The following is a 72,089-nucleotide window of genomic DNA, read 5'->3' as shown; positions in this document are numbered from 1 at the left end:
GATTTTAATATTCATATGGAAAAGTCCACAGACCCACTCCAAAAGGCTTTCGGAGCCATCATCGACTCAGTGGGTTTTGTCCAACATGTCTCTGGACCTACTCACTGCCACAGTCATACTCTGGACCTAGTTTTGTCCCATGGAATAAATGTTGTAGATCTTAATGTTTTTCCTCATAATCCTGGACTATCGAACCACCATTTTATTACGTTTGCAATCGCAACAAATAATCTGCTCAGACCCCAACCAAGGAGCATCAAAAGTCGTGCTATAAATTCTCAGACAACACAAAAATTCCTTGATGCCCTTCCAGACTCCTTCTGCCTACCCAAGGACGTCAGAGGACAAAAATCAGTTAACCACCTAACTGAGGAACTCAATTTAACCTTGCGCAATACCCTAGATGCAGTTGCACCCCTAAAAACGAAAAACATTTGTCATAAGAAACTAGCTCCCTGGTATACAGAAAATACCCGAGCTCTGAAGCAAGCTTCCAGAAAATTGGAACGGAAATGGCGCCACACCAAACTGGAAGTCTTCCGACTAGCTTGGAAAGACAGTACCGTGCAGTATCGAAGAGCCCTCACTGCTGCTCGATCATCCTACTTTTCCAACTTAATTGAGGAAAATAAGAACAATCCAAAATTTATTTTTGATACTGTTGCAAAGCTAACTAAAAAGCAGCATTCCCCAAGAGAGGATGGCTTTCACTTCAGCAGTAATAAATTCATGAACTTCTTTGAGGAAAAGATCATGATCATTAGAAAGCAAATTACGGACTCCTCTTTAAATCTGCGTATTCCTCCAGGGCTTAGCTGTCCTGGATCTGCACAGCTCTGCCAGGGCCTGGGATCGGGAGAGACACTTAAGTGTTTTAGTACTATATCTCTTGACACAATGATGAAAATAATCATGGCCTCTAAACCTTCAAGCTGCATACTGGATCCTATTCCAACTAAACTACTGAAAGAGCTGCTTCATGTGCTTGGCCCTCCTATGTTGAACATAATAAACGGCTCTCTATCCACCGGATGTGTACCAAACTCACTAAAAGTGGCAGTAATAAAGCCTCTCTTGAAAAAGCCAAACCTTGACCCAGAAAATATAAAAAACTATCGGCCTATATCGAATCTTCCATTCCTCTCAAAAATAATTGAAAAAGCTGTTGCACAGCAACTCACTGCCTTCCTGAAGACAAACAATGTATACGAAATGCTTCAGTCTGGTTTTAGACCCCATCATAGCACTGAGACTGCATTTGTGAAGGTGGTAAATGACCTTTTAATGGCGTCAGACCGAGGCTCTGCATCTGTCCTCGTGCTACTAGACCTTAGTGCTGCCTTTGACACCATCGATCACCACATTCTTTTGGAGAGACTGGAAACCCAAATTGGTCTACACGGACAAGTTCTGGCCTGGTTTAGATCTTATCTGTCAGAAAGATATCAGTTTGTCTCTGTGAATGGTTTGTCCTCTGACAAATCAACTGTACATTTCGGTGTTCCTCAAGGTTCCGTTTTAGGACCACTATTGTTTTCACTATATATTTTACCTCTTGGGGATGTCATTCGAAAACATAATGTTAACTTTCACTGCTATGCGGATGACACACAGCTGTACATTTCAATGAAACATGGTGGAGCCCCAAAATTGCCCTCGCTAGAAGCCTGTGTTTCAGACATAAGGAAGTGGATGGCTGAAAACTTTCTACTTTTATACTCAGACAAAACAGAGATGCTTGTTCTAGGTCCCAAGAAACAAAGAGATCTTCTGTTAAATCTGACAATTAATCTTGATGGTTGTAAAGTCGTCTCAAATAAAACTGTGAAGGACCTCGGCGTTACTCTGGACCCTGATCTCTCTTTTGACGAACATATCAAGACTGTTTCAAGGACAGCTTTTTTCCATCTACGTAACATTGCAAAAATCAGAAATTTTCTGTCCAAAAATGATGCAGAAAAATTAATCCATGCATTTGTTACTTCTAGGTTAGACTACTGCAATGCTCTACTTTCCGGCTACCCTGATAAAGCACTAAATAAACTTCAGTTAGTGCTAAATACGGCTGCTAGAATCCTGACTAGAACCAAGAAATTTGATCATATTACTCCAGTGCTAGCTTCCCTACACTGGCTTCCTGTTATTAAGGCAAGGGCTGATTTCAAGGTTTTACTGTTAACCTATAAAGCGTTACATGGGCTTGCTCCTACCTATCTTTCCGAGTTGGTCCTGCCGTACATACCTACACGTACGCTACGGTCACAAGACGCAGGCCTCCTAATTGTCCCTAGAATTTCTAAGCAAACAGCTGGAGGCAGGGCTTTCTCCTATAGATCTCCATTTTTATGGAATGGTCTGCCTACCCATGTGAGAGACGCAGACTCGGTCTCAACCTTTAAGTCTTTACTGAAGACTTATCTCTTCAGTAGGTCATATGATTGAGTGTAGTCTGGCCCAGGAGTGTGAAGGTGAACGGAAAGGCTCTGGAGCAACGAACCGCCCTTGCTGTCTCTGCCTGGCCGGTTCCCCTCTCTCCACTGGGATTCTCTGCCTCTAACCCTATTACAGGGGCTGAGTCACTGGCTTACTGGTGCTCTTTCATGCCGTCCCTAGGAGGGGTGCGTCACTTGAGTGGGTTGAGTTACTGACGTGATCTTCCTGTCTGGGTTGGCGCCCCCCCTTGGTTTGTGCTGTGGTGGAGATCTTTGTGGGCTATACTCGGCCTTGTCTCAGGATTGTAAGTTGGTGGTTGAAGATATCCCTCTAGTGGTGCGGGGGCTGTGCTTTGGCAAAGTGGGTGGGGTTATATCCTTCCTGTTTGGCCCTGTCCGGGGGTATCATCGGATGGGGCCACAGTGTCTCCTGACCCCTCCTGTCTCAGCCTCCAGTATTTATGCTGCAGTAGTTTATGTGTCGGGGGGCTAGGGTCAGTTGGTTATATCTGGAGTACTTCTCCTGTCTTATCCAGTGTCCTGTGTGAATTTAAGTATGCTCTCTCTAATTCTCTCCTTCTCTCTTTCTTTCTCTCTTTCGGAGGACCTGAGCCCTAGGACCATACGTCAGGACTACCGGGCATGATGACTCCTTGCTGTCCCCAGTCCACCTGGCCTTGCTGCTGTTCCAGTTTCAACTGTTCTGCCTGCGGTTATGGAACCCCTACCTGTCCCAGACCTGCTGTTTTCAACTCTTAATGATCGGCTATGAAAAGCCAACTGATATTTATTCCTGATTATTATTTGACCATGCTTGTCATTTATGAACATTTTGAACATCTTGGCCATGTTCTGTTATAATCTCCACCCGGCACAGCCAGAAGAGGACTGGCCACCCCTCATAGCCTGGTTCCTCTCTAGGTTTCTTCCTAGGTTTTGGCCTTTCTAGGGAGTTTTTCCTAGCCACCGTGCTTCTACACCTGCATTGCTTGCTGTTTGGGGTTTTAGGCTGGGTTTCTGTACAGCACTTCGAGATATTAGCTGATGTACGAAGGGCTATATAAAATAAACTTGATTTGATTTGATTTGAAATGTCAGAATAATAGTAAAGAGAATGATTTATTTCAGCTTTTATTTCTTTCATCACATTCCCAGTGGGTCAGAAGTTTACATACATTCAATTAGTATTTGGTAGCATTGCCTTTAAATTGTTTAACTTGGGTCAAACGTTTTAGGTAGCTTCCCACAATAAGTTGGGTGAATTTTGGCCCATTCCTCCTGACAGAGCTGGTGTAACTGAGTCAGGTTTGTATGCCTCCTTGCTCACATAAGATTTTTCAGTTCTGCCCACACATTTTCTATAGGATTGAGGTCAGGGCTTTGTGATGGCCACTCCAATACCCTGACTTTGTTGTCCTTAAGCCATTTTGCCACAACTTTGGAAGTATACTTGGGGTCATTGCCCATTTGGAAGACCCATTTGCGACAAAGCTTTAACTTCCTGACTGATGTCTTGAGATGTTGTTTCAAAATATCCACATAATTTTCCTGCCTCATGATGCCATCTATATTGTGAAATGCACCAGTCCCTCCTGCAGCAAAGCACCCCCACAACATGATGCTGCCAACCCCATGCTTCACGGTTGGGATTATGTTCTTCGGCTTGCAAGCCTCCCCCTTTTTCCTCCAAACATAACGATGGTCATTATGGCCAAACATTTCTATTTTTGTTTCATCAGACCAGAGGACATTTCTCTAAAAAGTATGATCTTTGTCCCCATGTGTAGTTGCAAACTGTAGTCTGGCTTTTTTATGGCGTTTTTTGAGCAGTGGTTTCTTCCTTGCTGAGCGGCCTTTTAGGTTATGTTGATATAGGATTCGTTTTACTGTCAAGAGTGTGCAATGCTGTCATCAAGGCAAAGGGTGGCTACTTTGAAGAATTTCAAATATAAAATATATTTTGATTTGTTTAACACTTTTTTGGTTACTACATGATTCCATATATGTTATTTCATAGTTTTGATGTCTTCACTATTATTCTAAAATGCAGAAAATAGTAAAAAAAAAAAAAAAAACTTGAATGAGTAGGTGTGTCCAAACTTTTGACTGGTACTGTATATTGTTTGTATGCTTAGGCTTTAAAGATTGTTTATTTGTATGTGTTGGGCTTTAAATGAGATTATTCTTTACAGAGTCAGGTGTATTTGACCAGGCCTCAATAGTTTCCCAATAATTCTAAATGTTATAACTTCTAATAGTAACTTCATACACTGGTGAATTGGGAGAGAGTGAGGTGATTGCCAACTAAGAGCCAACCTCTTTTTTAAAGTAGTGCCAGCAGTAATCGCCTCTGATTTACTGAGAGATTCAAGGAGTTATCATCGTTATTAAGTAACATAGTAGATGCAAAGCATTGAATATTTACGTTCATGCACTTCAACATTTATTTTGTAACATTGTCCCAGAAGCATTTAGCTGCTGTGCACTCCCACATCATATGAAGGAATGTACCTACCTGATTTAGGGGACACAGTGAACAGTTAGGAGTTGGGGACAATTTAATCGTAAAACATTTCCTTCATGTTAAATACTATCTGTGAACCTTCTTAAAATGTAAACGTTGATGGTTCGGGTTATGGGATGCTCAAGGTCAGATTGTTTAATTTTCTGTTCCAGTTAAAGGTTTATTGGAAAGCTCAGAATATGAACTTTCCAAAAGTTGTTTATATGTATTATAGAGATAAGTCCTTTCGGGAGCCTAGATCATTTATTTATGAATCCCATCATAGGATGGTTTGTTAGTTGTGTTTCCCAAGCTGACCTACATTGGAAATATAGAAAAAAGGAGTTGCCTGGTAATGTGTATGTGTCTTTCATGTGTATGTGTTCTCAAACCATTACTGTCCATTATATCGGCAAGGGTATGGATTCCACATTTGGACAATTGGGGAAATGCAAAAGGCCGCCCTCCAGATCACAATAAATTATTGTGAAATATTGGAGTATGGGCATGCTATTTTGATTCCCAGTTACATTTTTTTTTCTTTAATTTTGTGCAATATAGAGATTGTGGGAGCAATAATAGGACCAAAGCGTAGCTTATGCTGTTTAAGGGATATATCCATGAAGACCACCTTTTCCAGGGCAATAGGATTCACCATATTTCTCTCTACTCAGCCAGGGGAAAGAATAATCATGTCTAAACCAATTTAGAATGGGATGAAATGCTAGTGCCTGGAAATACAATTTAAAGTTAGATATGGATAGTCCTCCTACATCTTTCCCAATTTGTAAGTTTGTTAATTTTATCTGGGATCACTTACCTTGCCATATACACTACCGTTCAAAAGTTTGGGGTCACTTACAAATGTCCTTGTTTTTGAAAGAAAAGCACATTTTTTTGTCCATAAAAATAACATCAAATTGATCAGAAATACATTGTAGACATTGTTAACGTTGTAAATGACTATTGAAGCTGGAAACGGCAGATTTTTAATGTAATATCTACATAGGCGTACAGAGGCCCTTTATCAGCAACCATCACTCCTGTGTTCCAATGGCACGTTGTGTTAGCTAATCCAAGTTTATCATTTTAAAAGGCTAATTGATCATTAGAAAACCCTTTTGCAATTATGTTAGCACAGCTAAAAACTAGTGCTGATTTAAAGAAGCAATAAAACTGGCCTTTAGACTAGTGGGTTCGATTACAGGCTCAAAATGGCCAGAAACAAATAACTTTCTTCTGAAACTCGTCAGTCTATTCTTGTTCTGAGAAATTAAGGCTATTCCATGCAAGAAATTGCCAAGAAACTGAAGATCTCGTACAACGCTGTGTACTACTCCCTTCACAGAACAGCGCAAACTGTCTATAACCAGAATAGAAAGAGAAGTGGGAGGCCCCAGTGCACAACTGAGCAAGAGGACAAGTACATTAGATTGTCTAGTTTGAGAAACAGACAAGTCCTCAACTGGCAGCTTCATTAAATAGTACCCGCAAAAAAACAGTCTCAATGTCAACTGTGAAGAGGCGACTCCAGGATGCTGGCCTTCTAGGCAGAGTTGCAAAGAAAAAGCAATTTCTCAGACTGGACAAAAGAACACAGACACTGGACAGAAGAACTCCCGGAGTTGCCTCTTCACTGTGTTTAAGCTTTACATACCAAGTGTTGTCATCGATTCCTTGTAGAAACACCACACTGCTGCTTTTGTCACATGGGATGGCAGCAGCTTTCCACCAAAGTGTTTGTGTCCTGGGTTGCGTCCTGGTAATATCCTGGCGTCCTGGCATTATCCTATCAAATCAAATTGTATTTGTCACATACACATGGTTAACAGATGTTAATGCAACTATGCAGTAATATCTAACAAGTAAACTAACAAATTCGCAACAACTACCTTATTCACACAAATACACACACATGTAAAGGGATGAATAGAATATGTACAAATAAATATATGGATGAGCGATGGTGTGCGGCATAGGCAAGATGCAGTAGATGGTATAGAATACAGTATATACATATGAGATGAGTAATGTAGGATATGTAAACATTATTAAAGTGCCGTTATTTAAAGTGACTAGTGATACCTTTATTAAGTCCATTTATTTAAGTGGCCAGAGATTTGAGTCTGTATGTTGGCAGCAGCCTCTCTATGTTAGTGATGGCTGTTTAACAGTCTGATGGCCTTGAGATAGAAGCTGTTTTTCAGTCTCTCGGTCCCAACTTTGATGCACCTGTACTGACCTCGCCTTCTGGATGGTCGGGTGGTTGTTGTCCTTGATTATCTTTTTGGCCTTTCTGTGACATCAGGTGCTGTAGGTGTCCTGTAAGGCAGGTAGTTTGCCCCCGGCGATGTGTTGTGCAGACCACACTACCCTCTGGAGAGCCTTGCGGTTGAGGGCGGTGCAATTGCTGTACCAGGCGGTGATAGATCCCGGCAGGATGCTCTCGCTTGTGCATCTGTAAAAGTTTGAGTGTTTTTGGTGACAAGCCGAAATTCTTCAGCCTCCTGAGGTTGAAGAGGCGCTGTTGCACCTTCTTCACCACGCTGTCTGTGTGGGTGGACCATTTCAGTTTGTCCGTGATGTGTACGCCGAGGAACTTTCTGAGAAAACATCACTAACGTTACACTCAGTTCATACACGTAATGTTAGCTAGCTAGCCAGCCATCTAACGTCAGCTAATGTTAGCTAGCAAACAGCAAGCTTTAACTTTGGGTATTTGCACACAAGGTCCCACAGTTGATAGTGCATGTCAGAGCAAAAACCAGGCCATGAGGTCGAAGGAATTGTCTGTCGAGATCCGAGGTAGGATTGTGAAAGGCCACCAAAAAAATCCTGCAGCATTGAAAGTCCCCAAGAACACAGAACATTTCCTCCTACTCTTCCTAGAGCTGGCCGCATGGCTAAACTGAGCGTGGGAGAAGGGCCTTGGTCAGGCAGGTGACCAAGAACCTGATGGCCACTCTGACAGAGCTCCAGAGTTCCTTGGTGGAGATGGGAGAACCTTCCAGAAAGACAACCATCTCTGCAGCACTCCACCATTCAGGCCTTTATGGTAGAGTGGCCAGACAGAAGCCACTCCTCAGTAAAGTACATGACAATCCGCTTGGAGTTTGACAAAGGGCACCTAAAAGACTCTCAGACCATGAGAAACAAGATTCTCTGGTCTGATGAAACTAAGATTGAACTCTTTGGCCTGAATGCCAAGTGTCACGTCTGGAGGAAACCTGGCACCATCCCTACAGTGAAGCATGGTGGTGGCACCATCATGCTGTGGGGATGTTTTTCAGCGGCAGGGACTGGGAGACTAGTCAGGATCGAGGGAAAGATAAACAGAGCAAAGTACAGAGAGATCCTTGATCCTTGAACCTGCTCCAGAGCACTCACGACCTTAGACTGGTGCGAAGGTTCACCTTCCAACAGGAAAACGACCCTAAGCTCACAGCCAAAACAACGCAGGAGACACTTCGGGACAAGTCTTTGAATGTCCTTGAGTGTCCCAGCCAGAGCCCGGACAGTCAATTGAATTTACCACAGGTGGACTCCAAGAAAACATTTAAAAATTAACTTTGTCATTATGGGGTATTGTGTGTAGATTGATGAGGATTTCTTTAATTTAATCCAATTTAAAATATGGCTGTAAAATGTGGAAAAAGGAAAGAGGTCTGAATACTTTCCGAATAAACTGTATAACCTGCTTATCACTGTGTGTTGCTAAATGAGAAAAGACTGCATTCAGTGACTGTTACAGTTGAGGAAAATGTATATTTACCCATGGGGTAAACGAGGACCAGTTATCCAGAGGAGTAATGTTGTAATTGTGTTTTAGTAGACTAAATGTCACTGACAGGAGATAATCCACTGGGCCCAGACTTCAGTTCAATGTCTAGTTTTGATTTGGTTAAGTTGTCAACTGATCGTGAATTTAACATGAAATCAACAACAATTATCATTTAGGTTAAAAGTTGGGTGAAAAAAATATGAAATGCCCTGAGGATGATAACTTTTTACAAAAGTTCCAAATCAGTTTTCCAAGTTTATTCAACGTCATCACATTGATTGTTTTGGGTTGAAATGATGTGGAAACATTGCTTCAACCAGTTTTTCCCAAGTGGGAAATGTGATGTATAATTGTCTCATTGCTTGTGTTTCTTGGCCCAAGCAAGTCCCTTCTTCTTATTGGTGTCCTTTAGTAGTGGTTTCTTTGAAGCAAAATCGACCATGAAGGCCTGATTCGCGCAGGCTTAATGTTATTTATATTTCTGAGGCTGGTAACTCTAATGAAGTTATGCTCTGCAGCAGAGGGTCTCTGGGTCTTCCTTTCCTGTGGAGGTCGTCATGAGAGCCAGTTTCATCGAAGTGCTTGATGTGTTTTGCGACTGCATTTGAAGAAACTTCTTGAAATGTTCCGTGTTGACTGACCTTCATGTCTTAAAGTAATGATGAACTGTCGTTTCTCTTTGCTTATTTGAGCTGTTCTTGCCATAATATGGACTTGGTCTTTTACCAAATATTATCTTCTGTATACCAACCTTACCTTGTCACAACAAAACTGATTGGCTCAAATGCATTAAGAAGGAAATAAATTCAACAAATGACCTTTTAACAAGGCACACCTGTTAATTGAAATGCATTCCAGGTGACTATATGAAGCTGGTTTAGAGAATGCCAAGAGAGTGCAAAGTTGTCATCAAGGCAAAGGGTGGCTACTTTGAAGAATATGAAATATAAAATATATTTTGATTTGTGTAGCAGTTTTTAGGTTACTACCTGATTCCATATATGTTATTTCACAGTTTTGATGTCTTCCCTATTATTCTACAATGTAGAAAATTGTTAAAATAAAGAAAATCACTTTAATGAGTAGGTGTGTCCAAACTTTTGACTGGTACTGTATATGCAATGCTGTGTTGTGCAGTGTACTAACATGCATTCGATCTTTATATTATAAAATAAATAACAAATGACCTGGATATTGGAAGTGCTTCCTGATTTTTGCTGAAAAAAGGGGTGAAGTGACTGAAACAATAAGAGGTTTTTATAGAAACCTCTCTGTTTACCTCTCTGTTTGTGATTGCTCCCTGACAGGGCCTGACTTTATGTTTGTTTCATGGTTGGCCACTGTTCTCAAATATTAATTTCCTATGAAGGAACAAAAGAAGGGCCCTTTGAGCCGAACCAGATTGGTTGACTGGAGCATAGTGGTCCAGAGTCCTGGTTGACTGGAGCATAGTGGTCCAGAGTCCTGGTTGACTGGAACATAGTGGTGGTTGGTACTGTATGTGCCAGGGTGTGTGCCAGCTGGGCCGGGCTGGCACATCATCCCCCTGAGTGACCTGAGTCGTATTCGTAAAGCGTCAAATAGTAGGAGTGCTGATAGGATCAGGTCCCCGCTGTCCATAATCTTATTCATTATGATCGTAAAGGCAACACTGATCCCAGGTCAGCACTCCTACTCTGAGACACTTTATGAATACGGACCTAGACCTCCAGTAGACACACTCAAGGTTCTTCCTCACTGAAGACATTCTAACGAGCTAATAACGTCATGATTTTGACGAGCTAATAACTGACTCCAAGTCATAGTTAGACTTTTCTGTCATGTCCAAATCTGACGGTCTAGGCAAGTTGATGCAGTGAGTTGATAAGTTAATGATGAGCAGTACAGTCACTGATAACTCTTACCCAGTCAGAACGCACACCTTCGGCTGACAAATCAAAATGTGTAGGGAATATGTAGTTTGCACATTGGTAAGATGTCACAGAAACATCAGAATAGAATGTTGATGTCTGGCCGACGTATAAACGATGTAGAACTGTAGAATTTAGAATGTAGACATTCTATATACATCTGCAAGATGTCTTGCTAATGTGTTAACGTTTTCCATACTATATCTTCCCAATGTATCATTTATATACATGCATGTGAGTCCACCATTGTAAAATAGTGTATAAAAAATTCTATTATACATCACCTTAAATATTCAGAACAAAAATACGTGAAATTGAAATTAAGATATTCCGAATGAGATAACACAGCACTATTATCATGGTGCTGAGATTATATTCCACACATCGATATTTTGTGTTTTTTCCATACCTTTTTAAATAGTTAATCTAATAATAGCCTGAAGGTCATAGGCCACACCTGATAACCATCTCCTTTTCTTTTTTCCATCTGATGACAACTTCCTCCTCTTGTTTTGGGGAAGAGTGTCAGCCTCCTCCGAGCTCTGTCCGTTCCCCTGCTCGGAGCTCGCTTCTCCTCCCTGCTCTGTGACCCTCAGAGTTCTCAGAGGGTCTCTTCTGACTTTGTCTCTTGCTGGATGTCGGCCTTCCTCTTGAAGCAATTCAAGGAACTTTGGCAGCATCTGATGGTATGTTTACCTGCCCTTACACCACGCCGGGGGCTACTACTGCTTCCTGCTTGCCCAGGTAGAGCAGTCCCATCCTGGGGTGAGTCAGCAGCAGTGCTTGGGGCCACTGGTGGGGCATCATCCACAGACAGACTGGGATCCAGATTGAGGGTCTTGGTGTTCCCACAGAGGCGATAGACACCACCCCCGTCCTCCAGAGCCTCACAGCCAGGCTGGGACTCCTCCAGGCTGGGGCCAGGGTCTCCAGAAGACACCGCTTCCAGGAGGGGTCTTGGTCCCTGGTTAAGCCATCAGAAGCCAGTGGAAAAGCATCTCTGCTGACAGTTTGGGTGGCAGCTTCGATTATGTCCGCCTCACTCTCCGATGTCGAAGTCCAAATCGCTGAGATCTCTTTCGCTCTTAGGCATTATGGAAGCAGAATTGGTTGTGGAGTCTTCACCAATACCACACTCCCTCTTTTGTAGAAGTGGGGCCAAATCAATTGTACCATCCTCACTATTTGACGTCAGTGTGGCAGAATAGCTGATATGCTCCCCTCTTTCTGATGTGGAAGAGTCTGAGTCGCTATATTCCCCCTGATTCGCTGACCAAGATGAGTCGTTGACACTGGATGAATCACTTAGTTCTACATAGTTATCCCTGAAGATGGGAACCAGAGTAGGAGGTGAGGAATCACTTGAGTCTTCTAGTTCATTCCATGATGATGGTGTCTGTAAGGGAAGTGAAGGATATCTACAGACTTCTAAGCCATGCTGTGACAAAGCCATCATTATTGGAAGGGAAGCTGCTTAAATCTTGCTGTTGGTCTTGTTGCATGTCTTGCTGGTAATTTGGCATGGCATCTTGGTGGACATCCTGGTGCATGTCTTGATGATCATTCTGTATTTCAACTTGCTTTGGATCATTCAACAGCATGTCTTGTTGGTGATTTGACATCTTTTTGGAAGTCTACTTGAACATCTTGCAGGCTGACTGACTGGGTGTCATATTGGTTTTCCAGCTGATCGTCTTGGCAAGATGTTATTGGAGGAGATGGTGATTCACTGACATCTTCATGGTGGTCTCTTATAGGATGCTTGTCATGATCCTGCTCCCCTCTTGGGACTCTTCAGGGGCAGGATTCTCCCCATCCATCTGTCCTTACCATCTCTATGAAGTGAAGATTAGACAATCTTTATATAAACATTATGTTACTTCTCAAAGGTCTCACAGTAGAGAACTGATAGAAATCAAATGTTTCTGTCTGCCACTGTGATTGCTACGGTATTCTAGAATGTTGTAGAACTTGTAGTTTCCATGGAGATTCACTCTTCTAAAAGAGGGCCAGTGACATCACAGTGCTGCTTTGTGACATCATGTTTTTTAACTGTAGAAGGCCTCTTAGTTTTTTATGAATTTTACATACTTTGTAGTAGTAGTAGTTTTGATACATTTACATGTAGGCCGTGATACATGGCAGCTAAAACTTGAATTACGTATACAACACATACAACTCATTAAACAATGAAACAAAAACAGTAAATCAGGAAGTCCGGATGGGAGCTGAAGTCGTTTGTCTTGGTAGCATCAAACAATGGCTTGAGTGGTGGGAGGCAACATCACAGGTCACAGGGATGAGCTTGACGGTCACTGCCGGGGGGGAATTGTGCTAGTACAAACCTGCTTTATTTTGATTTAAATGTATGTGTCTATCTGTGATTGGGTGGTGTAACATAAATAATTATAGCATGTGTGTGTTTTCCCCCTCTACATTTGCATGAATATCAACATTATTTTAGTGTATTTAAAAAGTCATTTTACATGATACTGTAGAATTAATACAATCCTCATTCAGTCCTCCTCTTCAAACTGATGTCCCAGTGCCCACTAGTGGGGGAAATAACATGCATGTTTCAGTCAGATATATTTTGGTGGTGACCGTAGACTAGTACATCAGTAGGCCATAAAACATAATGCATTCATGCATCACTTACCATCACCCACAGACCTTGGAGCTATATTTCTATGGCACAACAATGATGAAGGCTTTTTACTGTTAGGAGCACATTCAAGTAGTAATGGGTGAGATTGTCCCTAAGCAGAGCTGGGATTGGGCAGTTGACAAAACTAAAATCAGTCGTAATAAAGTCTAGAAAGGTTCAGACCTAAACTCACAAAATTCAAGCAATTTTCACTTCAAGCATTAGCAGTGTTTTATTGCATTGATAGAAACTGTAAGCGTTGTATAAAGCAGGGATTCCCAAACTGACCCACCGATTGAGGTGCCTTTTGAGTTGTGACCCAACATAAGGGTTGAGCTTTTTAAAAAACCAAAAACATACACAGACCAAAGAATAAGTAACAAATATTATCTTGGCATCTAGATAAGAAAATGTAGCAGTTTCAAAGCTAATCTCCTGCAATTCCACACATCCTGCCATGGAGCTGAAAGAACATTTAGCAATTTTAAAGTCAATTCCCTGCAATTCTATGCATTTTGCCACGGAGCTGAGGTCATTTGTTTTCTGTTTTTTAACTAATTTCCAAATGTTGACATGGCTGGTGTTCTTATGCTCAAGCATTTTAACAAAATCAATGGGGTCCTGATTGTCTAGCTCTATTTTGTTGATTGTAAATTCTCAAAGATTATAGGCTATTATTGAAAAATATATAGGTCCATTTTCTTTCCTACATACATTCTATTTGGTTTTAGTCATTTAAGTTTACACTGAAAAGTTTTTCCACTGTTTGGGAACCACTGAAAATGTTTTCCCACAGTTTGGGAACCACTGGATAAAGTGTTACAGCCTTTACCATCAAAATACAGCAAGCATTTGTTCAGATTATTTTGATAGCAACAAGCAGGAACAAAGTTAGTAGCAGTAGCTATATTGAAAGAGATGATTTATCAGAGTAGTGAAAAGAGTTTGGAGGCGATCCAGTCAACATAAGTTGTCAGATAAAGCTCACGCAGAGGTCAAGCCGGGTTCACAGACGAAGTCGTAGGTCAGGCCGTGGGGTCGGCATAGAGCAGGAAGACGGTGAAGATGCTGTCGTTCTCGCTTCTGGAGTAGACCTTTCTCTCCTTGTCTCCCAAGTAGCCCCGGAGCACCAGGCATCCCCATGATTCCTTGATCTCCTTTCTCACCTATCATAAGAGAGAGAGAAGGATTGGTATCTGAAACATGTCAACATATGAGGATAGATATCAGTCTCAAGCATGAATATTCTATTTTAGATCAAAGTTAGCAATTTGATTAAAAAAACAGCACCAGATAGTGACGTATTCAGGAATGAGATAACAGATAGCATAGCAGCTCACACTTTGGACTGTAAATGTATAAACCCAGATTACATCCTTTAACAGTTGTATATGAGAATTGGCAAGCTTACCTTTATCTCCTTCCAGTCCAGTAGCTCCAGCCATTAAATCCAGTCCAGGAGGTCTCATGAGTCCAACATCCCCCATCATTCCAGGTACACCTGAAAGAAAGCAGGGGGAAGGAGGGGAAGAGCAAAGGTATGAGGGATGGGGATATGAGGAGATATTTAGGAGTACACACCATGAAGACAATATAACTGCAAGCACACCACACACAGCCTACAATCATGGTCACAAGCCACTACAGTAAATCAAATGTATTTATATAGCCCTTCTTACATCAGCTGATATCTCAAAATGCTGTACTGAAACCCAGCCTAAAACCCCAAACAGCAAGCAATGCAGGTGTAGAAGCACGGTGGCTAGGAAAAACTCCCTAGAAAGGCCAAAACCTAGGAAGAAACCTAGAGAGGAACCAGGCTATGAGGGGTGGCCAGTCCTCTTCTGGCTGTGCCGGGTGGAGATTATAACAGAACATGGCCAAGATGTTCAAATGTTCATAAATGACAAGCATGGTCAAATAATAATCACAGTAGTTGTCGAGGGTGCAACAAGTCAGCACCTCAGGAGTAAATGTCAGTTGGCTTTTCATAGCCGATCATTCAGAGTATCTCTACCGCTCCTGCTGTCTCTAGAGAGTTGAAAACAGCAGGTCTGGGATAGGTAGCACGTCCGGTGAACAGGTCAGGGTTCCATAGCCTCAGGCAGAACAGTTGAAACTGGAGCAGCAGCACGGCCAGGTGGACTGGGGACAGCAAGGAGTCATCATGCCAGGTAGTCCTGAGGCATGGTCCTAGGGCTCAGGTCCTCCGAGAGAGAGAAAGAAAGAGAGAATTAGAGAGAGCATACTTAAATTCACACAGAACACTGGATAAGACAGGAGAAGTACTCCAGATATAACAGACTGACCCTAGCCCCCCGACACATAAACTACTGCAGCATAAATATTGGAGGCTGAGACAGGAGGGGTCAGGAGAGGGGGGGTCAGTACTATGTATACTTTTAGTCAACCTATTCTGAAATAAACACAATGTATATTCTTTAGTCTACCTGGAAGTCCCCTCTCTCCTCTCGGCCCTGGGGGTCCCCTCTCCCCTGTGGCCCTTCCCGGGGGGCACCATGGCATCTGGTTGGAACTCTGTGGTGGTGGTCTGCCTGAAGCCCAGACGGGCCGGCAATGAACCACCTCCTCCCACTCCACCACCTCCTCCTCCAGTGCCACCTCCGCGACGGCACTTCTTGGTATTCTGAGGCTTGGGCCAGCAGGTGTGTCTGGCTGCAGACAACAAGGTTTCCGTCAAGACCACCACCAGCAGGGTCATTAGAATGGCGAGCAAACGAAGAGAGTGCATGTCAGTGGATTTTGGTGTGCGATGATCTAAGAGAGGGAGAGCATAGATGGAGGTAGTAAATCACATTTAGTAACAAGTATCTATTAATTCATGAACAATTCTGAGCACTGACCAAAACAAAAAAAGTTCTCTCATATAAAAAGTTACCTCAAATATAGCGTTCAGTGCTTACCTTTAAATGAAATGGTTTGCTGATCACTCCATTCCCTGCATTTGGTGGTTCCAACAACAAACCCATCCCCTTTTATTGTGTCTGCTAGCCTCTGGGCTTCATAGCTTGACCAATGAGAGGAGACAAAGGGACAGATACACTGGGGAATATGAGGAAGGGTGGGTCGGCATGGACACAAGGTGAAAAACTGAGGGACATGGTAATGAAGCTCTAGGATAACATACAACACAGGACGTTCTTTCCTTTTGCCTTATGTCTCTGTGATATGATGATTCTGGATATCAGAACAGCAATTACTCACCTCGAACTGGACAAAGATTTTTTATTTAATGAGTCTGACGCGAAGGATATACTGCTTCTCCGAGACCAGGCACAAATCCCTATCTTTCGCGTGAAGAAAAGACGGAGATACAGGGGTGCAGATCCAGGTGCCTTGTGAGAGTTCGTCGGCGAGTGGGTAACCCGTCTCTACCATCCGTTCTATTGGCCAACTTGCAATCACTGGAGAATAAACTGGACGAGCTCCGTTTGAGAGTATACTACCAACGGGACATTAAAAACTGTAATTTCTTATGTTTCACCGTGTCGTGGCTGAACGACGACACGGATAATATACAGTTGGCTGGTTTTTTATATATGGCTGCCACAAACACACCACAGAGTTAGTAATACAATTTATGTATTTATTTAACTGGGCATCACCCTATATCATCATACATCATACCCTATATGAGATGGAGGCAGGACCTGTACGCTCGGGCGTCAGGATGACCACACCACGCTGGCACCACCTCAAAGTGGAAGGGTCCAAAACACAACCGCAGAGGGAGGGATGAATGTCTCAAACGAGCCTGCATGACCAGTGACCACCTTGATGCAACATCCTACCAACCTTTAGGAAACCAAAGATTATGGATATACTGCCAAGATACATGTGTCACGATCGTCTTGTGATGAGAGAGAGGACCAAAACGCAGCGTGTGAAAAATAAGACATCTTCTTTTTATTTTAAGAAGGAAAACGGAAAACAAAACAACAAACGTGAAGCTATCTTAACCAATAAGTGCTGACACTAAACACTTCGACATAGACAATTTCCCACAAATACCTAAAGCCTATGGCTCCCTTAAATATGGCTCCCAATCAGAGACAACTATAACCAGCTGTCTCTGATTGAGAACCAAACCAGGCAGCCATAGACTTTTCTAAACACCTACACTCAACCATAGACTTAACTAGACACATACACTCAACACAAACCCATACACTCTAACAAATCCCCCTAGACACTACAAACCACCCAAGACAATACAAAAACACTTACATTCCCCATGTCACACCCTGACCTAACTAAAATAATAAAGAAAACAAAGAATACTAAGGCCAGGGCGTGACATAACCCCCCCCCTTAAGGTGCGAACTCCGGGCGCACCAGCACATAGTCTAGGGGAGGGTCTGGGTGGGCTTCCGTCCACGGCGGCGGCTCCGGCACTGGTCGTGGTCCCCACCCCACCATAGTCACTACCCGCTTCCTTAACCCCACTGGAATAAGGGGCAGTACCGGACTAAGATGCAGCACCGGACTAAGGGGCAGCACCGGACTAAGGGGCAGCACCGGACTAAGGGGCAGCACCAGGATAAGGGGCAGCCCCAGGATAAGGGGCAGCTCCGGACTGAGGTACGGCAGCTCCGGACTGAAGGGCAGCACCGGACTGAAGGGCTGATCCTGGCTGGCCGGCTCCTGGCTGGACGGCTCTGGCGGATCCTGGCTGGACAGCTCATGGCCGGCTGACGGATCTGGCTGCTCATGGCCGGCTGACGGATCTGGCTGCTCATGGCCGGCTGACGGATCTGGCTGCTCATGGCCGGCTGACGGATCTGGCTGCTCATGGCCGGCTGACGGATCTGGCTGCTCATGGCCGGCTGACGGATCTGGCTGCTCATGGCCGGCTGACGGATCTGGCTGCTCATGGCCGGCTGACGGATCTGGCTGCTCATGGCCGGCTGACGGATCTGGCAGATCCTGTCTGGTTGGCGACTCTGGCAGATCCTGTCTGGTTGGCGACTCTGGCAGATCCTGTCTGGTTGGCGACTCTGGCAGATCCTGTCTGGTTGGCGACTCTGGCAGATCCTGTCTGGTTGGCGACTCTGGCAGATCCTGTCTGGTTGGCGACTCTGGCAGATCCTGTCTGGTTGGCGACTCTGGCAGATCCTGACTGACGAACGGCTCTAGCGGCTCCTGACTGACGAACGGCTTTGACGGCTCGGGACAGACGGGCGGCTCTAATGGCTCGGGACAGACGGATGGCTCAGATGGCGCTGGGGAGACGGATGGCTCAGATGGCGCTGGGTAGACGGATGGCTCAGATGGCGCTGGGTAGACGGATGGCTCAGATGGCGCTGGGGAGACGGACGGATGGCTCTGGCCGGATGAGGCGCACTGTAGGCCTGGTGCGTGGTGCCGGAACTGGTGGTACCGGGCTGGGGACACGCATCTCAAGGCTAGTGCGGGGAGAAGGAACAGGGCATACTGGACCCTGGATACGCACATTAGGCCTAGTGCGTGGTGCCGGCACTGGTGGTACCGGGCTGGGAACACGCACTTCAAGGCTAGTGCGGGGAGCAGCAACAGGACGCACAGGACTCTGGAGACGCACAGGAGGCTTGGTGCGTGGCGTAGGCACTGGTGGTAATGGGCTGGAGACACGCACCATTGGACGAGTGCGTGGAGGAGGAACAGGGCTCTGGAGACACACTGGAAGCCTGGTGCGTGGTGTAGGCACTGGTGGAACAGGACTGGGGCGGGGAGGTGGCGCCGGAAATACCGGACCGTGCAGGCGTACTGGCTCCCTTGAGCACCGAGCCTGACCAACCTTACCTGGTTGGATGCTCCCCGTCGCCCGCCCAGTGCGGGGAGGTGGAATAACCCGCACCGGGCTATGTAGGCGAACCGGGGACACCATGCGTAAGGCTGGTGCCATGTAAGCCGGCCCGAGGAGACGCACTGGTGGCCAGATAGGTAGAGCCGGCTTCATGGCACTTGGCTCAATGCTCAATCTAGCCCTACCAGTGCGGGGAGGTGGAATAACCCGCACTGGGCTATGCACACGTACAGGAGACACCGTGCGCTCTACTGCGTAACACGGTGTCTGCCCGTACTCCCGCTCTCCACGGTTAGCCTGGGAAGTGGGCACAGGTCTCCTACCTGCCCTTGGCCCACTACCTCCTAGCCCCCCCCCAAGAAATTTTTGGGTAGTGCTCGCGGGCTTCCAGCCTTGCCTCCGTGCTGCCTCCTCATATCGCCTCCTCTCGGCTTTCGCTGCCTCCAGCGCTTCACGAGGGAGGCGATATTCTCCCGGTTGTGCCCAAGGTCCCTTACCCTCCAATTCGTCCTCCCATCTCCAGAAATCCTGTGTAGGTGGGTCCTGTTGCCGCTTGACACGCCGCTTGGTCCGTTGGTGGGAAATTCTGTCACGATCGTCTTGTGATGAGAGAGAGGACCAAAACGCAGCGTGTGAAAAATAAGACATCTTCTTTTTATTTTAAGAAGGAAAACGGAAAACAAAACAACAAACTGACGAACGTGAAGCTATCTTAACCAATAAGTGCTGACACTAAACACTTCGACATAGACAATTTCCTACAAATACCTAAAGCCTATGGCTCCCTTAAATATGGCTCCCAATCAGAGACAACTATAACCAGCTGTCTCTGATTGAGAACCAAACCAGGCAGCCATAGACTTTTCTAAACACCTACACTCAACCATAGACTTAACTAGACACATACACTCAACACAAACCCATACACTCTAACAAATCCCCCTAGACACTACAAACCACCCAAGACAATACAAAAACACTTACATTCCCCATGTCACACCCTGACCTAACTAAAATAATAAAGAAAACAAAGAATACTAAGGCCAGGGCGTGACAACATGTCTCTCCGCCCTAGCAGTGGGAGTCGTTGTCCACAAAGCGTCACGACGGGCTGTCTAGCTCCAGTACTGCTGACTTTTACAACTCCTCTAAGAGGGCATTATGTCCACTTTCTACCTTGACACTGGTTGGGTGTGGCTTGAAGTTGGACAATTGAGCCCCCTGGCGTGCTGCGCTGTGGCCTGGTCAGTGAAATCAACACCACCTCCTCTATAGGTACACAACACACCCCTCTGAGGCTGTATAGGTGCCCCATGACAGGGTCCTACACATAGAGATATACCACATATATAAAGTATTCAGACCCCTTGACTTTTTCCACATTTTGTTACATTACAGCCTCATTCTAAAATTGATTAAATAGTTTTTATTCCTCATCAATCTACACACAATACCCCATAATGACAAAGCAAAATCAGGTTTTTAGAATTATTTGCAAATGTATAAAAAAATATATGTTTTTTAAATATCACATTTCTGTGAGCTTTTCTGACCCTTTACTTTGTTGTAGCACCTTTGGCAGCAATTACAGCCTCAAGTCTTCTTGGGTATGACACTACAAGTTTGGCACACCTGTATTTGGGGAGTTTCTCCCATTCTTCTCTGCAAATCCGGGCTTGAGCCGGTTTTCATCAAGGATCTCTCTGTACTTTGCTCTGTTAATTTTTTCCTTGATCCTGACTAGTCTCCCAGTCCCTGCTGCTGAAAAACATCCCCACAGCATGATGCTGCCACCACCATGCATCACCATAGGGATGGTGCCAGGTTTCCTCCAGACGTGACGCTTGGCATTCAGGCCAAAGTTTTTCAATCTTGGTTTCATCAGGCCAGAGAATCTTGTTTCTCATGGTCTGAGAGTCCTTTAGGTGCCTTTTGGCAAGCTCCAAGCAGGCTGTCATGTACCTTTTACTGAGGAGTGGCTTCCATCTGGCCACTCTACCATAAAGGCCTGATTGGTGGAGTGCTGCAGAGATGGTTGTCCTTCTGGAAGGTTCTCCCATCTCCACAGAGGAACTCTGGAGCTCTGTCAGAGTGAACATCGCGTTCTTGGTCACCTCTTTGACCAAGGCCCCTCTCCCCAAATTGCTCTAGGAAGAGTCTTGGTGGTTCCAAACTTCTTCCATTTAAGAATGATTGAGGACACTGTGTCCTTGGGGACCGTCAATGCTGCAGAAATGTTTTTGTACCCTTCCCCAGATCTGTGCCTTGACACAATCCTGTCTCGGAGCTCTACGAACAATTCCTTCGACCTCATAGCTTGGTTTTTGCTGTGACATGCATTGTCAACTGTGGGACCTTACATAGACAGGTGTGTGCCTTTCTAAATCATGTCCAATCAATTGGATTTACCACAGGTGGACTCCAATGAAGTTGTAGAAACATCTCAAGGATGATCAATGGAAACAGGATGCACATGAACTCAATTTCGAGTCTCATAGCAAAGGGTCTGAATACTTATGTAAATAAGGTATTTCTGGGGTATTTTATATAAATTGGATAACATTTTTAAAAGCCTGTTTTCACTTTGTCATTACAGGGTATTGTGTGTAGATTGATGACCTTTTTAAAAAAAAATCAATTTTAGAATAAGGCTGCAACGTAACAAAATGTGTAAAAAGTAATGGGGTCTGAATACTTTCCGAATGCACTGTTAATGTTCCTATGTTCTATATCTATGGTCCTATTTAAGACTCAGATGAAAGCCTCCTATATGACTTGTTTGTCCCATGAATAAACACATGATCAATGCAGACACAGAGTGCTCCTTTTTCTATATATTTCATGGGATAGTCACCTGGTGAAGTCTCCTGGGGTAAGGCATTTTTTGTACCAGCCTTGGGTCAGCCTACATGGATTTTTAATCACATTCCCAATGTGCTTTTTTACTACAGTCTCTGAATGTCTACTAGCCATGTACTACAAGGTGGGGGTAGGCCCAAACATATTAAACAAAATAATGTAATTTTGGCTTTCCGGAATTATGTTCTTCAAGCAACAGAGAGGGAGAGAATGAGATAGACCAAAGGAAGGAAGTTAACATTGAGGGACCTTTATCAAAAAAATCTAGGCTCACATTTGATATGTAGAGCCTCTTGCCTAAAGATGTTATTCTTGCAAGTGAGAATGTCTGATGAATATGCCTGTGTGACCACTGTGTGATGTAAAATTGCCCTCTAGGAATTGAGTTTGACACCCCAATATGCCAATGACAGTTTCCTAATAATGTGGTCCCATATAACATTACGTGGTGGTGCTAAAAAGTGTGTTTTCACATTAGTCTCTCTAGACAGACGGGGTTGCCTCCCAAAACAATGTACCAATGTTCCTGTTGCTCCTAGGTCTATGTTTCAGAGACTATATTCACATGGTGCATAGGCCAGTATTACAATGTGTAGGTTCACAGTCACATTGTTGCATAGTACATTAGCCTGTGACAATTTGTTTGCAGTTTGTGGAAGTACAGAATTATTATTATTTTTTTATTAGAATAGTTAAATTAGCTGTGGTAAGACCTCCCTTTACTTGAGAATGATTGGTTAGGTTACAGTTATTTCCACTGTGAGTTTATTTGCAAATCTTTGAAATTGTGTAAACCACAAACTGGTATATAAGTTATAAGAGTTATGTAACAATATGCAATGTATGTGTCTATGTAATTGCGATGTAAATACATAGGTTTTAAAGTGGGACCAGTTCTGTTTCATCTCAATTGTAGTGCGGCAGGTAGCCTAGTGGTTAGAGCGTTGGGCGAGGTTGCTAGATCAATCCCTGAGCTGACAAGGTATAAATCTGTCGTTCTGCCCCTGAACAAGGCAGTTAACCCACTGTTCCTAGGCCGTCATTGTAAATAAGAATTTGTTCTTAAGTTCTTAACTGACTTGCCTAGTTAAATAAATAAAATATCAAATAGGACTGGAGTCAGCCGCCAGAGGGCTACAATATTCTTCGTGTTGTGCTTTGGGTGCTGTTTATAGGTTAGTGGCTATTCAATGGTCACCAACCGTTTCCCGGACAGCCTTTGGTGGGCGTGCAGGCTTTTGTTCCATCCTAATACTAACAACTGATACCAGTGGAATATGCTTAATAGGCCTAATAATTAAAAAAATACATTTGATAATAAAATGTGCAAAGAGGAACGCTATAGACAGACCTACATTACAAATCCTGAATATTAAGACTATTATAAACACCCTCGCTTGCTGCAGCTGTTGTGATCATGATCCATCATAGGACGTTCTGCAGCAGCTGCGCACACTGTCATCACTGAAGACTGGGGGTGCGCAAGGGGGTTGTTGTTGATGGGGGTGAGTAGAGGCTCAATGGGAGCGTTTCCCACACAAGAAACGGGGTCACCGCAAAAACAGGCCACCGAAACTGAAACTCCTACGCCCCGGGTGACAACTCCTCACATTCCGGTGAGTCGTCTCCCATTATTCGCGAAGCCTACAATGGGCTACAGACGACAGCGCCTTTATAACGAGTTTTGTCGGCGAATCCTCGTGCTCCAGCTGTTATTTCGCGAGCCAAGACAGTCTCACTTGTGTCTTTCAAGTCAATGACTCTGCCCGCTTTCGTCATTCGCTCTTCAGTGTTACATTCCGCTGCGCGTTAAGGCTGGGAATAGCCTGCATTGACAATTTAAAGCCAGTTTCATATATTTATAGCAGTTCTGACATCAAACATTGATGGTGGACGTTTAAAATTTTTCCCTTGAACGGATATAATGGAGTGAATTGACCTGCACGAGAGGGGCAACCGTCAACAGTTTTCTTGCGTGTGATGATAGGAGACACAATGACGCTGTTGTCTCTTTTGGGTCGGATCATGCGTTATTTCCTCCTCAGGCCAGAGACATTGTTTCTGCTATGCATTAGCTTGGCCTTATGGAGTTACTTCTTCCACACGGACGAGGTGAAGACCATCGTCAAGTCCAGCCGGGATGCCGTGAACATGGTGAAGGGGAAAGTGGTGGAGATGATGCAAAACGACAGGTTGGGGGGCCTGAATGTCCTAGATGCGGAGTTCTCCAAAACTTGGGACTTCAAAAACAACAATGTAGCAGTGTACTCCATTCAGGGGCGGCGCGACCACATGGAGGACCGATTCGAGGTACTCACCGACATCACCAACAAGAGTCACCCGTCTATATTCGGGATATTTGACGGTCACGGTGGTGAGGTAGGTGCAGTGACGATTTTAGCATGTAAATCTTGATGGGGCAAACTCCCCAAATGTTTTAGCTGCAGCCACTTCACAACACTAAACAATACATTAATTGCACTAAAACTGTTAGGGCCTGCATAAAGCTGTCCCAAAAGCAGAGCTTTCTTTTCAGCACCATGGAGTGAATCCTTACCACCGCTACACCTGGCTATCAGCGGAGCCTTGTCTGGCAGCGAAACGGTTCATTCAGCCTCCTTTACTGCCTTTAAAAAAACATTACTGATATGACTTGCTTAAACAAATGTGGTTTCTACTGACAATTGAGATGTACAAACTATGGCATAAGGGAACAACGAGCGGATAAGAGGCAATCCGAGCTAGGACTGTCATAGTCAATAACTATTTGTTCAGTACTGAAATGTACAGCAAAATAATTCAGAACATGGCCGTTCTTACAGTATTCTCCCAGTACACCAAGTCAGAACCGTAGGATAAATAAAGGGGGCATATAAGCAGCCAATGAAAGCTCTTACAATATTTGATAATGACATTTCTCTAAAACAGGCTATAGGCTACATGTGCACCACCAAGTCAGAACAGTAGGCTGAGTTATGAGGGGGAAAGGGACCGAATTATTAGGGCGAGGCACGTGGGCTACTAACAGCTTACTACACAACATGCACTTAGTATTACTTTCTTAGCTATAGAATATTACACCATTTATGCAGCAGCATAAAATAAATTTTTGGACTCACCTGCTGTGCAAGCTTGAACAGGAAGTTGGCGCGGCGGTCCTTCTTGTGGCCAAATTCTGTAATCAATGACTGCCATTCTCTGGATTTATGGTGCTTTCAAGAGAACTGGGAACTGAAAAAAAAACAAGGTTGATGACGTCGGTGAACTTCAGGTCGGAGCTGTAGAAAGAGGCCAGAGTTCCCGACTTGGAATTCCGAGTTGGATGACCGTTCAAAACTTATTTTCCCAGTCAGAGCTCATTTGTTTCCCGAGTTCCCAGTTGTCTTGAACTCACTGAAGTATGAGATTTCCCAGTTTCCAGTTTCCAGTTGTTATGAGCGCAGCAGAAGTAATGCTGGATTGACAGCATGGCCAATGTATTCAACCTTTTCTGGCCCATGGCATATTAATGTTTATCCTTGTAAGGTTGGAAAAGAGAACCTTAAACTCAGACTTGGACCACACACCCACTCCACTGAATAGCAGGCTACTGATTGCAACACTCACAGTTAGCCCCTGATTCCTTCCAAACCACTCATTGTTGAATTTGTGATTTACAACTTGTTGTGTAATGTTTATGTCCAATGGCCGATGAGCACCAATACATTTGATCTATAATTTCTCTTCATATGACAAGGATTGAAAAGGATTTTCCAATAGATTGTCAACTTGATTCATGAAGATGACTGCTTGTCTAGCTTGCTAGCTAAGATTTTGAAAGTATGATGTTGACATGATCAGTCCAACCAAAGCTACGGTAGATATAACGTGATTTGATGTAATTATATCTGTGGCCAATGACCTTGAGCCTTCTTGGATGGGCAATTCTAATGTAAATCTACAGCAGCACCCAAGGGGCTTGAATTTATGAGCTCTCCCCGTAGATTTTGCGGTGAAATAGTGTCCCCATGAGTGACAGAACACTGAGCCAATCACGGCGCAACTAGAGAACATTACCAACCCCTACACTCCGTATTTTCCGCTGGCTGACCCACCACCACAGAAATCACTGAGCTAGGCTAAAACACCTGCATTTTGGAGCTGCCTTACTCAAGAAAGCAAAAAAAGAGACCATGTTTGTATGCAGCTTTATTAACTAAATTATTTCGTTTTTACATCGTTTGCGAACTGTTATGTGACACATATTAATGCCAAAATAACATGCAAAACAGGCAACCCATTATTTTTTTACATATTTTTTTAGATAAACAGGTGGGTCTCAAAACAGGCGGGGCTCTGCCCCACTTGCCCTGAATGATGGGTCCCATTGGGTAGGTGTCTCTCAAATCCATAGCCTAGTAAAAGAGGCCTATATGTTTATCACCATTAATTAGAAATAATAGCTTAAAACACAAAGGATGTTGTTGAACATTGTAGTAACCTGGTATATTTATGTTTACCAATAGATGGCAGTATTGACTCAAGACAGGGGTTTGCTTTCCGCTATCCGTAGCTATTTCCTATGTCTGCCTATATTACCATGATTAAGAAAGCTTCAGGTAGTTTAAGCCAGGTGCATAAGATAATGTAAAATCTAAGTTACAATTAAATACTAAACCGTACGTAAGTCTCATGAGTCGTAATTCTAAGAAGCCTTTAAGGATACTACATATTTGGCGATGAGGATAACTATGGAGCACTGAGTTGGATTTGTTTTTGCCACGAAGTTAACGGAGTGTTTGGCGTGCGACGCGGGAGGTGAGACTCAAGTGAACGGTGGAAGATTCTGAAGGATTGATTCCCTGGATACGGGTAGGACAAATTATTGACTGTGTGAGGGGAGAAACAATCTGAAAAGATGGCTTTGGCAACAATAGGCTCGCTACCACCATTTGATCCTAAAAATCAGGAATGGGAGGAGTACTGTGAAATAATGGAACATTTCTTTGCTGCTAATGAAATAACTGATGCCGCTAAACAGAAATCCATACTCATAAGCGTTGTCGGTGCACAGACGTACAGCTTAATGAGAAACCTGTTGAGCCCAGATAAACCAGGAGAAAAGTCATTCATAGATTTAGTCGAACTATTAAAAAATCACTTCAACCCCAAACCCAGTGAGATAGTACAAAGATTCAAGTTTGATTCACGCATGAGAAAACCTACCGAATCAGTGGGGGAATATGTGGCTGAGTTGAGAAAACTAGCATTGGACTGTAACTATGGGAATACATTATCGCAAATGCTACGCGATCGGCTGGTGTGTGGGATTAATGATGACAGGATACAAATACGATTGTTATCAGAGCCTAATCTCACGTTTGAGAATGCACTCAAACTGGCCCAGGCCATGGAGTCCGCAAATAGAAATGCACTGGATTTGCAGACAAGGGGCGCAACTGTGTGTCACACAGTAAAAGAGAGCAACGCTGAGCGCGTAGAATTTCAAAGAACAGAAAGCCGTGGTGCAGCAGCCAATAGAGACTGTTATCGTTGCAAAGGCAAACACGCAGCGTTTGACTGTAAATTCAAACACGGAAAGTGTTATGCCTGTGGGATAATAGGCCATATTGCGAGGGCGTGCCGCAATAAAAAAAAGCCACGGGCTGTAGAAAAGAGGACGGACAGAAAACCGAATACCTCCACACGCTCTAGCTACCGCTCTAATCAAGTGAGAGAAAGTGAAAGTGAGTGCGCAGACGCAGAGCAAGCATTCTCAATGTACAGTGTACAGGGGGCGAATATGAAGAAGGTGGAGCCTTTCATTGTGGAAATGGGAATAAATGGATTGAAGGTACCGTTTGAACTAGACACAGGATGTAGTGTCACTCTGATGAACAGGTCCCAATTCTATAGGAAGTGGAAAACCGTTGAAGTGCCTAAACTGAGAGACACCCCCATTAAACTAAAAACGTACACAGGGGAGAAGATCACTGTGATTGGAGTTGCTGATGTTCAAGTGGAATATCATGGACAAAAGAAAAATCTGCCTCTCTTAGTAGTGGAAGGTACTGGCCCCAGTTTACTAGGAAGAGGGTGGTTGGAGGAAATAAAATTGAACTGGGATGAAATCAAACATGTCACCACAGAGACATTGACACTACAGCAGGTGCTTTCAAAGCATGAGTGTGTTTTCAAAGAAGAGCTAGGGACATTAAAAGGGGTCCAAGCTACCATTCATGTTGCTGCTGATGCTACTCCCAGATTCTATAGGCCAAGATCAGTTCCATATGCCAGGAAGCCTAAAGTGGATGTGGAAATTGACAGACTCTTAGCAGAGGATATAATTGTACCTGTCAAGTTTTCTGAGTGGGCAGCACCAGTTGTTCCCATACTAAAACCAGATGGTTCAATCAGATTATGCGGTGACTATAAGCTGACTGTAAATAGAGTTTCTTCTCTGGAGCAGTACCCCATACCCAAAGTGGAGGATTTGCTTTCAACGTTAACCGGAGGGCAACAGTTTACAAAACTGGACATGAGTCACGCATATCAGCAAGTGCTAATGGATAAAGCTTCACAGAAGTACCTGACCATAAACACCCACAGAGGGATGTTTACCTATAAACGCTTACCTTTCGGGGTGTCTTCTGCACCAGCTATCTTCCAAAGAACTATGGAGGGAATTCTGCAGGGGATACCCAAGGTAGCAGTTTACCTCGACGACATTCTTGTCACGGGAGTCACGAAGGAGGAACATCTCAGAAACTTAGGTGAAGTTTTGAGGAGGATGGAGGACGCCGGTCTCCGGCTGAAGAGGAGCAAGTGTACACTGTTAGCTGATGAAGTGCAGTACCTGGGTCACAAGGTGGATGCCAAGGGGGTACACACTGTCAAAGCTAAAGTGAGGGCTGTTGTGGAAGCTCCAGCTCCGACAAACGTTACAGAGCTGAAAGCCTATCTAGGCTTACTGAATTATTATAATCGCTTCCTCCCGAACCTCTCTACCCTCTTAGCTCCTCTACATCAACTGTTAAGGAAGGATGTGGCCTGGAAATGGTCAGAAAGACAGGAAGAAGCTTTTGCAAAGTCAAAGGTGTTACTGCAATCAGCTGAAGTGCTAGTGCACTACTCAGCAGACAGAGATCTCATCTTATCGTGTGATGCCTCATCGTATGGTGTGGGGGCGGTGCTATCCCACCGGATGGAGAATGGTGCCGAGAAACCTATCGGGTTCATGTCAAGAACGTTGTCGCCAGCGGAGAAAAAGTACTCTCAGCTGGACAAGGAAGGACTGGCTGTCATATTCGGAATACAGAGATTCCACAAGTACTTGTACGGGAGAACATTCACTATTGTGACGGATCATAAACCTCTGATCTCGCTGTTCCGTGAACAAAAGCCAGTACCACAAATGGTCTCTCCAAGAGTTCAACGTTGGAATGTGTGGCTCAGGGCCTACGAGTACAGAATCATTTACAAACCAGGTAGATACCATGGGAATGCTGATGCTCTGAGTAGGCTGCCTGTTCCAGAAATCATCAGTCAGGAAGAAGAAAATGACCAGGTTTTGATGATCGACGTGTTGGATGATGCACCAGTGAACACAGCACAAATCAGGCAATGGACTTCAAAGGATGTGACGTTATCACAAGTGCATGAATTTATCCTGAAAGGATGGCCTACAGTGACAGAGCCTCAGATCATGCCTTACTACACTCGCCGCTTGGCATTGAGTGTTCGAGATGGATGTGTTCTGTGGGGTTCAAGAGTAGTTATCCCACCACAAGGGCGGGTGTTGCTACTGAAGTTGTTGCATCAGTCGCATCCAGGTATGTCGAGAATGAAAGGCCTAGTGAGGTCATATGTCTGGTGGCCAAAGATGGACCACGATGTGGAAAATGAGGTTATCCGGTGTGAAGATTGTCAGAGTAACAGGAAGTCACCACCCACCGCACCATTACATCCATGGGAATGGCCAGAAAAACCATGGACACGACTACATGTGGACTACGCTGGACCTTTCCTAGGAAAAATGTTCCTTGTGCTGATTGATTCTCAGTCAAAGTGGATGGATGTTTACCCCATGAACACGTCAACATCGTACGCTACGATTGAGAAGTTGAGACAAAGCTTCAGTGTTATGGGATTGCCTCAAATGTTGGTTAGTGACAATGCTACTTGTTTTACAAGCACTGAATTCACAAGTTTCATGAAACAAAATGGAATTCAGCATGTAACGTCGGCCCCTTTTCACCCATCTTCAAACGGATTAGCAGAACGTGCGGTTCAGACCTTGAAGGAGGGGATGAGGAAGATGCAAGGGCCCAGCATTGAAACAAAGGTGTCAAGATTCTTGTTTAGCTACAGGATTACTCCTCAAGCTACGACTGGGTTGTCACCTGCAGAGATGTTGATGTCAAGGAGGTTAAGGTCGACCTTGGATCTCATCAGACCAGACCTGAAAATGAAAATACAACAAAAGCAATGGAATCAAAAATGGAATCATGATACCCGAGCCAAACTCAGAAGTTTCTCAACTGGAGATGATGTCTATACAAGAAACTATGGGTTTGGTCCTAAATGGATTCCAGCTACCATTGAGGATTGCTCAGGACCAGTATCTTATACTGTGATCATCGGAAGTGGACAAAGACTAAGGAGACACGTGGATCAGATCCGAGCTCGAATTCCAGTTCCATCCGGAGATCTGGATCAATTCTTAAACGAGCAGGACAGGACATTGGAACGTTCCCCAGAGTTGCAGTTTGACAAACCACCTGAGACCAACAATGCTCAACTTCCTGAGACCACCAGTCCGGGACGACCTCCTCCTGTGAAGTCTCCACAAAAGGACTTTGTTTCACCATCAAGGGGTGAAGATCTGGTGGCACCAGCTACACCACCTCTGAGACGCTCTATTAGAGAGAGACGTCCGCCAGACTTTTTCAGATCCTAAAGGAGATCATTTTTGAAAAAATGTACATAAGAATATAGCATAGCTCAGAAAGAAATTAAATTGGGTTATTAGCTTTAAAGGGGGGGAATGTAGTAACCTGGTATATTTATGTTTACCAATAGATGGCAGTATTGACTCAAGACAGGGGTTTGCTTTCCGCTATCCGTAGCTATTTCCTATGTCTGCCTATATTACCATGATTAAGAAAGCTTCAGGTAGTTTAAGCCAGGTGCATAAGATAATGTAAAATCTAAGTTACAATTAAATACTAAACCGTACGTAAGTCTCATGAGTCGTAATTCTAAGAAGCCTTTAAGGATACTACAAACATCATTCGCATCTGTGGTCAGCACAGCATCCTCATTGGATTTGGAATGAGAGAGTTAAGTCCTAACAAAACATCTTCCCACCCCAGCTTTCAGGGTACATAAAACTAGCAAACAGAGCATTTTGAAAGTCACACGGTCTTGGGGCATCCTAACCATGACCAGAATTTAAGTTGAGTAGGCAGCATCTAAATCCTCTGCAGTACGATTTACAGGGTCTCTCCGCTGGCCTATTCACTATTTAGTAGTAGGCCCTGTGTATGTCGCCTACCACTACTACCCTTTGATGAAACTAGAATCACCCTCTGTGTTTTTGTGTGTTGTCCTCAGCTCAAAGACATAGGAATTGAATTGCAAACCCACACAAAGAACCAGTCTTGAGGCTTTGTGTGTCGCACATGGTGTGAACCATTTTTTCTCCCTTTGACTGTCAAGGGTCAGGGAATGCCCAAGGTAGCCTTCAGACCACATGTCTAGGGAGCCATCTGCCAATTCAGTGTCCACAGTGAGCTTGGAGCCAGGATTCTCTTTCTCACAGACACTATTACACAACTATTACAAAGCTATTACAAAGCTATTACACACTATAACAAAGCTATTACACAAACACTATAACAAAGCTATTACACACTATAACAAAGCTATTACACAAACACTATTAAACATTATTGCAATACTATTACTCTATTACACACTGTTACACATCTGTGTTTTAGAAGTCACAGATGCCACTTTAGTATGGCGACTGTGTCTATCTCCACCAAATCAAACCAAATCAAAATACTAAAAGATTTACACTGAGTGGACAAAACATAAAGAACACCTGCTCTTTCCATGACATAGACCGATCAGGTGAAAGCTATGATCCCTTATTGATGTCACTTATTAAATCCATTTCAATCAGAGTAGATGATGGGGAAGACAGGTTAAAGGATTTTTAAGCCTTGAGACATGGATTGGGTATGTGTGCCAATCAGAGGGTGAATGGATAAGACAAAAGATTTAAGTGCCATTGAACGGGGTATGGTAGTAGGTGCCAGGTGCTCCGGTTTGTGTAAAGAACTGCAATGCTGCTGGGTTTTTCACGCTCAACAGTTTCCTGTGTGTATCAAGAATGGTCAAAGGACATCCAACCGACTTGACACAACTGTGGGAAGCATTGGAGTCAAGATCACTTTCTGAGTCAAAATGCAAGCCAAGATCTACCACTCAGATTTTTTTGTTGTTGCATGACTTTAAAAAAGTAAGCCTATTCAACATTATCCAATTAAAAACAGTTATATAGCAATGAGGTTTGTGCAGTAGGCTATAGGCCCAATGCATGATCATTGGCTATGTATGCTTGAATTTCCCTGCCAATGTGGTTCCTCTGACCATTTTGAAATTATATTACCACAATATAGGTGTATGAAGACATTAGTAATAGATAATTTGTTGTATTTCTTGTGAGGCACAGCTGAGTGAGCAAAATAATTCACTTTCTTCTGCATCTGATGGTCAGTCTGAGGTGAGGGAGGGAGCAGCGGTGAGGCTGCCTCACCAGACTCACAGTCCCTCCTCTCTCCCTTCCTCCACTGAGAAAAGGAGACAGTCTTCCAGCTGATGGTGAAACTTAAGTCGTATTGCATTATTTCTGCCTCATGCACCAATTCATGTTGTTACCTCTATGACCAGATAAAGTAAAATATTCCTTTATTAAAACTTCTTACGGCTAGGCGTCCCGTCAGCGGGACACCTGTCAACAACTTCTGGTGAAATTGGAGGGAGCGCAATTCAAATAATTAATCACAGCTATCAAAGCTATTCAAATAAATAAATTATGGATATTAAACATTTAAGTACATACAAGTATCTTATATCGGTTAAAAGCGTACATTCTTGTTAATCTAACTGCATTGTCCGATTTACAATAGGCTTTACAGCGAAAGCATGCTATGCGATTGTTTGAGGACGGCGCCCCACATCAAAATATTTTTCAACCAGCACAGGTTTCATAAATTCACAAATAGCGATTGAATATTACTTTTTGAAAATCTTCCTCTGATTTGCAATCCAAAGGGTCCCAGCTACAACATGTAGTGTCGTTTTGTTAGATCAAATCCTTCTTTATATCACAAAAAGTCAGTTTAGTTGGCTCCATCGATTTGAGTAATCCATTCATTCAACATGCAGAGAAAGGAATCCAAAAAGCTACCGCTAAACTTTGTTAAAGCAAGTCAAAATACGTTTCTATTTCATCTTCAGGTACCCTAAAATGTAATTAAACTATAATATTTCATACGGAAAGAGGTATGTTCAATAGAAAAGTGATATTAGCAGGTGCGCATCCTCTTCATCGTGCGCACACAGACTGATTTCCAGCTCTGTGTTCCTGTATCACAACCCAGAATTCTTTCTCGTTTTGGAAGAAACAAGCCTGAAACCTTGAACAAAGACTGTTGACATCTAGTGTCAGCCATAGGAATTGCAATCTGGGAGCTGGATTTAACTTAGTCCCTATACGTTATAATGGAAGAGCATGGGCTCTCAAAAATACAAATTCTGGTTGGTTTTTCTTTGGATTTTCTCCTACCTTATCTATTGTGTTATAGTCTCCTACATTATTTTAAAATGTATACAAACTTCAGAGTGTCTTCTTTCCAATGTTACCAATTATATGCATATCCTGGCTTCAGGGCCAGAGTAGCAAGGCAGTTTACTTTGGGCACGTCGGTCAGGTGGAAATTCAGAAAAGTAAAGTAGCCATCAGTACAGTAGCCTATGGTAACGTCAGTACAGTAGACTATGGTATCGTCAGTACAGTAGCCTATGGTAACGTCAGTACAGTAGCCTATGGTAACGTCAGTACAGTAGCCTATGGTAACGTCAGTACAGTAGCCTATGGTAACGTCAGTACAGTAGACTATGGTAACGCCTGTACAGTAGCCTATGGTAACTTCAGTACAGTAGTCTATGGTAACGTCAGTACAGTAGCCTATGGTACCGTCAGTACAGTAGACTATGTTATCGTCAGTACAGTAGCCTATGGTACCGTCAGTACAGTAGCCTATGGTAACGTCAGTAAAGTAGCCATCAGTACAGTAGACTATTGTAACGTCAGTAGTAGACTATGGTATCGTCAGTACAGTAGACTATGGTATCGCCAGTACAGTAACATATGGTAACGTCAGTACAGTAGCCTATGGTAACATCAGTACAGTAGCCTATGGTAACGTCAGTACAGTAGTCTATGGTAACGTCAGTACAGTAGTCTATGGTAACGTCAGTACAGTAGCCTATGGTAACGTCAGTACAGTAGCCTATGGTAACGTCAGTACAGTAGACTATGGTAACGTCAGTAAAGTAGCCATAAGTACAGTAGCCTATGGTAACGTCAGTAAAGTAGCCATCAGTACAGTAGCCTATGGTAACGTCAGTACAGTAGCCTGTGGTACCATCAGTACAGTAGCCTATGGTAATGTCAGTACAGTAGCCTATGGTAACGTCAGTACAGTAGTCTATGGTAACGCCAGTACAGTAGCCATCAGTACAGTAGCCTATGGTAACGTCAGTACAGTAGTCTATGGTAACGTCAGTACAGTAGACTATGGTAACTTCAGTACAGTAGACTATGGTAACGTCAGTACAGTAGACTATGGTAACGCCAGTACAGTAGACTATGGTAACGCCAGTACAGTAGTCTATGGTAACGCCAGTACAGTAGTCTATGGTAACGCCAGTACAGTAGTCTATGGTAACGTCAGTACAGTAGTCTATGGTAACGTCAGTACAGTAGTCTATGGTAACGTCAGGACAGTAGTCTATGGTAACGTCAGTACAGTAGACTATGGTAACGCCAGTACAGTAGACTATGGTAACGCCAGTACAGTAGTCTATGGTAACGTCAGGACAGTAGACTATGGTAACGCCAGTACAGTAGACTATGGTAACGCCAGTACAGTAGACTATGGTAACGTCAGTACAGTAGTCTATGGTAACGTCAGGACAGTAGTCTATGGTAACGCCAGTACAGTAGACTATGGTAACGCCAGTACAGTAGTCTATGGTAACGCCAGTACAGTAGTCTATGGTAACGCCAGTACAGTAGTCTATGGTAACGTCAGTACAGTAGTCTATGGTAACGTCAGTACAGTAGTCTATGGTAACATCAGGACAGTAGTCTATGGTAACGTCAGTACAGTAGACTATGGTAACGCCAGTACAGTAGACTATGGTAACGCCAGTACAGTAGTCTATGGTAACGTCAGGACAGTAGTCTATGGTAACGCCAGTACAGTAGACTATGGTAACGCCAGTACAGTAGACTATGGTAACGCCAGTACAGTAGACTATGGTAACGCCAGTACAGTAGTCTATGGTAACGCCAGTACAGTAGACTATGGTAACGCCAGTACAGTAGTCTATGGTAACGTCAGTACAGTAGTCTATGGTAACGCCAGTACAGTAGACTATGGTAAAGCCAGTACAGTAGACTATGGTAACGCCAGTACAGTAGACTATGGTAACGCCAGTACAGTAGTCTATGGTAACGCCAGTACAGTAGTCTATGGTAACGTCAGTACAGTAGTCTATGGTAACGTCAGTACAGTAGTCTATGGTAACGTCAGTACAGTAGTCTATGGTAACGCCAGGACAGTAGTCTATGGTAACGCCAGGACAGTAGACTATGGTAACGCCAGTACGGTAGTCGATGGTAACGCCAGTACGGTAGTCTATGGTAACATCAGGACAGTAGTCTATGGTAACGTCAGTACAGTAGACTATGGTAACGCCAGTACAGTAGACTATGGTAACGCCAGTACAGTAGTCTATGGTAACGTCAGGACAGTAGTCTATGGTAACGCCAGTACAGTAGACTATGGTAACGCCAGTACAGTAGACTATGGTAACGCCAGTACAGTAGACTATGGTAACGCCAGTACAGTAGACTATGGTAACGCCAGTACAGTAGTCTATGGTAACGCCAGTACAGTAGACTATGGTAACGCCAGTACAGTAGTCTATGGTAACGCCAGTACAGTAGACTATGGTAACGCCAGTACAGTAGACTATGGTAACGTCAGTACAGTAGTCTATGGTAACGCCAGTACAGTAGACTATGGTAACGCCAGTACAGTAGACTATGGTAACGCCAGTACAGTAGACTATGGTAACGCCAGTACAGTAGTCTATGGTAACGCCAGTACAGTAGTCTATGGTAACGCCAGTACAGCAGTCTATGGTAACGTCAGTACAGTAGTCTATGGTAACATCAGTACAGTAGTCTATGGTAACGTCAGTACAGTAGTCTATGGTAACGTCAGGACAGTAGTCTATGGTAACGCCAGTACAGTAGACTATGGTAACGCCAGTACGGTAGTCGATGGTAACGCCAGTACAGTAGTCTATGGTAACGCCAGTACAGTAGTCTATGGTAACGCCAGTACAGTAGACTATGGTAACGCCAGTACAGTAGACTATGGTAACGCCAGTACAGTAGTCTATGGTAACGCCAGTACAGTAGACTATGGTAACGCCAGTACAGTAGTCTATGGTAACGCCAGTACAGTAGTCTATGGTAACGCCAGTACAGTAGTCTATGGTAACGCCAGTACAGCAGACTATGGTAACGCCAGTACAGTAGACTATACTTCCTTGGGGGGAGGGGCAGGTAGCCTAAACACGCGCACACACAGGCAAAGATTTTCAGCTGGCAGGCAGACACTGGAATAACTTTCTGAGTGACAGAGTGAGGGCTTTGGATAGGCGTTTTTTTGTCGGAATAGAAGAAAAGGCCTTGAACGTAACAGAATGTTATTAACCATTTCTGTTCCTTGAAAAAAATGTATTTTCCGGTTTTCGGTTGTGTACCCTGAACTGGTTCCAATCCCTGCTTTCAACCATTGAAAGTTCCACTCTATGACATTCTAATACGGGGTGGCAGGTAGCCTAGTGGTTAGAGGCGGGTAGCCTAGTGGTTAGAGGCGGGTAGCCTAGTGGTTAGAGGCAGGTAGCCTAGTGGTTAGAGGCGGGTAGCCTAGTGGTTAGAGGCGGGTAGCCTCGTGGTTAGAGGCGGGTAGCCTAGTGGTTAGAGGCGGGTAGCCTAGTGGTTAGAGGCGGGTAGCCTAGTGGTTAGAGGCGGGTAGCCTAGTGGTTAGAGGCGGGTAGCCTAGTGGTTAGAGGCGGGTAGCCTAGTGGTTAGAGTGCTAGGTCAGTAACCGACTCAAATCCCCAAGCTGACAAGGTAAAAATCTGCCGTTCTCCTCCTGATCAAGGCAATTAACCCACTGTTCCTAGGCTGTCATTGTAAATAAGAATTTGATCCTAACTGACTTGCCTAGTCAAATAACGGTTAAATATATATATATATATTTTAAATACACTCTACGTTATCTAAATAGATTGGCAAGATCCTGTTAAAGGGTAGGAAGCATGAATTTCTAGTAACAACACAGTGTGGTCAAAGACTCAGTAACTTAGTTGTAGTTACAATCTGGTTACCTATAACTACAAACAGTTATGTTTCAGTGTTTTTACATATTTCTGAACTTATTTCCGGATATCTTCGGAACTACGCACAATGCACTATTTCTCAACGTCAAATCAAGATCTCAGCGATCACTGCCTCATTGCCTGCATCCGTAATGGGTCTGCGACCAAACGACTACCCCTCATCACTGTCAAACGCTCCCTAAAACACTTCTGAGAGCAGGCCTTTCTAATCGACCTGGCCGGGGTATCCTGGAATGACATTTACCTCATCCCGTCAGTAGAGGATGCCTGGTTATTCTTTAAAAGTTCCTTCCTCGCTATCTTAAATAAGCATGCCCCGTTCCAAAAAAATTGAACTAGGAATATATATAGTCCTTGGTTCACTCCAGACCTGTCTGCCCTTGACCAGCACAAAAACATCCTGTGGCGTTCTGCATTAGCATCGAATAGCCCCCGTGATATGCAACTTTTCAGGGAAGTTAGGAACAAATATACACAGGCAGTTAGGAAAGCTAAGTCTAGCTTTTTCAAACAGAAATGTGCATCCTGTAGTACAAACACAAAAATGTTCTGGCACACTGTAAAGTCCATGGAGAATAAGAGCACCTCCTCCCAGCTGCCCACTGCTCTGAGGACAGGAAACACTGTCACCACCGATAAATCCACTGTAATTGAGAATTTCAATAAGCATTTCTCTACGGCTGGCCATGCTTTCCACCTGGCTACACCTACCCCGGTCAACTGCTCGGCACCCTCCACAGCAACCCACCAAAGCCCCCACCATTTCTCCTTCACCCAAATCCAGATAGCTGATGTTCTGAAAAAACTGCTAAATCTGGACCCCTACAAATCAGCCGGGCTAGACAATCTGGACCCTCTCTTTCAAAGATTATCTGCCGAAATTGTTGCAACTCCTATTACTACCCTGTTCAACCTCTCTCTCGTATCGTCTGAGATTCCCAAAGATTGGAAAGCTGCCGCGGTCATCCCCCTCTTCAAAGGGGGTGACACTCTAGACCCAAACTGCTACAGACCTATATCTATCCTACCCTGTCTTTCTAAGGTCTTCGAAAGCCAAGTTAACAAACAGATTACTGTCCATTTCGAATCCTACCGAACCTTCTCCGCTATGCAATCTGGTTTCAGAGCTGGTCATGGGTGTACCTCCGCCACGCTAAAGGTCCTAAACGACATCATAACCGCCATCGATAAGAGACATTACTGTGCAGCCGTATTCATCGACCTGGCCAAGGCTTTCGACTCTGTCAATCACCACATTCTTATTGGCAGACTCGACAGCCTTGGTTTCTCAAATGATTGCCTCGCCTGGTTTACCAACTACTTCTCTGATAGAGTTCAGTGTGTCAAATCGGAGGGCCTGTTGTCTGGACCTCTGGCAGTCTCTATGGGGGTGCCACAGGGTTCAATTCTCGGGCCGACTCTCTTCTCTGTATACATCAATGATGTTGCTCTTGCTGCTGGTGATTCTCTGATCCACCTCTACGCAGACAACACCATTCTGTATACTTCTGGCCCCTCTTTGGACACTGTGTTAACTAACCTCCAGATGAGCTTCAATGCCGTACAACTCTCCTTCCGTGGCCTCCAACTGCTCTTAAATGCAAGTAAAACTAAATGCATGCTATTCAATCGATCACTGCCCGCACCTGCCCATCCGTCCAGCATCACTACTCTGGACAGCTCTGACTTAGAATACGTGGACAACTACAAATACCTAGGTGTCTGGTTAGACTTTAAACTCTCCTTCCAGACTCACATTAAGCATCTCCAATCCAAAATTACATCTAGAATCGGCTTCCTATATCGCAACAAAGCATCCTTCACTCATGCTGCCAAACATACCCTCGTAAAACTGACCATCCTACCGATCCTCGACTTCGGCGACGTCATCTATAAAATAGCCTCCAACACTCTACTCAACAAATTGGATGTAGTCTATCACAGTGCCATCCGTTTTGTCACCAAAGCCCCATATACTACCCACCACTACGACCTGTACGCTCTCGTTGGTTGGCCCGCGCTTCATACTCGTCGCCAAACCCACTGGCTACAGGTTATCTACAAGGTAAAGCCCCGCCTTATCTCAGCTCACTGGTCACCTATAGCGGCACCCACTCGTAGCACGCGCTCCAGCAGGTATATCTCACTGGTCAACCCCAAAGCCAATTCCTCCTTTGGCCGCCTTTCCTTCCAGTTCTCTGCTGCCAATGACTGGAACGAATTGCAAAAATCAGTGAAGCTTGAGACTCATATCTCCCTCTCTAGCTTTAAGCACCAGCTGTCAGAGCAGCTCACAGATCACTGCACCTGTACATAACCCATCTGTAAACAGCCCATTTATCTACCTCATTCCCATACTGTATTTATTTATTTATCTTGCTTCTTTGCACCCCAGTATCTATACTTGCACATTCATCTTCTGCACATCCACCATTCCAGTGTTTAATTGCTATATTGTAATTACTTTGCCACCATGGCCTATTTATTGCCTTAACTCCCTTATCTTACCTCATTTGCACTAACTGTATATAGACTTTTTTCTTCTTTTTCTACTGTATTATTGACTATGTTTTTGTTTATTCCATGTGTAACTCTGTGTTGTTGTATGTGTCAAATTGCTATGCTTTATCTTGGCCAGGTCGCAGTTTCAAATGAGAACTTGTTCTCAACTAGCCTACCTGGTTAAATAAAAAATATTTTTATAAAATATGGAGAACCGGTGCTACCTAGCTAGTTCCAGCTGGCTGCTAGTAGCTACTAGCCTTGCTAGCATGTAATTACATTCCAAACCAAGTGTTGGCGCTGGTGAGCTACTATGTACATATACAAAGAAAAAAAACATTAAATAATGCGGAAAAACTGCAACTCTTTTTCTCCTGTGCGTTTGGTATCGGTAGTCGAGTGAGTATTGTAGTAGTTTTTTATTTATTTAAAAAATATATAATATTGTAGTAGTTTTCCGTTGTTTGTAGGTAATGCAGTAATACCCACATAGTGCAGTAATACCCACAATGACGGGGTTATGTCTCATTTGTGTCTCAAAACTGAGAAGCAAGCTTTGAAGTCGGAACGATTTGTCAGGTTTAAGCGATTAGTTTCGAGCATGGGAACCCTGCGCACGTCTACTGTATGCAGTAATCATTTCACCCAGGAGGGCTTTGATGGCTTAGTATAACCAGTGGAAGTGTCACGCCCTGACCTTAGAGATCCTTTTTATGTCTCCAATTTGGTTGGTCAGGGCATGAGTTGGGGTGGGCATTCTATGTTTTGTTCTGTGTGTTGTATTTCTATGTGTTTGGCCTGGTATGGTTCCCAATCAGAGGCAGCTGTCAATCGTTGTCTCTGATTGAGAACCATACTTAGGTAGCCTGTGTTTGGGTAGTTTTGTGTATTGCACCTTGCAGAACTGTTTGTTTGTCGTTTTGTTGTTTTTTGTTCAAGTATTCGTATTTATTAAAAGTATTATGAATACTTACCACGCTGCACCTTGGTCTTCTCCTTCTCCCGACAACAGCCGTTACAGGAAGGCAGGATTTGGAATGCGAGTTCCTGTCTGTGCTAGACTAGTTGTTCTCTGGCTTACTACTTACATAGGCCGTGGTGGTTGGCTAGTTTGGCTAGTTAGCTGGTTAGCTAGCAGGCTAAAATGACTAACTTTAGATGGGTGGCTTGCTGGCTAAGATAACTGCATATACCAGTAACATTATTTGATAACTGGTTAGATGCCGTTATATATTTAGAAAACTTTGGTTTACTTTAATGTAGCTGTTTGCTAGGTGTTGATAGCAACGTAACGTTAGCAGGCTAGTTGGCTAGCAACCTTGCAAGTAACAATACATACATAAAGTATTTGCTTGTAAGTTCCTGAAAATTAAACCAGTAATCATGAGTGTAATCGATTTGGTTTAATTTGAAGTTATACAGTACATTTGAAGTTATTTCTGTTACAGTTTACATTTTAGGGAATAGGCTGACTTGCCTGTTTTGTTCCAGCTTTCAGAATTCTGATTCTATGTTTTATGTAATAACTAAAACAAATACAAAAGTGAGGTGTAACTGCATTGGGTTTTTTAATGCATATTCCAATGCAAATCCATATGTTACATGTGGTTACGTTTATGGTACCTTACCTTTAAGATAAGGGACGTCCTTGGCCTTGTGTAGTGGAAGTAGGAGGGAGTCTGAAAGGGCAGGCTGTTTACATATCTATCTGGAACTTTCAGACTATTCCTATCCTATGATTAAATATTTAACCTTCCTGTCTGGTCCCCTTACCACCCCTGGTGTGTGTGTGTGTGTGTGTGTGTGTGTGTGTGTGTGTGTGTGTGTGTGTGTGTGTGTGTGTGTGTGTGTGTGTGTGTGTGTGTGTGTGTGTGTGTGTGTGTGTGTGTGATCCTGTTACCTTTCCTATGGTCATGGTGACAGTGACATGCATGGGCTATGACTATGAAGGTGGACCTTGTTCTCAGTGGGAGTTTTGCCAGGAACACACAAATCAGAGCCCCCCCCCCCCCCCAAAACACAAACACACTGAACACACAAACACACGCTCAAGTCAGAACTTCTTATCTGAAATCCAGTCACAGAGTAAGGGTTTCTGGGTAACTTGATCATCTTTATTAATGCTTATACATCTGTACACCAGTGAATCGACTCCAACCCTGTTGCCTGGGTTTGGTTTGCTAGAGACAGTTGTGTGGGAACATGGAAGACGCCACGCTGAGCTATAAGGTTGGTCGGGTTCACCTTGATGGCTGTGAAATAACTCTTAATACCAGTGATCTGGTGGTGGTTTGAGAATGTGTGATTGATGTAGGCCTCTTTGATCTGTTGACAATAGCTTCTTGGTAGATACCATGAATCTTTGTTTAGGAATGGAATGCTTCGTGACTCCCCAGTTTCTTTGTCACAAACTGAACATGATGGCCAACAATCCCCGGAACACATCTGCCTCCTCCTTCGCTCCCTCTTGTGACAAGAACCATACATACCAATCTTTCACCATTTCAGGCTGGAGCTTCTGTACCTCCTGTACTCGGCCAGCAGGGGGTGTAGTTCCTGCAGGTAGGAGCCCAGAGCTGCATGGGCATCTGTCCCATTGTCCTGCTCCAGGTGGGCTTGGTGCACCAGCATCTGGGAGTGGAAGGCGGGTCCGTTGATCCAGTGCTCGAGTGCCCGCGTGCTCATGTGGCCGTCATGCAGCATGGAGTTCTTCAGACGAGTCTGCTGGACACTGAGCTCAGTCTCCAGACGGCACGTTTCCTTCAGCAGGTGCTCACTAGCCCCCACGTGCATCCGGTAGCGCTTCAGGTACTCCTCCATCAGATCACGCACTACTGAAGCTTTCTCTTCAGCAAAGACACGGTGGAGCAGGTGGGACGCGTCTGGCTGGGGCTCCCCGAGACCTGCTGCGCTGATCTCTAAGATCATGGAGACCACCAGAGCACCAATGCCCACTGCGTTGGGCACACTGCTCAGGCCGGCAAGAGCCGCATCCAGGCTGGCCACGTAGAACGGGGCCTGGCTGCCCACAAAGGCCAGCAGCTGGGCAGAGTGGTCCTGCAGCACGACCGACGAGTTGAGCCCAAAGTACTGCAGGAGGGAGTCGTCGATGCCTACATCGGGCAGGCCCCCTTGATTGTAGAACTGGTTCACCAGGAAGGCCTGGTCCTGCTGAGAAATCACGAGGGGAAGGTTCCACAACATTGTGAGTACTGCCAGAGGCACGTCAAGAGAAACATGCACAGTAGACTAGGTTGCTGAGTGAATGAGTTATAAGCGCATGCATATGGGTATGTGTTGTGGAACTTTTTGTCAGAAGGGGCCGGGGTGAGTGTTGAATTAACCTATCCTGAGCTGAGCTCTTTTGGCAAACATGTGTTGGGAGTAACAGAGATGTGTTAGTTAGAGAGAGCACCAAACCCAACACACTCAGAGGACTAAATGTTCACCTTTTCAGTGTGAACCTTTCACTTACCCAAGTCTGTAGAAGTCCGCCTTCAAGTCGCAGGAGGGGTTTGTGGGAAATGTGAGGACACATGCTCAATTGCTTTTTTCCTAATTATTTTCTGCGAGTTAAAATAAATGTTTGCTTGTCCCCTGGTATCAAAAGGATAATATCGTGTACAGAACAGCTTGTCTCTGTCTGAGCAGTGTGTCCTTAAACTGCAAATATGTAGCAATTTCTCAACTCTATCCCTTTTCAATCTTTTCGCAGTTTAATGGCCTTCATCACCAAAGTCAGACATTTTCAAGATGCAAAATATACATTGAATTGAATGAAAAAAGGTTGAATGCTGAATGTACTTTTACATGGCTTAGTAATTTGGGCTCTTGGATGGGTAACTTTACATTCACTATTCAAGGCTCCCTGTGTTCCTCCCAAACAAATTTAACGAATTAGTGATTATACTCAGAGAGAGAGAGAGAGAGAGAGAGTGAGAGATTACTCACACTGGTGACTAATGAAGACTGTTTTAATAATTTATTTTATTCCATTTCACTTCCTCATTACATGCTCCTCTCTCAAATCAATCTGCTCCTACAATTATCACCATGAGTGAAATTAGTTTGTTCGTTAATATCTCATCTGCTTCGGTTAATTGGATGGCTTGATTACAGGACTGATTAAAACACAAGAACTATTGATTGCAGTGTAAGAATATGCAAACGACGACATGAGTGTGTCGAGTCTCAAGTCTTTAAGAGTTTTGAACGCTTCTATAATGAAATATATAAACTTCCAGCAGCTGAATTAATATTCAATATGATGAACATGATCTGAGGAGAAAGGAGGCAGTGAAGATAATGAAAAGGGCTAAAAAAGAGAGCAGGAAGGAGGGAGGAATGGAGAGGAAGAGAGGTTGTTGAATAATTCAGCACAGAACACCTGGCGAACCTTCCTTCTCCGTTTTCTTTTCCACGTATCAGACTAGAAATAATTTGTCAAATACTGAAAATAAACCTCTTTAAATCCAACTAAAATCACATTTCTACGTGTAGTAAACCAAGGATATTTACTGTTCTTACTCAGGTAACAGTAATTTGAATATATAAAGAGAAACAGACAGTCTCTTTAACAGCACTGGAAACCAGTGTTAACCTTCATGCCCACCGGGTTTGGCCCAGGGTAATTGATTAGTCATTATTAATTTATTAATTATTATTGGAAATTAGCAAAGCCACCAAGTGTGCATTTGAGCATGCATATTAAAATCTCTTACATACTGCCTCCATTCACCCAGTGCTGAATGTAGACACATTAATTATCTGTAGACAGCCTGCTACATTGAAACCCTTTCTACATACGGTATAAAATGTGCTCGTCAAATATAATTTCTCTGGTCTTGCACTATGTATAGCTTTTGTTTGGATATCTCTGGTAGGTCCTAGAAAACATTGGTGTCATGCCTTTTGGTGTGTATTTCAAATATACTTTTTTGTGTTTTAAACTTGTAGTTTGGGGTCAATGTATTATAAGATGAAGAACTTGTTTGGACTTTGAATTCAGATTGAACAATTTCCATTTTTAAACTAAACGTCTGATAGTCTCTGTTGACATTGGCGGCTATCTCCTGGCTGTATTCTTGCAAAATATGGGCACTAAGACAGACTATTTCTCAAGAACACAGGTTATCAGTCATTTACAGCATCGGAGGCTCACCACACTGCTGAAAACAGAAAAAATAAATGTGCCTCGTTCAAACATTTAATCTGGATTCATTCGGCTACAGGCAAAAAAACAAGCATTCTGTACCGCTGTACAAGTAAAAGCACAGAATTGTATCAACCAATCATCAGAAAGTTGACCGGTCAAATAACTGAAATTCAACCAAAACCGTGAACAACTTTCTAAACACTTATATTGCTCTTTCCCCTCTCTCTCTCCATCTCTCACAGGCTGCAGCGGACTATGTAAAGGCCCACCTTCCAGAGTCTCTGAGGCAGCAGTTGCTGTCCTATGAAAGGGAGAAGAGGGAGAGCGTTCCCTCCTACCCCAGCATCCTGGAGCAGCGTATCCTGGCTGTAGACCGAGACATGGTGGACAAGCTCTCTGCCAATCACGACGAAGCAGGTGAGGGACTGTAGGAGTGCTGATCTAAGATCAGTTTAGCCTTTTAGATCCTGGATCAGCACTCCTTCTCTGAGATGTTTATGAGTACGAGGTCGGACGGGTTAAAAATGTGGCAATACTGCGGATTGGTTAAGACATTAAGTCCGATACACACGGACAGAGATGGGTCAGAGGGGGAGAGGCGAATTTTAAACCCCAAATCTATTTTGCATGAAGAAACAACCTGTCATTCATCACAAACTTTGTGAATATCTGGGTTTTGCCTCTTTACAATGCAGAAAGACTGCATTTAATCAGTGGACACCACTCGCTTTTATTACAACACACCTGTCATCCTTTTTTTCTTTACTAAAGTAAAGGTTTATTATTATTATTATTGCTATTGCTAAGGGTACTACATAGGTGTAAGCATACATTTCTTAGCAAGAGATAGCACTTGTATAGCCTAAGAAAGTAGCAGAAATATGCAGAAAGTAGTTTTTAGTGCATTTTATTGAAGGGAAACAATGTCTTGAACTTTTTTGGCAACATAGTGATATATTCTTATATACTGTACAATGAGGAATTCAACTACAAAATACTAGTCTTCTCCCATTTCTTTAAACATTGCCCCCACCCACAAGGTGTATAAACAACAACAATAAATACGAATAAAATAAGATAATAGATACAAAAATATGAAGAACATAAATCAATCAACTCTAATTAGCACATGTAGGACAGTATGCAAGTGTGTGTGCATAGACTATGCAGATGTATTTATCACATGTGCAGCACATAGTGTTTGTTTTACAGTCCTTCTTTGGGGGGCAGAATTGGCATTTCCTCATCTTGCCTGCCCCAGCTGCAGCCTCAGGAGGATCAGGACAAGATTCAGCCCACTGAACAGCTTTCACAAGCGCTGCAGAGGCTGCTGTGCGGGGGAAGCGCCCCCTTCTTTGAATGCGTAGTGTTACAAGTGCCTTTCCCAGCTGCTCCAGGAACACCCTCCTCTTCTTTTGCTTATCAGGCATCCAGGTAGGGTTGATCGTGTTCCATATCACAAAGGCATTGTATGCGGACACATTAATGATGTTATGGAAGATGACCAGGCGCCAGCAGGCAGTCCTCCTCCTGCAGCTGTATGTTCCAATCACCTTGTTCAGGTTGTCAACGCCTCCTTTGTTGTGGTTGTAGTCCAGGATGATGGCTGGCTTCCTGTCCTCACGATCACTGATCTCAGCCGTTTTGTGCAGTGTGCTCAGGAGGACCACATTCTTGTTCCTCTTTGGGAGGTAAGAAACTAGAGTGGTGGTGGGGGTGAAGAGAAGGCCTCTCTTCCCCTTGTTGCGAGGAGTGCAGGGGGAGCTCTGGCTTGTTCTTTCTAACTGTGCCAACCATGGTGATCTTCCTCTTTAGGAGCTGCTGGCTGAGCTCATAAGAGGTGAAGAAATTGTCACACGTGACATTGTGCCCCCTCAGTCCACTTGTCACATCAAGCACAACCCGCATCCCCTGGTTCTTCTCCGGGCCTCCACTGGTAGGCTTCCCTGTGAAGACTTGCATCTTCCAAGCGTAGCTGGATTGTGCGTCACAGGCCACCCATATCTTGATGCCATGAATCTGTCATCTCCAGGATGATTATTTTCGATGGCTGGTGTGATGAACATGTAGAATGTTGAGGAGATGTCCTGGCCATGGGCAACTGCATGTCTTGTGGACCCTGGGGTCATCCTTATGACATTTTGTGCTGCCATCCTGCCCTGGTTGTCATATTGTGACAAGGACCATGTTATTTTGCTGTTCTTTGACAAAAATGTCTCTCAGCTTGGGAGATTTCTTCTTCATCTGAAGATGATGCATCGTGCTCTGAGTTGTATTCTTCCCTATCTTCTTCTTCAGATACCTCCTCTTCTAAATCATTGTTCTCTTGTTCCTTCTGTACATCAGAAAAAAATCACTGGGCATTGAAACATGAAACACTTTTTCTAATGTTGGGGTCACTCTAGGAAAAGTCATCAAATTCAAGTTCTCTGCTGTTAGTGGCGGGTCATTTTTTACCCTTAAGACAACACAAGGGTTAAAACAGGTCAGAGTTTACCCTCTTTATAAAATCCTAATCACTTTATGTCTAAAGGGAGAGAAAAAAACATTTTGGGAAATGTATAGTACTTTTTACAGATAGTCTGTTAAAAGTAAAGCCGTATACATCAAATGTAGTATTATTTATTATGGCAGGGGTGAAATGTCTCCATGGGGACAACCTTTGGAAGGTCAAGACACAAAGTCAGTGTCACGGAGTACACAAAGCTGCTTTGTTGCCCTGAGAGATTTATTGTCAGCCCTGAGAAATGGATTAGATGAATGTACTGGAAACAGTACCTTATAAATCACTGGATTTTTCAATGGAGGAGGAGGACATGAAAAGGTAGACCTTTGTCAGATACGTTATTAGGGCCTTCACTCCTGTTACCTGGACTTTCATAGCTGTGATGGAAATACAGTATGGCTCTCAGTATTGTGGTTGGTTAGCGGACTTTGGTACACTTGTGGTATTCTGAGAATGAGAATCACAGGTGAAAAACATGAACTTAAAGGTTCATTACACTCAGATGTTTTCAGATTATAACAGTAGTCTTATCTCAAGATGAGCCCACGTCCCAGGCCATCGCTTGTGTAGATCATCTATGGTTTTGGAATGTAATGTCCCTTTAAATTGAAATATCACCTCTGTCTCCCTCTCTCAGGTACTACATGTCTGGTGGCCCTGCTATCGGACAGGGAGCTGACGGTGGCCAACGTTGGGGACTCACGAGGCGTGTTGTGCGACAAGGACGGAAACGCTGTGGCATTGTCACATGACCACAAGCCATACCAGCTGAAGGAGCGCAAGAGGATCAAGAGGGCAGGTTAGCGGACCTCCAGCATGGGTGAACAGCACCACAACGCTATGGTGACGTTAAAAAGATGTGTTTGTGTCAAACCGAGCTAAACTCAACACAGTGAATTCACACATTGGGGTGGGTTTCCTGGATCATATTAACCCTAGTCCTGAACTAAAGACCACTTTAATTGGAGAACTGTTTCTTAGTCCAGAACCAGGTTTAATCTGTGTCCAGGAAACCGGCCCTTAGTGTTCAGCACAGAAACAAAACACACATACCATTTTCTCGGCTGTGGAAGGTAGTGCATAACGTCATGACGACATAAAATGTTTCCCATACTTGAGCAGATCACAATGGTACGCTAGGATGAATCACTAGAATGAATTAGTGTCAAAGGGAGAGATTGCAGCCTTGACTCACCACCTATTGGCCCTCTTTTGAAGTGCAAGAGAAGTTGAATACATTACTTGCTCTTGACAAATGATAGGAAGCACTGATATGCTGAGGTGGATTTGGTAAATAGAATATCTATAAAAATATAGATATAATGTAATTTGACTGTGATACAGAAATTCCCTTGCTCTGTCTGCGCTTTTTTCCCGTGTACACAATCAATGACCAATGTCCCGGTGTGAGATAATAAAGCTACTGAGAGTTTAATCATAGGGCATTGCACTTCCATTCCTTCACCACCAGGGGGCTTCATCAGCTTCAACGGCTCGTGGCGCGTCCAGGGCATCCTGGCCATGTCTCGCTCGCTGGGCGACTACCCCCTAAAGAACCTCAACGTGGTCATCCCCGACCCCGACGTGTTGACCTTTGACCTGGACAAGCTGCAGCCCGAGTTCATGATCCTGGCGTCGGACGGGCTGTGGGACGCCTTCAGCAACGAGGAGGCGGTGCGTTTCGTGCGCGAGCGCCTGGACGAGCCGCACTACGGTGCCAAGAGCATCGTGCTGCAGTCTTTCTACCGCGGCTGCCCCGACAACATCACCGTCATGGTGGTCAAGTTCAAGAGCGGCCCCGTGGGGAGCAGGGCTGAGGAGTAGAGGCGGTGATGAGGTCACACGTTTGTGACGGGGTTATTGTTATGTTATAGATAGACTCTCCTCCATTATGGATAGTGCAGCAATCAATCAATGGGGAGGATTGGGAACTGTTGCAACATGCATACCTGGCATTCTCTTTGAAACGCACGTACAACCACACCAACATCCTAAACGATGTAGTTTGTTTTTCATTTCTATGACTTTTGGATAGAGAAGTATTTTTGCTTGAATTATGGCCTTAACTCGGAAGCTGGAGTGCTTGATCATCTTGACACACACACATACACACACACATACACACACACACATACACACGTCCATCTGCCGTCTCACACATTGGCATTCGGCACGAACACACAACTGGAGATCACCTCTTCTTCATCACTGAGAAGATGACTCTGACTCAAACAGTACAGCAAACTGATCTATTGTTCTCTGCGCACCCTGCTGCAGTGTATTGGACTGATACTGTCCTGAAGAAAATTGTAAAAGAAAAAGCACCTGTTGAGACTTTTCATTTTGGTGGAATGATAAGCCCTTAAGCATCGGCCCATAAAAATGTCCTTGGTCATATACAGGAGCAGTTATACCCTGATCTAGCTCCAGCCATTGCCTTTTTCGTCAACATAGTCGTAACAGGGCTGATGTTAAGTTACTGTATTATGGTACTGGACCTGTATAGGACATTTGTTTAGCCTATCCGTGTTTAGGAAAGATCTGTGGATTTTAGCACACAGGTGTTGATGCCTTCGATCATGGGAATCGTACGGACTGGGAGGTGCATCTCAGACTGCTTATTAAAGCACTGTTACCCATGGCGACTGAGTTAAAGGCTACACAGCTGAAACAGGAAGGCTAATTGCCAGTAATATGGCCACCCGTGTGTTAGTTTTACAAGTGTACTACTGTATTGAATACTACTATTACGGCTGTATTTCCAACACACTCACAGGCTCACCTCAGAATTTGACATTCATTCATGTTTCTCAAACGTCAAATTTCGAAGTAGTTCCAAACATCACATTTCTAAGTGTTTAAGGTTTAGGCATTAACTCCACATTTTTAAGGTTAGGGTAATGTTTAGGCATTAATCAAATCAAATCAATACATTAACCTTTCAGAATTAAGTTTTGGGATAGGCTTAAAACCAAAATATAAAAACAGCTTTCTATCGCTGGATTTGAATATGCAACTTTTGGAACCAAATGCAGATGTTTACGCCCACCCGCCATCCCCATTCACAACGTCCTAGCAAAACCCAAACCTACTGGAAGGGAACAGCACTGACTGTTGTCCCTAGTGGTCGGTTTCCTCTTTATCTCCTGGAGTCCTCAGACATGGATGGACATTGAATACTGACTTGTATAAGGGGTGACCTGCCTGTTATTTATTTCATAGGTACATCATTTGAATTAAAAAATATATATATACGTATGTTATATTATCATATACACCGAATAGGTGTTGTGTACAGGGTTAACCATAGTATGGTGCCCCTGGAGCAAATTAAGGTTAAGTGCCTTGCTCAAGGGTATATCGACAGATTTTTTATTTTGTCTGGTCGGGTATTCAAACCAGCAACCTTTCAGTTACTAGCACAACGCTCTAACAGGTAGGTTACCTGCTGCCCTATGATGTGGCAAACCGTTTATCATTTAACAATGTACCTTAATTGCCTTATTTATTTTTTCAGTTTTAATCTTATTGTCAAAACAAAACATACACAGATGTTTATTGTTCACCTGTGCATACAGTATGCATAAGTTGATAATGCAACAAGCATCACTTGTAGACAGTTCACCAACAAGTCACTCATATAATCTGCCAAACACAAAATGTATGAATTTGCTGAATGCAGTCTGTCAGTATTAAAATCCAATGCCACCATGTCAAATGTTGCTGTTTTTGTTTGTTATTAGAGCCAATTTGAAAGACTGTGCAAACAGTCTATTTAGCTACCACTGCACTCTGTGATTTAACACAGTAAATTACTTTGTAACATAAATCCAATAATTTTTTGAAAACATATAATACAGCAAAGGGATTAATAAACGGGTCACAGATTTGTCTGACCTCTGTAGCTTATTCATGTATGGCAATGTGTATGTGACCTTTCTGTAGCCTACAAACCAAGTATGGCCGCCAAGAAACAGTATTGTGCAGTATTCTCTGGGGCCCGTGAGAAACCACAATGACGCACTCGCATACCAAGCCGAACAATCATATCTCTGTATTCATGTTTCTTGCTTCACCAGTGTGCTGGATTGTCACACATTGATGAATACGTCTCCCATCAGTCACGTCATGACACTAAACAATTGATTGGATTTTATTTGAAAATCCTCAATGATGACAACAAGCATAAGAATGTTTGGGCTGGTGAGATCACAGCCAGAAAGAAAACATATGACGTCGTTGATACACTTCTGGGACCGCTAGACACAGGCACAAATAGTTCTGTCTGCGCTATAACTCTAGTAACCAAACACCCTACCACTAGCTACAGAGGCTTGGCAGTTGCTGGCGTGCGTTGCCTAGACAGTGCGCAAGCTAGGGACCAAGTCAAAACTGACGGCCGGTGCCAGGTGGAACCGGCCTTAGAATAGCAGCCTTAGAATAGCATGTAGGTCTACATTTGTAAAATAGTCTTATCGAATGTGCAAAATGCCAGAGAGGTGTGGTAACATTCAACAGGCTTTCCGTAAACCAAAGTCACTGTACTCTACGCCGCCTTACAAGAAAGCTAAGCTCATTATTTGGGATACTGAGCCTCTATAAGAAGTATTCGGTCATTGGGCCAAGCGAGACAAGTGTGTAGCAAACAGCAGCACAAGTGAGGAAAGACAGGACTTTTGAGTGTGTTTGCAATTAGGGTCTCTATCTGAGCTTTGGTTCTTCCGGAGCTGACTCATATCTGCTTTTGAGGTGAATTTGGTATTAGTTTTGAAGAATGGGTCAGCGCGGATCCAAGCCCACTGTGTGTGTAGAGGTGTTCCAGTGCTTTGGTGCTCGGGCGCCCGTGAAACGCAATTCAGTGTATCAGAAAATGAACGAAAGCTCCACACGTGCCCTTACTATCCGGTTCCAAGAGACGGTGAAGAGGCCGGACCTCTCTCATGACGCCGGGATTCATGAGAGGAGTACGCGACCCCACTCATGGCACTACAGCCGCCGGGACACGGGACTAGTGTATGTAATGGATGACCCGACGGGTGGAGTTTGGATGAAGCCGAGAGAGAAAAATACAAGATCCTGAAAAATAGGGACGTCTATGGTTTTAAATTGGTCTCTATTCATGAGAAAGTTTAGCCTTCTCTAGTAGGGTGCATCTCGGGCTTCTGCGCAATCGTGCGTAATCGCTGCGGCGTATTTGTGCGGTGTGTCTCTCAAATGGACAGAAGATCAGTGATTGAGAGAAGTTTCAGGGGGATGTGCTTGACCGCACCACCTTGCACTGACCAGTGAGAAAAAGGATTACATTGGATTGATTACTCTCTGGGTGCATGTTATCCAGCAGATTGTTATCTACCATCCACTGTCCTAAGGTTAATACACCAAACGTTGTATTATCATGAATGAATCTAATATTTGTGGATGAAAATGCATGCTTGGAAGCACAGCCTAATCAGGTGCCTCCACTCTGGAGTCGATTTAGGCCATTCATTGTGCCATTGTTCTTTGCGCACATTTATCCTACATTTTCTTTGACGTGTTATCCAGCATGAGCAAGTTTCATTTTAACCAGTATGTTCATAGGCCTGCCTATTCAGTGAAAACATATTTAAGCACAATTCATGTGTCAACTATTTAAAAACCTGTGGAATGGACTTCATAATAGGCTCGATAAAGTGGATTATCTTGGCACACATGCAGTCCTGGGCCACCAGCTGGCAGAAAAAGATACAATGCCGCCGTCATGTGGATGAGAACATTTATGTCTACATTGACGACAGCAAAGATACTTATTATTATTATTTATTTATTTATGTTACTAGTCTTCTCATCTCAACCCTTATAAAAAAAAGATTGCAGTTTTGAAACTGTAAAAGCGCAGTAACTGCGGTCGACTGTGGTAAAAAAAACTATTATTTGGATGCAGTATTTTCAGCATACTGCAGTTATACTGCACTCTGACTGCAATCTTTTTTTGTAAGGGAAACAATGGTATCAGTAAAACTGAAGAGATATGCCAAGGGCAGGAGCCAGAACCATGAACTTCGACTTGACCTTTTCATTAGATGTTTTTGACATGTCTGGCTACCAGCCAACTACTGTAACGAAATCAATCAACACAACCAGGGTTTGATTGTCGTGTATGTCTTTTTCTCTTTCCAGCCTGAGTTTGGAAATACATTAATCTGTTTCTGTTTAGTGGTGGGCTGTATTTGTAGTCAGCAACTTGATGGGACCCTTTGGCATTTACAGTTTGACGATAGAAATTCCACCGTGCAAAAACTGGTTGAATTAACGTTGTTTCCATGACATTTCAACCAAATAATGAAATGTGTGGACATTGAATCAACGTGGAAAACGGATTGGATTTAAGGGAATTTCGTATTTTTTCACACAGCTTTTATCCTAAATCCAATGACATGGGAACATTTTTTGTTTATTTCACATTGACAATCTTTTGTAAATTGTTAGAGAGATGATGGGCAATGGTCTTCTACACTGCCTTTTTTGTGTCCCACATGTATTTTAAAAAGTAACGTGTTAACAACACAATATTGCTAATCAACCAGGTTGTCACCAAAATAATTGTAATATAACAGTAGCTTTATGTTCTTTCTTTTTTTAATGCCAATACTGTTTTCTATGTTACAAGGCTCCACTTTTTCATAGTTTTTTTGTGGTATCGATGAAAATACTTGATTGGGGAATGGGGATACGTTTTTATGATGGGAAATGATTAAACACACACAGGAGCATTTACACACATATACACACACTCACATTGTTTGTACTCATGTTATAGCCAACTCTTGAATTTTGTATGAATAATTTATCAAATATCTGTGTCTAGTTGTCATGTATTCATTATCTATAACTGGTTAAATGTTTGTAGTTTGCATTTTTCAGTAATGATTAACATGGTTAAATAGTCGTAAATCTCTGCTTGATTCAGCTTTTGATATATTTGGCATTTTTATACACATTCTGTATTTCCACTGAAGAAAGCAATAATTAACCAACACACTACTGTAAATAAATGGACACTGCCTGTTATAAAACGGAAATTGCTCTCCATAAATAAATGCTCAGTCTGAAGCCATTCAGCTATGGGGTTCACAGTCCTACAGTATAATAATGATACAAGTTATATCACTTTAAAAAGGGTTTATTTACAACCTATGGGGTATAGGATGTTGGGAATAGTGGCATAGGAGAGTATGAAATGAATTAAATACCCTAACCCTAAGCTATGTTCAACGTCAGCAGCAATTTCCAGTGAGAAATTCTCAGTCTGAAAGCCATTCGGCTATGGGTTTCACAGGCCTATAATAATGATACAAGTTATATCACCTTAAAAAGGATTTATTTACAACCTCAGGGGTATAACATGTTGGGCAAAGTGGTATAGGAGAGTCTGACATATAACCCCTAACTTCAGTTCAGTCTTCACCAATGAGAACCAAGAGGGACCTAGCTTCGTCCTTCCTGACTGGGAAAGGCCTCCATTCAAGGCCGTAGAAAATCCTACAGCCATCTCATTAGAACAGAACAGGATGGATCAACAGTGATTCATATTACTGGTTTGCATCCTATTAAAATGATAGTTGTGTTTTGCTGCATAACACACTTACATGATTTGCCTACCCATATGGTGTGGATCATTGTCAGGTTATTAGCTGTATAAGCTTCAGTAACAACAGAACACCAATGGTTGTAATAACACTTTAAACAGGTAGTTTGTAAATGTGTAAAATATGTTTGTTTTGGGACCACACTAGTGAGTTAACTTATTTAAATGAGACAGTCACAGAGGATGTTCTTCTGAATAACTGTTCAGGGCATAACACTTTCCATTCAGCTTTGGGAAACTTTGATGTAAGGCTTGATTACACCTGTAATTACTACTTCTATTCATCACACCCATTGTTTCTTAACCATTGTTCACTAAGTATATCAATGTAATTACACCCAACACAATGTTGAAAACAGAATGCTTCCCAACACTAGATCACATAAATAGGCGTAAGCTGGATGTGATCCCACCGCTGCCACCAATGTAGCAGAAGAAAGTGAAAGCTTCAACAGGGACTCTAGACAGTGCTCATACGTGGCAAAGTGAACTCTAACGGCCATTACCATGAAAGCCTAGTATTCCTCTGGGCAGAGGCAGTAGGCCTATAATGCCTTGTTACAATAGCCTAAGTACATAACATGATTGACACGATGGTAATAATCATCATGAAACGGCCTTGGAAGTGCCATAAGTGTAAACCAACATAATTCATTATTTTACATGAACCTGTTCAACTGCAATGATATGGCTTAATTGACCATAGTCCAGACTTGTTATAGTTGCAAATAGCATGCAGCTGCACCAGGGGAATTTAAACCAAACAGATTTTTCTTTGCAGGTATTCCGTTTCCCCACATTTATTGATGAATTATTTTCAAATCATGAAAATGTATCCCCATTCTCCAATCAAATACCTTTATCGATACCACAAAAAACAGACAAATACAGCTTTTTACTCCAATCTGGAAACCCTCATAAAATCTGACTAGACCAGTATCCCATAGTATTAAGCAAAAACAAGCATAGAAAACATAATTGGCATAAATAAAAACAAGAAAACATAAGGCTACTATTTTATTATAAGTATTTCAGTGATAACCTGGTCGATTAACAATATTGGGTTGTTAACATTTTATATATATATATATATATAAATAAATGTGGGACAAAAAAAGCAGTGTAGAACACCACTGCCCAAAATGCACTGCTCCAATAACTTTCAAAAGATTTTTCCTAAGTTTGCCCCCCAAAAATGATTTTTCCTATGAATGAAGTTGACAAAATGTATTTTCCTACGAATTAAGTCACACTTTTTTTTGTATTTTCACACTAATTAAGCCACACAAAAACGCACAAAATCTGCTGAAAAACTTTCTGTACATATTTGGACTAATTGAGTGTGAGATTGTGTTGCAACTGAATATGACCAGTTAGTTTAAATGTAATACTAGGCCTGAAGGCTACAGGCAGCAACTGAGAACCAAGCAAAAATGTGTTATTTCTTTATTTCTCTCTCTTTCTTTCATCTAAACATCTTTGGAATTGTTCTCCATTGTTTGATATGTAACTATAATGTAAGTTATATTGCCTGCCTGATGGTTTTATTGTGATTTAAGGTATCTGTATCTGTCAGATTGAAATGGAAAATGCAATATATTCTATATGGTGTCCTAATGGCCCATATATTATTTTAGCTATAGGCTAGTTTATACATGACATAACCAATGGTTGCCTTGGCCTTAAGTACATCTGAATGACATAATGATATATATGATATACTGTTATCTGATGATATAGAGGGTGCGTGCGTTCGTCTCCATGCGTATACTTTGTTCAACTTTACGTAAAGGTCAAACAATTCGAGGTGACGCTTCAATGTGTCTTTAGAGCAGGTTAAATACCATGCACATGGAGGATTTTAACATGTGAAGTGTGATAAAAACATGAGGCTTTTAAACCTGCGCATGTGTCACATTGTATTGTTTGTGTCAACAGCGCACTGATTTGATTCACGCTAAACTGGCTCATTTGGTGGATAAGTTCCTAACCAAACAACAGTCATATCTTGCTTCATATAGGACATACTTTGACCCTTGCTTATCGGTGAACGAAAGGTTTATAGGTAGCATGTAATCGCTTACCTGGTAACAGAAAGGCAACGCACTGGGTAAACACCGCAGCTCGAGGCAGAGAACAGTGACATAAGGTGATATCACTGCCTCTCCCTGACTTGCGTCTTTGCCAAGTAGTCGGGTTACGCTTTACCACACATGGGACAGCGGGGATCGAGACCCCAACCCGAGGCCCGAGTTCTCCTATTGGGTCTCGACTCAGCGGGGAAATCAACCCTTCTTTACAAACTGAAATATAACGAATCGGTCAATACCGTTCCCACAATCGGCTTCAATGTGGAGATGATAGAAGCCAAAAAGAAGAGGGAGACAGTTGCTCTGACCGTGTGGGACGTGGGCGGCCAGAATACAATGAGGCACTACTGGAAGAGCTTCTATCAGGACACTGCTGGACTGGTGTTCGTGGTGGACAGCTCCGACAGGCGCCGGTTGGACGAGGCCCGGCGGGAACTAGATCACGCCCTGAGGAGTGAATTCTTACGGGGTCTGCCTGTGGTCATCCTCGCCAACAAGCAGGACCTTCCCGAGGCCGTATCCGTCACGGAGATAACGGAGCGCTTTCACCTGAGGACGATGAGCGCTGAGCGGGACTGGTTCGTTCAGCCCTGCTCTGCTGTGACCGGTGCTGGGCTTATAGAGGGCTTCCAAAAGGTGGCACACCTGCTCAAACTACCATCAGAAGACATTCAAGACAATATTAAAGAGACAGTGCAGTATCTACGATCAAAATCAGTCAAGTCAATGGGTTTGTAATGTTTGCAATGATAGGATATGTCAAAAGTTATTGACAAATGATGATAATTTGTTTTTATTGTTTACGGATGAAGATCACATTTCACTATGATCAATGTGTTTCTTTAAAAGGTTGTCACAGTGCAATAGACTACATGGAAACGAAATCAATCCACGAAGCTATTCAATTGACTTTAAATCAGCCTATGACATTTTTTTTCCAACTAAGTTTAATACGTTTGTATCAGATTATTTCCTCTGAGAAATATGGTCATAAATAATGTTAAGTCGCCTATAGACCTAATAATGAACATGTCATTATGGACTTTGGGGAGCAGTGCGTAAAAAACGCACCCCAAATGGTCAAATTCACTTTTCATCTTTTATGTAGACCTATAACCTAATATATATACGTCTTGTATCTAATAAAATGTCTTCCCTACATGCTATATTTTTTCCCCACCTAAACATGTAAGGCCTCTTTCACACCTATTACAGTTTTGCGTAAGGCTATATGGCACTTCTTGCGTACTAAAACTCAGGGGTGACTGATTTGATTAATTTGTGTTAGTTTAACATAATAGGCTCTAAACAACACTTGTGAGAGTTATCAAACGTCATTATGCTGACAGTGAAGGTCAGTTAGCCTGGTTCTCTCAGCGATGACATACTGTTGGAGAGGCGCAGGTGGACGTGTCCGGTTCCTGTTCTTGTCCCGCTTGCTCCGTGGTCTCCAACCGACCTCTGTCTCCCTCCCGCACGGTCTCCTCATATGTTGGCAAGTACTTCACCTCATCGTAGGCGGGTAGAGAGACAGGGGGAGCTAGGTCAGTAGCAAGGCTATGCGATGTGTAGCTCTCCAGGAGCGGGTCCTGAGATACCGTTATCCGTCCGTTGTGGAGCGGGTGCGGATCATGGCTGTCAAGCTGTCGCCTGGGTCTCGAGCAGGCAATCCGCTGGATGAAGTAACCCAGGGCAAACAGAAGGAGCAAAAGGAGGACCCCGGAGAGTTTCCGCGTAACCATTGCGATGTTGTAGAAGGTGCTGTGAACCGTGTGCCTGCAACAGCCGACGACGACACTGTCGTTACCGTGCGCGCAGCATATTTGGTCGTCTCTGCAAAGGATCTCTCCACAGTTTCGGAGCGCATGTCCAATGGTTATAACAAATAAGGAGAAAAATGTAAAGCTCGGCGTGTGACCTTTGAGATAAAGACACATTATTCTTAAAGAAAATGCTAGAAGTCTTCTGTTTTGATTGTAAATATGTCAAGTTGGCTGGAACGACGTACGCTATAGTTTACTAGAGGCAATGTGCAATGAGCCAAAACCATAGATCGATAGCACTGGGTGAGCCGTAGCATCTGAACATGCGGTGTTGAAAAATGAATCTGGAATTGTCATCCATATTGTCTCTCCGAACGTGTTTACATAGCAAGCTCCCTGAGCCAAATGCTTGTAATGTAATTTCTGTGTCTGATTATAAACGGATGACCTCCATCACTAGGGTACAACATTGGTTGTGGTTAATCAAATTAGGCCTTTTATGCATGTAGAGCGTTTATTTTGGTCAATTTTCTCTTTAGGTTCAAAACAACCATCGCCAGACCATTGTAGATAGTATTGACTGGAATACATATCTAGGCTACGGGCCTTTTAAAATGTGCTTTGTTGAAATAGTCAACTCATTGCATCATCCAAAGACTAAGTGCCTTTGGAGTGCACTTCAGTGTCCACTTTCAGGGCATTAAATCCAAATGAGCAATTATCTGCCTGCTATTAAATCATTAGCGAGCACCCAATGGCCAATTGTTGGAGGGTTGTCATGAGATACAGTAACTGTTACAGGTAAACAGTTGGCGCCGGCGGACGGAGATCAATTTGTTGTCTGAGTTGTACTCAAGATCAGTAATGATAAACCCAGAAATCGATAGGCTACAGTTTATGTTCGGTCTTGTTGTAGATGAGTGATAACTCTGGTGCAACTACAACAAGCCTATCGTAGGCCTACGACGGCTATCGTGAGTGGCTGGCTCTCCATGGTCTTGACACCCGTTTTGGGCGTACACTGACCTATGGTACTTAACAGTCACGAAGTAGACTAATCTTGGTTACCCAGAAGTATATTTTCACAGAAATGTGTGTTGTTTTTACGTTCTCATTCTTGACAATTGTCTACCTGTTTAGAACAAGCACTCTAGCATCCAATGTTAAATGGGGATTAGAAACAGCGCAGGCCAATGTTCCATGGGGATTAGAAACAGCGCAGGCCAATGTTCCATGGGGATTAGAAACAGCGCAGGCCAATGTTCCATAGGGATTAGAAACAGCGCAGGCCAATGTTCCATGGGGATTAGAAACAGCGCAGGCCAATGTTCCATAGGGATTAGAAACAGCGCAGGCCAATGTTCCATAGGGATTAGAAACAGCGCAGGCCAATGTTCCATGGGGATTAGAAACAGCGCAGGCCAATATTCCATGGGGATTAGAAACAGCGCAGGCCAGTCTTCCATGCAATGTAGAAACGATGGGAAGAAGTAATGCTGCATCTCCATTCGTAGGCCATCAACAACCTGCATGACAAGGATTTAAAGGTGCATTCTGCAGTTCAAACAAAACAGATTCTGCGCCACCTTTTGCGTAAATAGTTTAGGGATGAAGCTGGAGAAATCCAATGTAACCCCCCAAATTCATAGATAAAGCTATGGATGCAAGGACTGACCATCTATGAGATCAAAATGATAGTTTAAACAATGTTTGAAGCTATACAGTGTTTGTTTAAAATGTCATTGTTTACAAATAATGGAGTAAAACAAGATTATATTTTGGGTTCTGATGGTGTATACAGTTGAACTAATAAGCCATTATTTATAAATTATATTATCCAAGAATCAATGGCTACATATAGTTCATTAAAGGTAAAAAAAATAAAAAATAAATGTACAGTCATGGCCAAAAGTATTGGTACCCTTGCACTTTTTTCAAATAATGCACAATTTCTTCCGGAAAACTGTTGAAATAAAACAATATTTTGGTATCCACATACAGTATATATATCTTTGGTTTGCAGTTTAACAAAACAAAATCTGAATTTACTAAATGTTAGCTAATTACACAAAGAAATCCTAAAATGGCCAGGACAATATTATTGTCAGTTGTGGTGAGTTGCAGGTGCCTGCAATATAAAATTACTAATTCAACCAGTTTGAATAGAGAAAATGGCTCATTCTCCTGTTTTGTGTCACTGTATGTACCGCAATGAGCATAGAGAAAATAAATAAAACCAGAGAGTTATCTGAGGAAGTCAGACACAAGATTGTAGCCAAGCATGGACAATCTCAAGGTTACAAGTTCATCTCCAGAGACCTTGATGTGGACAGATGATACCAAATTAGAGCTATACTGTAAAGCACACCATCTCTATGTTTACACAAAACAAAATTAAGCCTTCAAAGAAAATAATACCTTCCCTACAGTCAAACATTGAGGAGGTCCAGTGATGTTCTGGGTGCCTTGAACGTGTGCATGGCATCATGAAATCAGGAGAATACCAAGGCATTTTGGAGTGCAATGTCAGAACCAGTGTCAGAAAGCTGCGTCTCCGTTGAAGGTATTGGGTCTTCCAGCAGGACAATGACCTCAAACACACTTCAAAAAACACCCAGGAATGGTCCAAGACAAAACGCTGGACTGTTCTGAAGTGGTCATCAAGGAGTCCAAATCTAAATCCCATTGAAAATGTATGGAGGGATCTGAAAACAGCAGTTGGGAGAAGGCACCCTTCAAATCTGGGAGAACTAGAGCAGTTTGCTCAGTTTGGAGTGGACCAAACTGCCAGAACAGATTGCAGTTATTTTGATTGCAGTTACTTGACAAAAATGCAAGGGTTCCCCTATTTTTGGCCACGACTGTAGCAATCGCAGATTAATAACCCTTAATAAAATCTATCCAGGCGTTGTAAGATCTGGCAGGCGTCAGCAACGCCTGGCAGATAAACACGCACCGTTACTTCCAAGTATGGGTAGAGGCGGCCCAATACGGCGACCAGAATATGGGCGAGTGGGTGTGTCAAACTGTGTTCGCGTGTGTGTGTATGTATGAAAAATGAATCAGCTAATTGGGCAGAATTGTTGCCACTCAAGACCATTTTGCGTGACTGATTGGGCTGCACGACAAGTCAATAAGACTGCAACCAGCGCACTGGTGATGTATCATCGTGCCTACGGACGGGAAGTGTTTCCTACTGGGTATTAGGCTGCGGTCGTGTCGCCGGCGGTAGCTAACGTGGCCATTTTTTCCCCCTCCCATGATTTAATTTCAAGTAGAATAGCAGCCTACACAAGAAATAACAAATATTGATAACCATCTAGATGTCACCTTGATACATACATAGCCTACAAACTACTACTCAATGGGAAGGGCTTGAACGCAACAAAACCGGGACACAGTGCCCACAAGCACTAGCCTACTGATGGGTTTAGTGTTGCTTCACGCATACCACGCATGAAGCAACACTACACCTATCATCGGTATCTTTTATAAAAATAAACAATGTCTTCAAAACAGAAGTCCAAACTCTTGTGGTACGGTAGCTCAATGTACAGCAGTTCATTCAAAACAGCTCAATCAAAACCATCTCATCAATGGAGTTAAGGTCAGGGCTCTGTGCAGGCCAGTCAAGTTCTTCCACACCGATCTCGACAAACCATTTCTGTATGGACCTCGCTTTGTGCACAGAGGCATTGTACTGCTGAAACAGGAAAGGGCCTTCTCCAAACTGTTGCCACAAAGTTGGAAGCACAGAATCGTCTAGAATGTCATTGTATGCTGTAGCGTTAATATTTCCCTTCACTGGAATTAAGGGGCCTAGCTCAAACCATTAAAAACAGCCCAAAACCGTTATTCCTCCTCCACCAAACTTTACAGTTGCCACTTTGTATTGGGGCATGTAGCGTTCTCCTGGAATCTGCCAAACCCAAATTCGCCTGTCGTACTTCCAGATTGTGAAGCGGGATTCATCAATCCAGAGAACGCATTTCCATTGCTCCAGAGTAGCTACTCGGCCATGGAAACCCATTTCATGAAGCTCCCAACAAACAATTATTGTGCTGACGTTGCTTCCAGAGGCAGTTTGGAACTCAGTAGTGAGTGTTGACAGACAATTTTTACACGCTACGCTCTTCAGCACTCGGTGGTCCCGTTCTGTGAGCTTGTGTGGCCTACCACTTTGTGGCTGAGCCAATGTTGCTCCTAGACATTTCCACTACACAATAACAGCACTTACAGTTGACTGGGGCAGCAATTTGACTAATTGACTTGTTTTGGAAAGGTGCCATCCTATGACGGTGCAACATTGAAAGTCACAGAGCTTTTCAGTAAGGCCATTCTACTGACAATGTTTGTCTATGGGGATTGCATGGCTGTGTGCTCGATTTTATACACCTCTCAAAACGGGTGTGGCTGAAATAGCCAAATCCACTAATTTTAAGGGGCGTCCACATACTTTCGTATATATAGCGTGTAAAACATGTTTTAAATATGTAAATTGTAAAGTCAATCTGTAATGTCTTTTCATGTGTCAACACACAGTAAGACTAGCTGTCGCCATTGGCGTCAGCTAATGGGGATCCTAATAAATCAAATTACTTCTGGGTCCGCGCCAAAGACCAGTGCTAATGCTGCATTCGTAACCAAGTCGGAAGGTGGAAATTACCAGTTGGAAAGTTCTAAATACCAGTTGGATACATTCACTATTGTCAATCCGTCTGCGTTGACAGTGATACGGCCTCTGCAGAAGTCAGGGCATTCATACGTCTTGAACTGCACCGAGCTGTTTGTGAATTTGTTTATACAGGACCTACCACCCCCACCTACTCAAGTCAAGGCAGAGCCCTCCATGTAACAATCTTGCTTCCGTCCCTCTCTTCGCCCCTACCTGGGGGTCGCACTAGGGACCCTCTGCACACCAGTCACCCACGAAGCATCGTTACCCATCGCTCCACAAAAGCCGCAGCCTTTGCAGAGCAAGAGGAACTACTTCAAGGTCTGAGCGAGTGACATCACCGATTGAAACGGTATTAGCGCACACCCCGCTAACTAGCTAGCCATTTCACACCGGTTACATCCACATTGCAACATTTGGGAGGCACACAGCAAAGTGGCACTTGATGTCCTCCGGAGGCTCTGCCATTTCATCACACCCTCCCTACAGAGCCTTGAGCACATTTAAAGCATAAAATGGCTTTAATGGGTAACAAGCAGACACCATAAAAAGTACAGCCATCATGCGTGTAAATAAATTGTGTTCAATAACTTTAAAGCGTTCTGTTAATTTCAACTGCCCGAAAAGCAGGGAATTTCCTTAGGTGAATTAAGCACTCAGGAATGAGTCATTTCCCACTGGTATTTACTAGATGGGCATTTAAATAGATTTTGCCCACTCGTATGTGGTAAATGCCACCTTCACGCTTGGTCATGAATGCAGGGAGTCACGCATTTCATAAATCTTGCAGTTCCTTATGCTACATACGAGTCATATTTTTCACCTGCTACATGACAGGTTGGAGTGCTGAGAGCAGTGGGTCAGACTAACCCATGCTGGCAGCAGAACATTGTACGTGCTCCAGAGGCAGCGGCTTAGACTGCTAAACCACCCCAGAACCATCATTTGACAATCTTATTGCTTGACTGTTAATGATCCAGGGGCAAGCATTGATGCAAACTGATAAATTAACTGAATAGCTAAAAACAAAATCAAATAAGCAAACTACGGATCTAACATTTTTATTTGCATTGGCCATGGTAATGTGAAATGGAACAGAAGATGAGCAACAACATTCAAAACAATTTGAATTCACATTAATTCTTTAAAAAAGGACCTAGAACTTAGTTAGTGGTTTAAGCCAAGGGTTGGTCAATTGCCATCCTAGAGTCAATTGCGTTCAAGTTCCACAGTAGACTTCCTGCACAGCACCCTTCAATCCAGTGAGATGCCATCTTGTGTGACTGGAAAGACTTTCATGGTGTTCACAGCAGTGCCTTTCTCATTCAGAAAGTGTGCATTTCCTGCCTTCACTTTTGCAAGTACCGCCGGTGCCGTAGAGATGTCTGCTGGCACAACAGTTGTAGCTTCCTGCAGCTCTTTGGAATGGACTGCTGCCGAGTCTACGGTCTCACCCAATGTCATTTTTGAGCGGAGTGTCGTGGAGACCGTTGCCAAGGTGATAACTTCCTTAGTAGGGACAACAATCAGGGGCCCCAAGATGGTAGTCTTGCTCCACTCTGAAACTACATTCTGATTTAGCTAAACCTCAAGTTAATTTTAGAAAACATTTATTGGTTGTCAATGACATTCAAACAGTTCAAGAAGTGTTCCAAATCTTTTTCCTGTATTCTAGCTAGAGCACATTGCTGAACTGTTAATCTTAAAATATGCAACCAAAAGTCACATGGGAGAAAAGCATAGTCTGGAGCAATAGCCAATACATACTAAGCATGCAATGCATCTAGGTTGCCTCCGATTGGCTTTGCTTCATCCGTAACCCACCTGTTGTGTCCGTTCCCCTCTTCCAGTCACCAGAGTAAGGCTTTTTGGATCTGGGCTCAACCTTTTGGAGCTGCTCTGTGCGAAACTGGAAACTGGATGAATTTGGTTTGGGAGTAGTAGTCTTAGTGTTGGTTGTAGTCATGGGGGCAGCAGACTCCGCAAAGCGTTTGGAGACTGCACAACTTATACAGACCTGGTCGTTCCCATCTGCTGACCTCCAGCTGGAATGAGTGAAGATCTGGTTCGATTGCAGCTCAAAGTTAAATAACTTGCCCTCATTAAGGCCATGCACAGTAAATACTTTACAGTATCCATCCATTAACCTGACAATTATTTTTAAGGTCTACTTCTACAGTATTGTACAGAATGAAATCCCCTGGCAGTGCTAATGAAGAAACCCATTAATGTTTGCAGCCATCCTAAATGTCAGTTTTAACAAGAGGCAGGATGACCCATCTCATACCTGTTCTCAATGAAGGAGCACGCTCGACTCATTGATTTCACAGAAAACATGGCAGGGACAGCTTTCAAATGGCAGGTGATGAAGATCTATGGTGACAGAATGGAGATCAGAATGGCCAAAACGGTGCAGAACACAAGACAACAAAAAAAGGAGTGGGCACTTGCCATATTGGAATCCTCCTGGTAGAATCTGAAGGCATCCAGCATGATATGCAGCTTGTCATCCTGGACCCTGGGCATGTACCGTGAATTAGAGCCGGTCAGCTGGGCATCAGTGAAGCATCTAATTAGGCAAGACAGGGAGCTAGGTGGTTAGGGAATGGAATTAGCCAACTACATGGCTTTCTACAGTTGTTTACCCAACCACAGTTGTGAGCCAATAGCCAAGCATTGTAGACAGGAAATGTATCCTACTATACTATGGCAAGCTGAAGCAACCATCACCAGTCAATACTTTCTAGATGACCTTACCCGTAGTACTCTATGAAGTTGTGTCTAGGGTTGGAGTCTGCGTCAGGAGTTGCTGTGGCCACACAATGGTCCACATACACACGGAGGGGCATGTGGTTGCCCATGGTGACAGCTGCCTCCAGGTGTATGGTTTCACCCAGGAAGTAGGCATTTGATCCCCTTTCAGAGCGCCAGTCATCTGTAGAGAAGGTGGGGATGAGCATGTGCAACAGAGCCATTTGGGGATGCTTATACTAGTGTTTAATACCTGATGTTTGAATTTTACATAATACACCAGTCACATTGAAAGGAGATCACTTCATTTGACCCATTGATGCAAACATTATCAAATGGTTTATGCTGCTAACATGACACTGGTCTACGCTGGCAACTTGCACACTAGAGTACATGTTTGTGTGAAAAGTTTAAGGTCCTTGAATAACTGAAAATGTACAACTTAATGAAGTGAACAAAACAAAGCCTACCCGTGATGAGGCGGAGGCTGAATTGCAGATAGTCCTCAGCAGTCACTGTTGAGGCAAAGGGGATCCAGGTGGGAGCCAGGGCAGCACTGTCAACAGCATACCTCCTAAACACATTCACATTATTTAAGTGTTTAAAAACACATATCAAAATAGTAACTATCAATGTTTACTACAGGTAACTCACTTTCCGTAATGGCATTCGATGGGAATCACAGCCGAATCAAATCTGACGACACCAGAAGAGGGTACAGGTGAATAGCTGAGAATATTGGAATAAACCAGCTCCGTCTCCATAAACTGTGGAAGAGGTGGAGTGGTTAGGTGTGTTACATGTGCAGCTTGAAGAGTCATAAAGGAAGTTCAGCTAATTTGTTTCCTCAAGTTGCAACTTGAGCATTGACTGCTGTGTATATGCAGATATTAAAACACTTAACTCCTGAATACAAACCTTAGGCTAACAATATAAATTCTGCAAAAAAAGAAAATGTTTTGTCACCTGCATTTATTTTCAGCAAACTTTAAGTGTAAATCTTTGTATGAACATAAGATGCAACAACTGAGACAAACTGAACAAGTTCCACAGATGTGACTAACAGAAATTGAATAATGTGTCACTGAAGGGGGGGGGGTCAAAAATCAAGTCAGTATCTGGTGTGGCCACCAGCTGCATTAAGTACTGCAGTGCATCTCCTCATGGACTGCACTAAATGTGCCAATTCTTGCTGTGAGGTGTTACCCCACTCTTCCACCAAAGCGCCGGCAAGTTCCCAGATATTTCTGGGGGGGGCCTAGCCCTCACACTCCGATCCAACAGGTCCCAGACGTGCTCAATGGGGATCTGGGCTCGTCGCTGGCCATGGCAGAACACTGACATTCTTGTCTTGCAGGAAATCATGCACAGAATGAGTAGTATGGCTGGTGGCATTGTCATGTCAGGATGAACCTGCAGGAAGGTTACCATACGAGGGAGGAGGATGTCTTCCCTGTAACGCACAGCGTTGATTGCCTGCAATGACAAGTTCAGTCCGATGCTGGGACACTGCCCCAGACCATAACAAACCCTCCACCTCGAGCATGCTCCAGAGTACAGGCCTCAGTGTAATGCTCATTCCAGCGACGATAAAAACGATTCCGACCAACACCCCTGGTGAGACAAAACCATGACTCGTCAGTGAAGAGCACTTTTTGCCAGTCCTACGGTGGGTTTGTGCCCATAGGTGACGTTGTTGCCGGTGAGGACCTGCCTTACAAGCCCTCAGTCCAGCCTCTCAGCCTATTGCGGACAGTCTGAGCACTGATGGAGGGATTATGCGTTCCTGGTGTAACTCAGGCAGTTGTTGCCATCCTGTGCCTGTCCCGCAGGTGGGATGTTCGGATGTACCAATCCTGTGCAGGTGTTGTTACACGTGGTCTGCCACTGCGAGGACGATCAGCTGTCCGTCCTGTGTCCATGTAGAGCTGTCTTAGGCGTCTCACAGTATGGACACTGCAATTTATTTCCCTGGCCCCATCTGCAGTCCTAAGGCACGTTCACGCAGATGAGTAGGGACTCCAGGCATCTTTCCTCTGGTGTTTTTCCAGAGTCAGTAGAAAGGCCTCTTTAGTGTCCTAAGTTTTCATAACTGTGACCTTAATTATCTACCATCTGTAAGCTGTTAGTGTCTTAATGACCATACCACAGGTGCATGTTCATCAATTGTTTATTGAACAAGCATGGGAAACGACATTTAAACCTTTTACAAATTAAGATCTGTGAAGTTATTCAGATTTTTACGAATTCTTTGAAAGACAGGGTCCTGAAAAAGGTACGTTTCTCTTTTTGCCGAGTTTATCATGGCCTTGGGCGGTGTGCCCCTTTCTGTCCATGTAGCCATGGATTCACGAAACCATTTGTAGCTGCGGAGTCCATGGATACCTTCCTGTCCATGGAAGCGTTCTCAGGACATTCTTTAGATAGCCCTTTGGCTCAGCCCCCCTGCAAGAGTCTCATAGCGTTGTATAAAAAATGTAATACGTGAACCTAATTAGCCTAGATCTGTGACATGATTAACTTAAATTAGGCAGAAATTCTTAACTTACTGCGAGTTTGGTTCCACATGCGGTCAACTGGGCAAAGATGATAAACTCTGCCTCCCCCGTTGAAACCGCACTGCAAGAATCTTCAACGCCCTTGCTACCCATTTTATTGGAACCTAGGTGCAAATCGCTGCCGTCCACCAGAATGCCCATGTCAAATAGGTCAGCTTTCACCACGACTTCAAGAGAATCTTCGTGGCACTTCACGAGGACTGTTCTCGTCCTAGGACTGGTTGGCTCTGCACTCGGTTTAAAGGATTGGGCCAGACTGACATCTTTATAACCATAACCACGAGGATTAAAAGGCTGATAACAATCAGCAAGTAAAGAAATTGACAGGAGGGTCGCGACCAACCACGGAGATTTTTGCAGAAACTCCATTTGTGACCTTGCAATCTGAATCTACTTTGGCGGCTTCGCAGACCCACTGAATTTCTTAAACCGAAATACAAACATTTATATGACAAAAATGTCCAAGCATAGACCAATCATTGAGAACAGGTGTGGTTACCGCACCTGTGTCAAATCAGCGCTAATTAAAGATGAAAAAGTCCTGTGTAACCTAATGCATTTATTTTGACAGTACCGTGCACCTTCCACTGGGTGTCAGTGGTACACTTCCATTGAATGAAAATGACTGATATTTGTCTGTAGGCTTTTGATTGAACTGTTATGGCCAGGCAGCATGTCGTATACAAAATATAGACTGCTTTGTACTCGCCATCTTCTCAACTCCATTAAATTGTTGACCAACCGCACCCCTTCACCGACGGTGCAGTCTAATGTACCAACCTTGTCCTCGTGCCCATCACATAAACCTACCATGGTTATCGTTCGAAAACATCCAATGCCCACAAATAGACATGTTGTTCCTCGTCAACATAGTCTTTATAAATTCACACCTGTTTGAATTTATTGAGGTAAGACATTTATTACCCGAAGGATAACTTATTATTGCACTTGTTCGCCCTGGCCTAGCTACTAATAATGGGAAGAACATAGGCCAATATAGCCGAACATTAGGCCATTTGTGAGCTCAAACCGAATGCAAAAATCTGACTTTCGATCAATGTGTCAGTCAGCCTTTTCGACTGCATGCGGGCTCACGTTTCTCGAGAGTGAAAAAAGGACCAATGCGAGGGAGTCACTTGGCTGTGTTCAGTCAAAACCATACCACCCCCGAAAATAATAAAATAATAGAGTATAGAAAGGCCTAGTAGTAAGCTACATGTCATCATGTCTGCTTATTCTATACGCCTACACAAATGTATGGTATTTTCTGAACTTTCTCTTTGGTCTTCACTTCGTCCTTAAAATAACCGCCCACATATTGCACATAGTTACAGTAGGCTATGATTCCAAGTGAAATTAGTATAATTGACCAGTGTAGGCCTACAAGAACGAGCATATTGTGTGGTTTGGGCACCACCCAAATCAGTGATATGTTGTCACCACTGTGTATTTTCCTGGAAATACATCTTACTGTTTCTCATTATTTAACTCAGTTTAATGTATTGACCATATATGGCAAAATATTCTACACACACATTATTCTTGTGGGGGACAAACAATTTATTCTCATTCAAAATCCTAACCCCTAACCCTTAACCTAACTCTAACCTTAACCCCAACCTTAACTCCTAATCCTAATTGTAACCCTAAACCTAACCCCTAAGACTAAAATAATGGGGACTGGTGATATGTCCCCACTTGTCCAACACTTCTGGTCCTCACAAGGATAGTAAAAAAAAAAAAAAACACACGCACATACAAACAGACAGAGAGAGAGAGAGAGTTTGAGTAAAATATCATGAAAACAAAGAGAGAAATAAAACAGCTGGCATTAGGCTATTTTAATTCATTGCTCAATGTATTTTATTTTGGAGATGTTTAAACAAAAACTGTGTAAACATTGAAATAAGTTATATTGATATGTAGAAAATAAATATTTTTTAATCATAAATTAGGCAAATAAATAATACAACCCATTAGGTTGATAATAAATATCACATTTAATATTATTTAGCTTTTCAAGTTAAAAAAATCAACAAATAAATACTTAGATGAAATACTTATATATTAAGTGATAAATATTTGACTCCTGTAAATTTTAAATCCTCAATAGCTTTATCAGACTGTTATTTGATGATAATATTAAAGAACACTTGTCCACAGGACAAGGCAACTTTGTTATGGTCATGAAAACTGGATTATTTTTCCCTTGAGAGAATGGTGATGATGACGATGATGGTGATGAGGAATAGTCTCCAACCGCATAGGCGCCTGCCAGGTCCATGATGACATGCCAACTTACATATTGTGTTCTCCAGCATGAATATATCCAATGATTCTGTTGATGGTTACGGTGCGAACCTGGAGCCCCTTCAGCACTTTACACAGATGTACCCTTTCATCAAAGGAATTGTGGTTAGCAGTACCTTGAGTAGGCCTACAACCTTGTGTATCCTGAAAATAAACATAGTGTACACTGTGTCAAGTTAACTTTATCTCTATTTGGTTACACACAGTTGACATACAAATGACCATATTTGGTCAGGAGATATTTTAGGGACCATTAATTCCACCACCCACATCCCAATGTAATCCCTGCTAATATTAGACTGAGTCCGTGAAAGGCCTCTTTATGTTAGTCACGGTTGCTTTTGAGAATCTCTTACCTGCTGAGAGGACCAGACTCCCAACAAAGACGAGGAGAAGCAGTTCTGTTTAAAAAACGAAAGCAAATGAAAGGGTGAGAGAAGAGGCAATATATGTCAGTA

At 43.3% G+C, this 72,089-nt stretch overlaps 4 protein-coding genes across 6 annotated transcripts in view; 2 read left to right on the top strand and 2 right to left on the bottom strand.

Annotated features, from left to right (window-relative positions):
* The first annotated feature begins 23,399 nt into the window (after window positions 1-23,399).
* On the top strand, window positions 23,400-51,774 carry LOC139560570 (protein phosphatase 1L-like). Of its 3 annotated transcripts, none has more exons than XM_071377464.1 (4): window positions 23,400-24,317; window positions 45,594-45,768; window positions 48,495-48,656; window positions 49,329-51,774. In XM_071377464.1, the coding sequence occupies exons 1-4, from the start codon at window positions 23,919-23,921 to the stop codon at window positions 49,679-49,681; spliced, it is 1,089 nt and encodes a 362-aa protein (XP_071233565.1). In that variant the 5' UTR covers window positions 23,400-23,918; the 3' UTR covers window positions 49,682-51,774. The 3 variants fall into 3 exon arrangements, with proteins under 3 accessions (XP_071233565.1, XP_071233566.1, XP_071233567.1); XM_071377465.1 differs by lacking the exon at window positions 23,400-24,317 and adding an exon at window positions 42,269-42,425; XM_071377466.1 differs by lacking the exon at window positions 23,400-24,317 and adding an exon at window positions 43,262-43,401.
* A 4,786-nt stretch (window positions 51,775-56,560) lies between these two features.
* LOC139560572 (ADP-ribosylation factor-like protein 14) lies at window positions 56,561-58,733 on the top strand. The gene has a single exon (XM_071377470.1). It carries the CDS (start codon window positions 57,698-57,700, stop codon window positions 58,310-58,312), a length of 615 nt encoding a protein of 204 aa, XP_071233571.1. The 5' UTR covers window positions 56,561-57,697; the 3' UTR covers window positions 58,313-58,733.
* A 6,324-nt stretch (window positions 58,734-65,057) lies between these two features.
* On the bottom strand, window positions 65,058-69,818 carry LOC139560569 (zona pellucida sperm-binding protein 3-like). The gene is made up of 8 exons (XM_071377463.1): window positions 69,313-69,818; window positions 67,418-67,530; window positions 67,234-67,337; window positions 66,770-66,947; window positions 66,464-66,581; window positions 66,300-66,385; window positions 65,837-66,057; window positions 65,058-65,577 (listed from the first exon to the last, which is right to left on the bottom strand). The coding sequence occupies exons 1-8, from the start codon at window positions 69,688-69,690 to the stop codon at window positions 65,267-65,269; spliced, it is 1,509 nt and encodes a 502-aa protein (XP_071233564.1). The 5' UTR covers window positions 69,691-69,818; the 3' UTR covers window positions 65,058-65,266.
* Window positions 69,819-71,619: 1,801 nt separating this feature from the next.
* The window catches only part of LOC139559570 (interleukin-12 subunit alpha), a 1,673-nt gene continuing 1,203 nt past the window's right edge, over window positions 71,620-72,089 (bottom strand). Inside the window, exons 6-7 of the mRNA XM_071375675.1 lie at window positions 71,988-72,032; window positions 71,620-71,775 (exon numbers count right to left, since the gene is read on the bottom strand). Coding sequence (XP_071231776.1) covers window positions 71,620-71,775; window positions 71,988-72,032 — 201 coding nt within the window. The remainder of the gene's footprint in view (window positions 71,776-71,987; window positions 72,033-72,089) is intronic.

This window comes from Salvelinus alpinus, chromosome 30 (assembly GCF_045679555.1).
Source record: "Salvelinus alpinus chromosome 30, SLU_Salpinus.1, whole genome shotgun sequence".
Taxonomy (NCBI): domain Eukaryota; kingdom Metazoa; phylum Chordata; class Actinopteri; order Salmoniformes; family Salmonidae; genus Salvelinus; species Salvelinus alpinus.
The sequence above is the reverse complement of the archived record's forward strand: the minus strand, read 5'-3'. Positions and strand labels throughout refer to the sequence as shown.

Coding starts and splice junctions, on each gene's coding strand:
- LOC139560570 (XM_071377464.1), top strand. CDS start 23,919: ATGATAGGAGACACAATGACGCTGTTGTCTCTTTTGGGTCGGATCATG. Junction 24,318..45,593: donor TTGACGGTCACGGTGGTGAG/GTAGGTGCAGTG, acceptor CATCTCTCACAG/GCTGCAGCGGACTATGTAAA. Junction 45,769..48,494: donor TGCCAATCACGACGAAGCAG/GTGAGGGACTGT, acceptor TCCCTCTCTCAG/GTACTACATGTCTGGTGGCC.
- LOC139560572 (XM_071377470.1), top strand. CDS start 57,698: ATGGGACAGCGGGGATCGAGACCCCAACCCGAGGCCCGAGTTCTCCTA.
- LOC139560569 (XM_071377463.1), bottom strand. CDS start 69,690: ATGGAGTTTCTGCAAAAATCTCCGTGGTTGGTCGCGACCCTCCTGTCA. Junction 67,531..69,312: donor CATGTGGAACCAAACTCGCA/GTAAGTTAAGAA, acceptor CCTCTTCCACAG/TTTATGGAGACGGAGCTGGT. Junction 66,948..67,233: donor CAGCCTCCGCCTCATCACGG/GTAGGCTTTGTT, acceptor CCTTCTCTACAG/ATGACTGGCGCTCTGAAAGG.